Below are 72,089 nucleotides of genomic sequence, written 5' to 3' on the forward strand. Positions count from 1 at the left end.
CCCTGCAGTTTACTTGGCAAGGGTTTTCTAAAGTGGTTTGCCATTGCCTCCTTCCTAGGGCTGAGGGAGAGCGACTGGCCCAAGGTCACCCTGCTGGCTTTGTGCCTAAGGCGGGACTAGAACTCTCAGTCTCCCGGTTTCTACCATGGTGCCTTAACCACTACACCAAAATGGCTTGTGTGTGTGTGTGTGTGTGTGTGTGCATGTGTGTGTGTCATGTTCACTGTTCCAATGTTCCTGGTACATCGTAACGTTTCGCATGGCATTTGCCTGATATGTGTTTGATCTCGGGAGGGAGGATTCCTCTTCGGGGAGTTGTTATCTGTTGGCTGCTGGGTTGGAATGTGTTTGGGTTATCTCATATGTTCAAGGTTGCTTTCCCAGGATGTGTGGAAAACGGTTAACAGCACCTGGGAGGGGGGTGGTTGCTATGGCCGGGCGAGGGGAGGGATTACGTTTGGAGCCGAGGGTTTTTAGTTTGTATTTGGCGCACTTTTAGTCATTCTCAGCTTTCTCTGTATTTGCATACTATTCTATCAATAAATCAGATATCATTAAGTATCTGCTTGTGAGTCTGAGTATATCAGGATAGGCAATCATTTCAGTGTGCATGTGTGTGCATGAATTCCTTATAAAACAGCATTGTTGGTTTTTGTTCAGGTGCTGCATATCTTAAGGATCCTAAAAGTATGGGAACCTCCAAGGCTGTTTAACTAATAACAAGGGGGAGTAGATTAGTAATATTCAGTCACTACATTGGCTGACAGTCGGTTTCTGGGTTCAGTTGAAGGTGCTGGTTATCATCCATAAAGGCTTGGCACCCCAGTATTGGGGTATTTACCATACTTACAGAAACATCTCCCCTACATCTCCCTGCATCCTCAGAAGGTTGCAGAGGGCCCCCACTCTTCAAGAGGTGAAAAACTATGGGACACCTTGACACCTGTTCCCATCACACACACACACACACGCCCGCATTTCCTATGCCTTTGAGATCTGTATTCATCTAACGATGAATGTCAGATGTACACAGAGGATTTACTCTGGATATGTCTCTGGATGTAGGCAGAGGATCTGGTAAATGTTGTGATTCTTGTGATGACGACGACGATGAGAATGATGATGGTGGTGGTTTTATTTTATTCTTTATTTTCCTAGTTTGTGAGCTGCCCCAAGTCCATGGAATGGGGCAAGATACAAGTGATTCTGTCTGAAAATAAATGCATGCATCTCTCTATCTGCAGAACAGTAGGAGAAAGGATTAATTCATAGTTTTAAATAAAGTCTCTACTTTCATGGGCTGTTAACTTGAGACGGCAGCTACTGTTCATATATAATTTGCACCACAGTATTTTGGTCAGTTAGTTTTACCTCTTTTTTGACTGAAGATTTTTTTTTTCTGTAAGATTCTTTTTCTGTGTGTATGCATACATATACCACGCAAAACACTTACATACGTGGACACAAACACTTTGGTCTAGTGGTTAAGGCAGCAGGCTAGAAACCAGGAGGCTGTGAGTTCTAATGCCGCCTTAGGCACGAAAGCTGGCTGGGTGACCTTGGGCCAGTCCCTCCCTCTCAGCCCGAGAGCCAATCAGGCATGGTAGGGGAGTTCTAGTCCCGCCTTAGGCACGAAAGCCGGCTGGGTGACCTTGAGACAGTTCCTCCCTCTCAGCCCGAGAGCCAATCAGGCATGGTAGGGGAGTTCTAGTCCCGCCTTAGGCACGAAAGCCGGCTGGGTGACCTTGGGCCAGTCCCTCTCTCTCAGCCCAAGAGCCAATCAGGCGTGGTAGGGGAGTTCTAGTCCCGCCTTAGGCACGAAAGCCGGCTGGGTGACCTTGAGACAGTCACTCTCTCTCAGCCCAACTCACCACACAGGGTTGTTGCTTTGCGGAAAACAGGAGGAGGAAGGAATATTAGGTGTGTTCCCCACTCTGAGTTATTTATAAAAAAAAAAGGCAGGATAAAAATAAAATAAAAATTTTAAAATAAAATAAATAAGTTACCACCCACATAAACCAGGCAATGTCCAGCACCATTTCTGTCTTAGAAGGTGATAGAAAAGACAATAAATAGTCTTGTGCCATTTTAAAAATCAGCCCCTGTACTGCAGCATAAGCAAAATTTTAAATTGTTTAATTAATTTAGATGCCTCCAAAGACGTAAGAGGCTTAAGGATAATGCTGTGATGTCACCAAAGGGGCCAGAGCAGTAATTTAATCCATTTTTTAAACAAAATGTGTGTTTGTGTGTCTGTGTGTATTTTTAATAATATATTGTAATATGTATTATTGAAAGTTTTAAGAGCAATAATAAAAACTAATACAAACTAAATTAGAACAGAGAAAATGAAAAAGAAAGAGAAAAATAACAGCGAAAGCTAAAGGTTCAATACGAAAAGAAAATAGAAAAAAATAGAAAAAAGAAAGAAATATATAAAGACATAAAGAAGTGGTTTCTGATATTCTTCACAGCAGTTGTAAGTACAATTATAGTACAATTATAATTACAACACAGCAGTAGTAAGTACAGATGATAAGTACATTTATATTTAAACCTCTCTCTCTAAAGTTACACCGTGACTGTCTTCTTTCTATAATCTATCCCGCCTAATCATTAAAGCCATAAATCACAAATTCATTTTTTTTCATTTGTTACACAAAAGGTCCAAAAGGGGTTTCCAGTTGCCAATAAATGTATAGAAAATGTAGTTTGGATTAGGGGAGTTACTAAAATAGGTATGCTAATCTTGTCAGAAGTTTAACACACCCATTTTATTGCTTATTTATTTGTTTAAAAAAAAAGCAAATTTAGTTTGCTGCTAATTTTTTTTTACCACATCACCATATTTATGAATTGGGGAAACTCTGTGGGGCTGATCAAGAAGAGGGGTCCTGGGGTCCTTTTTCCTGAGCTAAAAAGAGAAGCTTCTATTCCTTAAAAATATATGAGATAATCTAAATTTCTACAAGGGTGTAACATTGGGAGGTTTTGGGTTTGTTCATATCAACCCTCTCCATCAATATGCACGAACACAACAAAACTCAACAACCCCCCTGAAAAAAATTATTTAGAGATTTGTAACATTTTTAGCTTCAAATGCCATCAGATTTTGTTTGGAACATTGAATTTAAACCATGTATTCACTTGTTTCAATGATAATTTGAATTCGCTGAAGGAATTCAAGGCTGTAATGCCCATTTCCAACATCGTCTGACCAGTTGCATTATAATGCTGGCCCTGCTCAGGATATAGGCAGGACAGCACCCAGCTGCATACCAATCGCCAGTCTCAGTTTAGTCACCGAAACTGGGCAAGGAGGAGCAGTTGCAACTGATCTCGGGGCTCCTTTCTGGTCTGTTTCTCCCTGCCCCCCCAATTCCTAGAGCCTATTTTCTTAAATCACATGCATGCTGTCTCTGAGATTTTAGTCATCCTTAGCAACCAAACACTGACAGGGTGGGGCTGAATAATCACATACAATACTGAATAGGTTGCAAAAGCAGATGGGTTTCCTCATACCTCCCAAGTTTTCATTGATGGTAATAAAGGTGTTGATTGAATGAGTGCTATTGCACAATTTGCTAATCAGGCATCCCTGTTTTAGCAGCTCCAATAGATACTGCCAAAGTTCCATTCTGCAAGATTGCCCTACGCCAGTTTAAAAACCAGGAGTTTATCTGTTCATTTTTGAAAGAAGTTACAATAAAGATGACTTCAGCCCAGCTGGAATGCTGGAATCCTGACTGTTCCCTGTAGTATGGGAAGATTTTTTTCATTTTTGGTTATATAGATGAATGTACCAATCGAAGCGAATATTTGTAGCTCAGGGTTGAACTGTGGAGCCCTTGGTGCTCTCTGAGCCTTGCTGTTTTCTTGCAGACGTTTCATTGCCAGACCAGGCAACATCTTCAGTGCGAAGAGGGAGTGGGCCTTGCTCTCAGTTTATAAACTGAGAGCAAGGCCCACTCCCTCTTCGCACTGAAGACATCGCCTAGCCTGGCAATGAAACGTCTGCAAGAAAACAACAAGGCTCAGAGAGCACCAAGGGCTCCATAGATGAATGTTTCTATATGTTGTTTGCGTAGTATTCTTTCTTTTTATTGTATTGTTTGTAACCCATTTACAGAGTCTGGGATGTAGACTAGTCAAAGTCATTTGTGATTAGGTCATCCTACAGTATATGATTATTGTGCACCATCAAGTTGGTATCAACTCTTAGCAACCACACAGATGGAGTTTCTTCCATGACCATCTGTCCCCAACCTGCTCCTGCAGGTCTTCCAATGGTGCATCCATTGCCACTCTAAATGAGTCATCCACCATCATCTTCTCTTTCCTTCTACTTTTCTCAGAATTATAGATTTCTCCAAAGAGTTAAGTCTTTGCATAATGTGTCCAAAGTAGGATAATTTAAGCCTGGTCATTTGTGCCTCAATCAGGGTTGATTTGTCCCATGATGTACAGTAGCCAGGTTCTGTCAGCAGTATGTTGATGGTTCTGTCATCAGTGGGTACATTGCAGGTTTACTTTGGTTCTGTTGACAAAGGACTTTGCGTGGTCATACCTTTTATTGTAAAATGTTCCCACTATTGCCATAACCAGGAAGGTCCCCAGTCACATGCAGTTGTAGTTTCTGTAGTGATTTGAGGAATACATCAAGGTTATGTTCTCCATTGGCAAGGGACAGGTTCCATTTTGCCCTCTCCAGCTTTGACAGCACTAGGTATCATGCTGATGATGGTTTTTACACCAAGTCCAACCACCGTTATGCAGTTCCAGAAGTCCTCTATAGCACGTGTTTTCTCCATGGCCATTCCCTGGCTCCTTCCTGGTGCTAATGGTCATGAAGGTAGGTGATCTCCCTGGTCACTTGTCATTGAACTTGAGCTTCTTGTTCTTTCAGAACAGAGCTATATCCAAGTTCAGAAATAGACCAAGTGATGGGTAACAAACACTGTGAAGACACCGTGCCACCAGAAGCTTTGAGAATATTTCTTCCTGCTTTGTACCTTAGAGATAGGTTATGTTTGAACATGAATGTAGTGATATTTCAGACTCATACTGAGAAATAGCCCAGCTGAGAGGTAACAGGCATGGAGGATGGGTTTTATGGAGCATCAAGTGAGCTCTACCCTACTTCACTCTGCAGTCTGCACTCCCCCAGTGGAAGAATAGGGAGATAACCTTGAAGAACGGTAAAGGGTAACTCAGTCCTGGGAAAGAAGGAAGTGTGAGAAAGAAACTCAGAATAACCCCATCTTGATTCTGTTTGGTATAAGAGGGGGCAAAGGGATACTCTGGAAGGCTTTCAAGTTTCTGTTTTCATACCCTATAACACTAAAATAATATACCTGGATTCCTGAAACACAATTCACTCTGTTTCCTGACAAAGGGCTGACATCCCCATACTTGCTACTTGATAGTTGGGCAGCTTGATATGTGGCCAGACCTGCCATTCTAAGCATCTAAACTCCATCAAAACTCACCCCGCCGCATGTTAAGAAGTGTGGTTATTTATTTATTTCTAAATAAACCTCTTATCGTTAAAATAATTCCTCAGGTATAACAAAACAGGATACAACATAATAAGGCTATGTCAGTAAACAATCAAACTCATAATTATGGAGTACATATTAATTAAAAGCACCAGAAAGTAGACTTGGAGAAGCAGAAAGAGCAATTTAGGCCATGGAATAAATCTGTCTGTCTGTCTGTCACATTTATACTCTGCTGCAGTCCAAAAGAGTCCCTTGGGAATTCTACATTTCTGCTCATTACAGAAATCATTTCTGAGAAATGGTTGTCCAGCCTTCACTTGAGGATACAGTGAAGGGCAGCAGTAGCTGGGAGACCAAGAGGGTCTAAAGATGAAGAGACAGCTCCTTCAGAGGGATTGCTGCTCCATCTCACTAACTACTGGGGCCAAGATTCTTGGAGGTTTGTTGTCATAGAGCAATTCAGCAATTCGATCTGAGTTTATTTTGCCCCTTCCTCCAGACACCAATTCAAGCTTTCCCTGGCATCCCTAGTTCTGTAATGATTTGTGGGAAAGACCTTGGCAGTGTCTCTTCACCCAGTCTCCCAAGGTCTTTCCCACATACCATTACAAGTTGCAGGATGTTCCTTTGACAACATCTCACCTCAAACGAGCAGATGACTCTTCCCATAGACGTGTGTGTGTGTGTCTGTGTGTGTAAAATTGTACTCAACAATTTCAGTGAAGGATTATCATATTTCATTGTAATCATATATAATCTAGGAGAGCCAGTTTGGTGTAGTGGTTCAAGGTGCTGGACTAGAAATTAGGAGACCGTGAGTTTTCATCTTCCTTTGGCATGGAAACTGGCTGGATGATTTTGGGTCAGTCATTCTTGCTCAGCCCAATTCACTTTACAGGGTTGTTGTGGGGAAATAGGAGGAAGGAGCATTATGTACACCACTTTGAGCTGCACAAAATAAAGGCAGGATGTAAATCAAATAAGTATATAATTCACAACTCATTATAAGTCAAGTTAATGCATATAATTACTTATTTCTAGAGCACATTAACCTCAGAACACTGCCCATTTTAGCAGAGCGTTGTTCTCTTTGTATCTCCAACAGTGTGGTAATTCTTTCATTCTTGCAGAGGGGTCCAATAATTTTGAAATGTTTTTTGTTGAATAAGCTGTATTCTAAGACCTATTGAAATTTCTGATACTGATGTTAAGGCCATTACTCTTTGTTTAGACAAAATGGAGATCTCCAATTCCCTATTCCATTCAGTCTTTAAAATTTGTATGTCAAACTGGTAAGCAAGTTGTATTGTTTTTTTCTTCCTTTTTTCTTTTGCTATTGTTTTATTTTTTTTCCCCCTTGTTCTTTTTTAATTAAACAAATAAAGGCCTCTCTGTCTGTCTGTCTCTCTCTCTCTCTCTCTAACATTCCCTTTTCACAAATCCAGCCAAATATCCCCCATCCTCTAATCTGCATTTTATTTTGTTTCCCTAGGTCCCAAAGTAATAATAAATTCAGTTCTGTTATTTTTTGCCCACCTCTCGAAACGATCAATACTGTTTTGAGTTGCATTTCTGTCTTCTGTGCTATCAGCCATCCCAGCCAATTTTGAGTCATCTTCAGATGTGATAAGAATTTTTCTACCTCTTCATCCAAGCCATTAATGAGCGTGTTGAAGAATATCTAGTTCAGGACTGAACACGGACATATCTCATTTAGTTCCTCAAACGAGTTGGATGAGGAGTTATTGATGTTTGAGCCAGCTGTAGATCCTGTTCATCCTGTCCATACTTAAGTAGCTTGCAAATCAGGATACAGTGGGATACTTAGAAATGCTTTTCCAAAATCAAGATATATTACGACCATCAGCATTCCCACAAGTGCTAAAAATGAATTATTAGTATGACAAAAGTTGTTCTTGACAAATCCACATACTTCTATTTAACTGGAGAAAAAGATGTTAGGAGGTAACAAGGGCGGGACTATGGAGAGGGGGTGTGGCTTCCCATCTTCCCTCTTCATCTGCCAGCTTGCAACTGTTTGTGAAAGAATTAATTAGGTTCATTGGGTCTGATTCATTTCTCCAACCTTACACAAAATAATGGGTAGAGTTGGACAACCTAGCTGTTTTAACTACATTTACCATATATTCAGCCACTATTGTCAGAGATTGCTGGAAAGCATTTGGCCCAAGAGATCAGAAAAAAATCACACACCAGGCATTTCTATAAAAATAAATTTATTTACAGAAAGCACAAAAACATATTTTCAAGCTGTGCATTCTCATGTGGAGCTGAGAGGACTGGGCTGCAACTGGGCTGGAAGGCTACAAAAGCAAAACTAAAGCAAGTCCAGGCAAGTTCCTCCCCCAGGCAATGCAACTTTAACACCAAAACTGAGGACAATTAAGTTCAACCTCTTCACCCTGCCGATACTTAAGAAAGTACTCAATTACCATGGTAACCTAGTAGCTTGGTCTGTGCAAAAACAAAGAAATGCCAATAACTATTAATAATGGCAAAATATTGAGTCCAGTAACTAGCCTGTTCCTAGATATATACATTAACTTGTAAATTCAGATGCATTTTTAGGCCCACCTATCTTCATATATCCTCCTTCAAATACCATTCTCCCTCATATACACAGTTTGGAAAGCATTTTTCTATTGTCATGGGGGATTTTTCTACATTATTTTTACTGATGTGTGCATTGTTATGTGCACCTCTCCCTGATATCTGCCTTTTGTCTGTGTTGTGGGACTGTAGAAATGCTACACCACAAAACTGGGAGGGGTGAGGATGAGAAAGATAATTGGATTGTGGTTTGCAGATTAGTTGGAAAGGGCAAAAGGAAATAAGTATGTGAAGTACTTATATTGTGTAAAACAAGTACGTAAAATGAAGTCACAGCTGCCAGACTCATTTGGGGCTCCAGAGAGTTCCCACTACATCTGGCACCGTACTGGCATCCTGAGGCTGGCGCGAAAGTGCGTCAGCCAGGAAGTTGGTTTTCCCAGGTATAAATTTCAGTTTAAAGTCAAAACGACTAAAGAATTGAGCCCACCTAATTTGTTTTGGGCTCAGTTTACGAGACGCAGTCAGTGCCTCCAGGTTTTTATGATCAGTCCAAACCTCGAAAGGGTGGGTAGCCCCCTCCAATAAGTGATGCCAGCTTTCCAAAGCAGCTTTAACAGCAAAAGCCTCTTTCTCCCAAACGTGCCATCTCCTTTCTGTCTCTGAAAATTTACGGGAGAGGTAGGCACATGGCTTTAACTGTCCAAGGTTGTCCTTTTGCATTAACAGAGCTCCAATTGAGAAATCAGAAGCGTCCACCTGTACCACAAATGGTTTGTCAGGATCAGGATGCTGCAGAATGGGTTCGGATGTAAACAGTTGTTTAAGGGTCTCAAAAGCCCTCTGGCATGCGGGTGTCCATTTTAGCAGCGCTCCCGGATTTTTCACCCTCCGTGTATCTCCCAAACCTTTAGTTTTGAGCAACTCAGTGAGGGGTAGCGCTATTTCCGCGAACCCCTGGATGAAGGGCCGATAGAAATTCGCGAATCCAAGGAGACTTTGTAGCTGCCTATGCGTGCGTGGTGGCTCCCATGCCAAAATGGCTTCAATTTTAGCGGGATCCATTTCAATTCCCTTATCGGAAATCCTATAGCCCAGATAATCAATTTGCGATTTATGAAATGCACATTTAGACAGTTTAGCATACAATTCTGCCTTTCTCAGTTTGCTCAGTACTTGTCTGACTAGATATACATGTTCTTCCATTGTTTCAGTATATATTAAAACATCATCTAAATACACCAACACCCCTTTAAATAGGTGGTCATGCAAGACCTCATTGATCAGTTGCATAAAAACTCCTGGCGCTCCCGCCAATCCAAATGGTAGCACTTTATATTGAAAAGCACCCAAAGGACAATTAAACACAGTTTTCCATTCATCCCCCTCCCGTATGCAAATACGGAAATATGCCTCCCTCAAGTCCAGCTTAGAGAATATTTTCCCCTTTGCCAGATGTGTTAGCATATCTTTTATCAGGGGCAAAGGACATTTATTTAATATCGATACTGCATTGAGCCCACGGAAATCTGTACACAGTCTCAAAGTGCCATCCTTCTTTGGTCGAAACAGTACAGGTGCGCCTACTGGAGAGCTGGCTGGTTCAATGAAACCCCTAGCTAGATTTTTGTCAATGAACTCTCGTAGTGTCATAGAATAAATTTTAGGACTAGGCAATTTCACATTAGGAACAAATTCTATGGCACAGTCAGTTTTGCGATGAGGCGGCAGCCGGTCCACCTCTTTTTCACCAAACACATCTGCAAAGTCCTGGTATTGCTCCGGCAGCCCTCCCAGCGGCTCGAGGACTTGCAGAGAAGTGGTTGCTGCCCGTCCCACCTCGTTGTCATCTAGTTGGTCTTTAGCAGGGGCTGTATAAAATCCATCTGCGAACGTCACCGTTCGATGCACCCAGTTTATGGAGGGATTTTGCCGTACAAACCAGGGCATCCCTAAGATGACCAAAGGTCCCCCTACCGGTGCCACAATAAATGGTAATTTTTCCCAATGGCTGCCCATTTGCAATGCAACCATCCCAGTACAGTGGGTAACTGGTTTCCCCCCTGCCATGGTCCCGTCCAACTGGGTAAAGATCATCGGCCGCTTTAAAGGGAACGTGGGTAACCCCAACGCAGTAACCATGTCGGGGTACATCAAGGACCGTGAACACCCCGAATCAATCATGGCCCACAGTTCTATAGTTCGGGTGCTGGACCCCAACTTCACCCTAACGGTCAGGGTAGGGAAATCCCCACTCACCAAAACATGGTCGCGCCCATCTTCTTCTTCTTCCACCTGCCCCACGGCGCCCTTCAAAGCAGGTGGCTGGCGTTTCCCGCCGGCTCCTCGGTCTCCTGTCCCCTCTCTTCTCCAAAGAAGGGGATGCCTTCAGGTTCCGCCTCAGCCAGGGCGGCTTTCATCTTCCTTGGTAGGGATGGCGATTTCCCAGCCGGTTTAGCTGGGCGATCCTCGGCTCGTCTTTTTGGGCACGCCGCCGCTCAGTGCCCTTCCTTCCCACAGCGCAGACATTGCCCCTTAGCAAAGCGACGCTCCCTCTCCTCTTCCCACAAACGCTGGCTGGGTCGTCCTGAAGAGATCGGAGCGTGGGCGCTTTTGATTGTTTTGCCTTGCTTTACCGCCTTGTGATGTACGAAGGTTTCCAGAGCGTTTTCAGCACTGCCCGCTAGTTGAATCCACCCATACAAAGTCTTTGGGTCATCACGCCCCAGAGCCCACCGAAGGACCTCAGTTTCTAGCCCATCTTTAAACAGCTCTACTAGGGTAGACTGGGACCAATCCTCAACTTTTCCGGCCAGTGCTTTGAATTCTAACACGTAGTCTGCCACTGAAAGCGACCCTTGGGCAAGATTCTTCAGAGCCCGTTTCGCCCTTTCTTGTGCCAGAGGGTCCTCAAAGTGTTGTTTTAGCGCCCACAGGAACTCCTCGAAGTCTTCTAGCTCTGGGGCCTCTGCTTGACACAGCTGGATGTACCAATCCGCCGTCCTCCCCTTCAGCCTATTTGCAATGGCATTGATTTTCCCCCTCTCGGAGCGGAAGCTCTGCTCCCAGTCCTCCATGTAGCTATTAGCATTGGTAATGAAGAAAGACAGCTTCGTAGGGCCGCCATCAAACTTCACCAGAAAGGGGGGGGGGTCTCGCCGCCTCCAGCCGTTCGGCTTTCCCAGTCACGTCTAGGGTCCTCCTCCCTTTCGCTGACTGTCGGAACCGAGTCCAACCTCTTCCCCGCGGAGATGGGGGTGGTGACTCAGGGTTGGCGCTCTGATCCCTAGCGCCCTTTCGTCTTCCCTCAGCCGACCCCGACTTCCTATGGCTTTCCTTTAGCATCACTGCCAAAGACTCCAACTTCTCCTCTAAAGCCTTCATTCGCACGGGGGTGACCGATTCTTCGGCCGCACCAGTTACCACTACCACTGTAGGTGACAACGGAGGTCCTGGTTTCCGGACCTCTTGGGCGTCCCCTACAGTGGAGTCCTCGTCCTCATCCCCCGTTCTATATTCGGCCCCTGACGTGCCCGTCGCTTCTGACGTTACCAACTGCTCGCCAGGTTGTAGACCCAGCTGTTCTTGGCGTGCCGCCCTCTCCGCGCAGGCGCTCTGGGCCACCCTCACTGCCTCTTCAATCCACTCGGCTTCTCGTAGTACAGACATCGCTAGCACTCCCCGTCACAGGTAACCTGGCTAGGGGCTAGCGGGGTAAAATTTTTGATGATTCTCAGCTTTATGTAATGATTGCCTTATCCCAACGAAGTCAGTCTCACCAGGGATTAGTGAATAAAACTGATTTATTGAAAGGATAGTATGCAAATACGAAGAAAGCTGAGAATAAGCAAAAGCGCGCCAAATACAAACTAAAAACCCTCGCCTCCAAGCCGATCCCGCCCCCCACCCCAACATCGCAACCACCCCCTCCCAGCATTGGCAAGCGTCACACATCTGCCTGGGAAAGTAACCTTGAATACATGTCATAACCCAAACACACATTCCTTCAGGGCAGCACAGAGATAACACTCTGGCAGGGCTGGAATTCCCCACCCCGCAGATGATAGACACGGATCAGAAACATGACATGCGAAACGTTACGATGTATGCAAACCATTGGAACGATGAACATGACAGTGGGTGGGACCAGACAAAAAGACGGAGTGGCATGAGAAAAAAATTATAATTTGATTAAATTGAAAATTAGCTTATATGAATCCAGTTAGTATGATTATTCCCCATGTTTAATATATCTTTCCTGCCAGATTCAGAATTACAATAGGAACAACAGGCCATTCAATGTTGCAGTGTGTGGGAAAAGGCTGTGGAGCTCTGCTGTTGAGGGATTGGCTGATAGGCTGAAGGCCATCAAAGAGCAAGCAGGGATGGAGCCAGGAGGGACTTTTTCTGGAAAGCTGCTCAAGAGTCTAGAATTTATAATGGAAAAGTCCACGTTGTTTTTGAAGCCAATTCAGCAGCCTGCTAGAACCACTGAAATGGAGCAGAGCTTAACACAGCTCAGAAGCTGGGACAGAAAAAGGAAATTATCTTAAATAGCTTCAATGAGCATGCCAGAGAAACACAGGTTATTGCTCTTACACATTCAGCCCTCCCAAGCATAAAGAATCACACGCTTAGACACATTAGGTTAAGAAGGAAAAAGAAGCTTACTGACTTTATTCATTTGCTTCTGCTACATGCATCTTGGAGGAAAAAGATGAAGTTCCTTTGTTCCTCTTTCCTTTCTAAATACTTAGTTTTGCCCTAAACTCTCAGCCCTACAGCTGCCAAGAGGTGTGTGAAAGAAAAGGGCAGAATCCCTCATCAAGGCCCAAGCACATGGCCCTGATGAAGAGAGCAGCATCCATGCTGCCTCCCCCTGGGTGGAAAAGATGGAAAGAGAGAGAGAGGAAGTGGGAGTGGCAAACACACAGCTTCCTCAGAATTGCCTTGTGGGGCAACTTACATGTTAATGAGGCACGCTGGATTTGCCAAAACCTCCAACCGTTTTATGTCTATTCTCCAAACTTCTGGCAACAAGAAGGACCCTGAGAAAATCCTTGGTTCTGGAGACATAAGCAAATATGTAGAGGTGGGAAACAATTCAGGAACTAATCTGGATCCCAGCTGCATGAAGATTACAGCTATGGCTGGTCCAGAATGCAGCCACATGAGCAGTCTTGGGTGCCCCAAGGATGGCACATGTAACACCTCTGCTGCGCGAGCTGCACTGGGTGCCAGTTTGCTTCTGCATCCAATTCAAGGTGTTGGTCATCACCTTTAAAGCCCTGCATGGCATGGGGCCAGGTTACCTGAGGGACCGTCTCACCCCCATTACATTGACACGTCCCACCTGGTCAGGCAGAGAGGGCATGTTACAGACTCCATCCATGAGAGGCTGTCAATTGGCAGCCCAGGAAGAGAGCCTTCTCTGCCATGGTCCCCGCCCTATGGAACATTCTTCCCCCAGAGCTGAGGCAGGCCCCCACTCTCCCGGCCTTCCAGAATAGGGTGAAGACCTGGCTCTGCCATCTCACTTGGGGCATGAGGAGGGGTAATCAATCCTTGGAGTGGTTAGCACCTTGAAGATGCCTCCATGAATTATGTGAATTTAATTAAGAACTTTTTGACATCCCCATCTTGGATTTTATATTTATATTTGTATTTATATTGTTATTTCGGAATACTGTTTTATTGTATTTTAACTTGTATTTATTTTAGTTTTACTGTAAATCGCCCAGAGTCACTCTTTGAGGGAGAGGGGCAGTGACAAAATTTGAAATATAAATAAATAAATAAATTTAAAGGAATGTTGGACTAAACACTGAGAGAAATCGGCAATGAGCATGCATGCCAATCAGCCAATGCAATAGATTTCTTCCTGACCTGAAGCCCTAAAGATAAGGTAGACTTCAATGCCCATCTCCTCTTGCCAGCACAATCTAATGAAAATAATAAGCCCTCATTTATGAAATTTGCTTTGCAGTTGCCCTGAACTTTTCTTTTGAGGAATGCTGCTTCACCATTACCCAAAACTAAGGTGTGTCAGTCCTTGGCCAGCAATTCAATTGGCTGTTTCTCAAAGGCTTTGTGAGAATAAATACTTCATTTCAACCCTGCCCATCTCAAGAGCTGCTTGAGGGAGTTGCAGCTCTGAGTTAGAAAATTTTCTTTGGTTCACTGGAACATTTCTTACCCCCTCCTTCCTGCTTGCTTGTGAAATTTATCAAGATGAGCAAGTATCTTCTCCTCGGTTTTTCTGTTCTGATCTTCTGTGCAGTTGGTAAGTGCCAAGTTTTCCAAAAAAAAGAGAAGAGGAATATTTTGCTAGAAACGTTTGCCTGGTGTTTAGCTGGACATCTCAGAGAAAAGGACTCAACAACCTGTTGTCTACCAGGTGTTCTGGACCACAACTCCCAGATGATCCCATGTTATAGGAATTGTAGACCAAAACAGCTGGAGGCAATCAGATGGCTTATTCTTGGACTAAGCATTTCAGAGTTAGATAAAAATAGATTTTAACACTTTCCTTTATCTGTACTTTATCTGTCCCTGCTGAATCAGTCTGACAATAATCTCAGGCTGTCACAGACTCAGATTTGCAAAACTGACCCATATTCCTTCTGCACTGCAGTCTCCAAACACCGTCTTCTCTGTATGGTTCCTATACACCAGTTTTGTTAGATAAATCCAGTACAAAAGATCCTGATTGGATGGACCAAATTAATATAGTTAACACTGGGGGGACTCTGCAGTATTTTCTATTGAATCAGACCATTTGTGGAAGAGAAGAAAATTTGATGTACTGTTTCAGTGGTAAACATAGAAAGTACCAAGTTAAACTCAATTTCTGTTGACTGTATAGATTGTCTTTCTAGGCAACAGTGTGAAAGTGATCTGCCTCTTGGAAGTTCTTCACTATCCCATCTAGTATATAGCCTGGGGTTTTTCTGATCTCCCATCCAAGAACTAAGTAGGATCAATCCTGCTTGGGTGCCTATATTTTTGTTTCACTTAATTTTTTATCTTAGAAAAGTTCTGGCATTAGACACCTTATTCACAGATCAAGTAGCCACATGACTTTTGTGTTGTATCTAAAAAGAGTGTGCTGTTTAACCCTATCCTATGCATGTTTATTAGGCTATGCACGTTATTTAGGAAAGCAATCAAAATCTGGTTATTTCATCAGACCATTGAGGGAGAGAGGAATTGTGTATGGGTATATGACTATATGGGGTTTTATGGATCCTTAGCATAAGCATATTTTGCTATTGTTGTGTTTGTGGGTTGTATTCATTCTTGTTCTGGTTTTTAGTTGTTTTAATCCTGTTAACTCATGGTAGAAGTATAAGATGCTCAAAGTTGGTAAATGATTGGAGCCGCATATAAGCCTAGTAAAATGAATGAATGAATGAATGAATGAATGAATGAATGAATGAATGAATGAATGAATTGCAGAAGAGTTGAGCTATGCTTTGCAGTGCAGGTTTATTGAGAAGTAAATCTCACCACCTTTACAAGCCTGGCTTTCAGTCCCATGCATATAAGATCACAGCTTTAGTTTATCATTAGACTGAATAAACAAACATGCATGAAATTACTGAAACAAGGAACTAATCCCAGCTTAGACAAGCATGCTAGCCCTGTGGGTAGGTATGTTTCCAAACGTCATGCTGTGAAAGGGCTTGTTCCTTTCAAAATTTATATTTTATTTATTTATTTATATTTCAAATTTCCTCACCACACATCTCACTCGAGCATGAATCTGGGCGGTTAAAATGTCTGTCAGACTGGATATTGCCAGTGTCAGGGTCAGTCTCGCTTCGCAATAAGACACAGACTCACTTAATGGGTATTAAGGATTTCTGGTTTATTGGAATGATAGCTGACAGAACGAAAAACGGGAACGGGGGTGGTGGTGCGGAGGTGCCCCTTTTATACCCTCTTGTATTGTCCCGGGCTCCCCCACCCTGCATTGACCCGATCCCTCTTGATGGGACCCTTGATGGCTGCCTGGGCGTTTTCCCGGTGTCTCCCTTTGTTCCCCGGATTCGGTTGTGTCCTCCGGGGCACCAGGTGCGTCTTATCTTCATTCCTCTGACGTCTTTCTTTTCAGCTGCCTATGGGTCCATGGGTGTGGGTGCTTTTGGGTGCTTGTGTTAATCCCTAGTTTGATTATCTCCTTCCTCTATTTGTTAATGATCATGATCTACGTTGTGAGGCTCTTTGTGCCTTGCAACGAGGTCATGACATGCTGCCCCCCCAAAGATGTTCTTATGGCACTGGTTTCTCCGGGTATGCCTCATGGAACTGTCTTGCTAGTTGTCTAGCCATGACGTGTCATGCCTGGACCCACTCTGGGTGTGGGAAATGTTTCCATTTAACAAGGTATTGCAGCTTACCTCTTTGCTTTCTTGAATCCAGTATCTCTTTTACTTCAAAATGTTGTTGGTTATCTATCATTATGGGTGGGGGCGGGGGTTCTTCCATATGCCATTTGGATGTGCTTGTTGGCTTCAGTAGTGCACAGTGAAACACTGGGTGGACCCGTCTCAAGTTGTGGGGCAGTTCCAGTTTGAAAGTAACTGGGTTGATTACCTGTGTGATTTTGAAAGGTCCTATGAATTTCGGTGCCAATTTCTTCGAGGGTTGTGAGGCCTTTATGAACTTAGTGGAGAGGTAGACCCTATCTCCCACTTCGTAGTTCGGTGCCTCCGCCCTGTGGTTGTCCGCATATTTTTTGTACGTGGTTTGTGCGTCTGCTAGGGCCGTTTGGATGATTGGCCAGGTTGTTGCCAGCTGTGCCGCCCAGTCGTCTGGTGAGCAGGGCGAGGTTTCAGGTTGCGGTAATTCTGGTATCGGTACAAAGTCCCTTCCGTAGACCACCTTAAATGGGGTGTGGCCAGTGCTCTGGTGTACCGCGTTATTATAGGCCACCTCTGCAAAAGGTAGTAGGTCTACCCAGTTGTCCTGTTGGTAATTTATGAATGCCCTCAGGAACTGTTCAAGTGTTGAGTTTAGGATCTCTGTAGATCCGTCCGTGTGTGGATGCCACGCAGTGGACAGTGCTTGCTTGGTTCCGATTAGTTTTAAAAATTCCCGCCAAAACTTTGACGTGAACTGTGTGCCTCTGTCGGTCACCAACCTGTAGGGGGCACCGTGGATCCTGTATATGTGTGTTAGGAACAAACGTGTCAGTTGTTGTGCGGAGGGGATAGTTGCGCACGGGATGAAGTGTGCCTGTTTTAAGAAATAATCTTTTACCACCCATATCACTGTTTTTCTTTGGCTGGGTGGGAGGTCCACAATGAAATCCATGGAAATTTCTTCCCATGGGCGGGAGGGACTGGCTACTGGCTGCAGTAGCCCTTGGGGTTTCCCCCCTTTCCGTTTGGTGGTGGCACATGTGGGGCAGTTGGCCACGTAGTCTTTTACATCTTTTCTGAGGTTTGGCCACCAAAATTGCCTCCTCGTTAGGTGAAGGGTTTTTACGAACCCAAAATGCCCCGCAGATTTGTCATCGTGCGATCTATGTAAGATTTCCCCCCGCAGTGATTCGGGCACGTACAAGGCTTTCTCTTTCCAGGCGATGCTGTCCTTAAAAGATACATGGTGTCAGTTGTTTTGCAACCATGTATCTGTTTGTAGTGCTTGTGTGAGTCTCTGTTGCCAGTTCGGTGAAATTGAACGCCAGCTCCGATCGCTCCCTGTCGTTCGTGCTGGCGTGCGCTGATTCCTTGTCTGGCTGCGCGTGACAGCTGGGCAGCCCAGCTGTTTCTCGGTCCATACTGTCCCCACGATGTCGGAGGCTTGCGTGTCGTCCTGTGGCTGTCAGGAGAGGGCATCTGCCAAGAAGTTCTTCTTGCCTGGTATGAATTTCAGCGTGAAATTGAACCAGCTGAAGAACTGAGCCCAGCGCATCTGCTTCGGGCTGAGCCGTTTTGGCGTGCTGAGTGCCTTCAGGTTCTTGTGGTCTGTCCAGACCTCGAAGGGGCAAGTGGCCCCTTCCAGCAGGTGCCTCCATGTTTCCAGAGCTGTCTTTACTGCAAACGGCTCCTTTTCCCATACATGCCATCTCCGCTCTGTTTTGGAGAATTTGCGGGAAAGGTAGGCGCAGGGTTTTAGGTGGTTGTCGGAGTCCTTTTGGAGCAGGATGGCTCCAATGGAAAAGTCGGAGGCATCTGCCTGCACCACAAAAGGCTTGGTGGGGTCGGGGTGTTGTAGCACTGGCTCAGCTGTGAAGAGGTTTTTTAGTCTCTCGAATGCCGTTTGACAATCAGCTGTCCAGTTTAGTAGCGCCCCCGGGTTTCTTGATTTGCGCGTGTCCCCCAAGCCCTTAGTCTTAAGCAGGTTAGTTAGGGGCAAAATAGTCTCTGCCAGCCTGGGCGTGAACCCCCTGTAAAAGTTAGTGAATCCGAGGAGGCTTTGCAGTTGTCTCCTCGTGCGTGGGCGCTCCCACACCAATATGGCTTGGACCTTGCCTGGGTCCATTTCTATTCCCTTAGCTGAAATCCTATACCCTAGATAGTCAATTTGGTTCTTATGAAACTCGCACTTGGAGAGCTTAACAAACAGCTCTGCTTTGCGGAGTTTCCTGAGCACTTCTTTTACCAAGCGTTCGTGCTCACGTTCCGTTTCCGTGTAGATCAATACATCGTTGAGGTAAACCAAAACCCCCTTAAAAAGGTGGTCACGCAGGACCTCATTAATTAACTGCATAAATACCCCCGGTGCTCCTGCCAGTCCGAATGGGAGCACCTTATATTGAAACGCCCCCAATGGGCAGTTGAAAGCAGTTTTCCACTCATCCCCCTCCCATATCCGTATGCGGTAATAGGCTTCCCTTATGTCCAGTTTAGAGAATACCCTACCCTTCGCCAGGTGGGACAAGATGTCCTTTATTAAGGGTAGGGGGTATTTATTTGAAATGCTTGCTGCATTTAATCCGCGGTAGTCTGTACAGAGCCACAGTGACCCGTCCTTTTTCTCCCGAAAGAGGACTGGCGCTCCTACTGGAGAGTTTGCAGGCTCGATAAAACCTCTCGCCAAGTTTTTGTCCACAAAGTCCCGTAATGCTGCCAGCTCCCGCTGGGTCATGGCATATATTTTGGGTTTGGGTAAGGGTACCCCCGGGACCAGTTCAATGGTACAGTCCGTTTTCCTGTGGGGGAGGAGTTTGTCCGCCTCTTTCTCGCCGAAAACGTTGGCGCAATCTGCGTATTTGATTGGCAGTCCCTCTGGCATTGCCGTTTCTCTGTGCTCCGCCGTCGTTGTTGCCCCCCCCCCATGGCTGCTCGACGGACCCTGTTCCCAGAAGGTGCTTGGTAACGCCCGTCAGCAAACTTAATCTCTCTGGTTATCCAGTTGATGACTGGGTTTTGCTGCACGAGCCATGGGATCCCCAGTATGAGTAGGGGTTGCCCCACCGGTGCCACGATGAAAGCCAATTTTTCCTCGTGGCTGCTGAGCCTCAGCGCGGTTTCTCCGGTGTATTGGGTGACCGGGCCCCCTCCCGCTGCAGATCTATCGAGCTGCGAGAACACCAATTGGTGCTGAAGTGGATAGCAGCGGAGGTTAAGCGCGGCTACCAGGTCTGGGTGCATTAGGCTTTTGGAGCAGCCCGAGTCAATTAGTGCCCAGACCTTTTCAGTTTTATCCCCATGGGTGAGGGTGACATGGACGTAGAGGGTGGGGCATTCCTCACTCACCCCTTTGTCGTTGCGCCTGTCGCTGTCCTCCACCTGTCCTTCGGCGCCCCTTAGGCCAGGTGGTTGTCGTTTCCCGTCGGCTCGTCGGGGTTGCTTCCCTCCTCCTCTGAGCTATAGGGGAAGTGTCTGCGTCGATACTCCCCCTTCGCTGCTGGTCGCTTTCTTGGCGCTGGGGTTGGTGCGGTTTGTGCCCTCCTCGGGCTCTCTCTGGGTGTCGATTTGGGGCATGCTGCTGCTCTGTGATCTTCCTTGCCACACGTGAAGCACTGCCCTTTAGCGAAGCATCTGTCCCGTTCCTCCTTCCATGGTTGGGGTCTCACCTTCCCCTGCCTTGCGCTGTTGCATGGGGGTCTCACTGCCTCCGTCTGCTGCGTTTCCCTCTTTGCGTGGAGGAACGTGTCGTGAGCGTTCTCCGCTTCCCCCGCTAGCCGGATCCATCCCGTCAGGGAGTTGGGGTTGTCGCGGCCGAGTGCCCACCGGAGAACGTTTAAGTTGAGTCCGTGTTTGAATTTCTCAATCAGAGTCGATTGAGACCAGGTGTCCACTTTTCCGGCCAGGGCTTGGAACTCCATGGCATACTCTGCCATGGAGCGCGGGCTTTGTCTAAGTGTTTCCAGCGCCCTTTTCGCCTTTTCTTGCTCCAGGAGGTCCCTGAAGTGTAGCTCCAGCGCCTGCAGGAATTCTGTGCTATCCTGCAGCGCCCGGGCACCTGATTGGCACAACTGGACGTACCAATCGGCGGCCCGACCTTTTAGCTTAATGGCTAGGGCATTGACTTTGCCCCTTTCCGTTCTGAAACAGGGACCCCATTCGTCGAGGTAGTACCTCGCGTTTGTCAAGAAAAAGGAGAGTTTGGAGGGGTCCCCGTCAAACTTTATGCCAAAGTCCTTGGCAGCTGTCCTGGTTTGGCTCCCGATGCCCTCTGTGCCATGTCTCGGGCTCTGCAGGGGCTGATGCAGGTCGGATTGTCTCCCGTCTTCTTGCGGTGTTTGTGCCTCTCTCTGGGTCTCCTCGCAAGTTCGTCGACCCGTCGCCCGGGGGGGAGGGCAGGGCGTTCTTCCTCGGTCGGGCTCCTGGATCCAGGCTCCGCTGTCGCCACCGCCATACGCCGGGTCGTCCCTCCACCTCTCATCCTGGTGCATCTCCAGTCGTCGGGTGGGTTCCTGGGACCGAGCTCCGCCGCCGCCGCCGAGGTTGTCCCGCCGTCTCATGTCTGGGCGCGCCTCCAATCGGTGGGTGGGCTCGTGGAGTCGGGCTCCGCCATGGTCGCCCCCGTCCGCTGGGTATCCGCTCCGTCTCTCGTCCCGGTGCGCCTCCGGTCGTCAGGTGGGCTCCTTGGGCCGGGTTCCGCCGTCGCCGCCGCCCCGCTCGCCCCACCGCCGCTCGTCCGGGGGTGCCTCTGCGCTGCTTCTGCTGCGGGGTCCCTGCGCTGCCGTCAGTTGTTGCAGCATCATCCGCATCGCCTGCATCCCTTCCTCCAGCGCGTCGAGCCTCGCCGCCATCCACGGTCTCCTGCTGGGGTGCTCGCCGCTCCGCTCGCCCTCGCTGTTGGCCGTTGTGGAGGATGGATCTTCCCTTGGTCCCTCCGCGGTGCCAGGCGCGCCCTCACCTCCGTGCGCCCAGGGTGGCGGTTCGTCTCGCGCTTCCTCCGGGGTTGCCTGCGAGCCTGGAGAGGGTCCCCTCGTCTCGCCCCCGGTGCCCCGCAGGCTCCGGGGCGCCGGGGTGGGTCCCTCCCCCACCGCTTCCCCCCAGCTGGGTCCCATACTTACCGGGGTGTTACATCGCCCGGACCTCAGCTGCATCCTGCCCTGCGGGAGCGGGGCTTCGTCGCCGGGCGCCAAAGGGTTGCGCTGCCTCGTTTCCTGGGTTTCCATACCTAGCTGGGTCCCTCACAAGCTTGTTGGATGGGTGCTAGGTGAAAATTTTTTTGCGGTTCCCGTTTTTATGTCAGGGTCAGTCTCGCTTCGCAATAAGACACAGACTCACTTAATGGGTATTAAGGATTTCTGGTTTATTGGAATGATAGCTGACAGAACGAAAAACGGGAATGGGGGTGGTGGTGCAGAGGTGCCCCTTTTATACCCTCTTGTATTGCCCCGGGCTCCCCCACCCTGCATTGACCCGATCCCTCTTGATGGGACCCTTGATGGCTGCCTGGGCGTTTTCCCAGTGTCTTCCTTTGTCTCCCGGCGTCGGTTGTGTCCTCCGGGGCACCAGGTGCGGCTTATCTCCGTCCCTCTGACGTCCTTCTTTTCAGCTGCCTATGGGTCCATGGGTGTGGGTGCTTTTGGGTGCTTGTGTTAATCCCTAGTTTGATTATCTCCTTCATCTATTTGTTAATGATCATGATCTACGTTGTGAGGCTCTTTGTGCCTTGCAACGAGGTCATGACAGCCAGTTGCAAAAGACATGCAGTTGTTCATTTGATACTATCTAGCAACTAAAGGTTGCTTTCTAGCATTACAGCAGATCTTTATCCTTTTCATTAGTATTATTGGAGAGGCAGGTATATTTCTGAAGAAAGCACTGCAGATCATTTTTTTTATTACCTACAGTTCACTACAGTGTTTATGCTGAGCTCTGAGGAACTCATGTAACTAAGCATGATACTGCAGACTAATGCTCTGTGGCATACCAGGTTACATGGTTGTTAATCATCATCATCATCATCATCATCAAACACTTAGGCAAAGTGGCAAAACAATGGACATTGGAGTTGGGCAGCAAATAAATTTGGACAATGGACATTGGAGTTGGGTGGCAAATTAGCCTAAATGTAATTTATTAAATAGAGCTTATATGTTTACCCCATGTATTTCATCATTCTCCTTACCTCCTTTTAAAAAAATACAATTTTGACAGCACTTTTTGGGTAAGTTTTAGGAACCACTCCCAAGTCACTGGGGATCCATATTCAATTGTCCATTCCTTCATTCAGATTGAAAAAGAGGACAGAGTGTATCTAGTACAGTGTTTTTCAACCTTGGCAACTTGAAGATGTGTGGACTTCAACTCCAGAATTCCCTTAGGCTTTGTGCCTCAGGCAGGACTAGAACTCACAGTCTCCCAGTTTCTAGCCTGGTGCCTTCACCACTACACTAACTTGGATGGATGGATGGATGGATGGATGGATGGATGGAGAGAAAACTAAATCCAGAAAAGGACGTAGAGTCATTAGGAGTTCAGATGGTGTACTACTACTACTACTACTACTACTAATAATAATAATAATAATAGGCTTGATTAATTGATTAATTATATCAATAATAATTATTATTATTAATAATCATAGGCTTGAGGCAATTGTATATATAGGTATAGGTACAGGATTCTTTTTCTGTTTTCTCACCATAGTTAATGGGTTGACGGATACACTTAGTCTGGCTCTTCTGCTGAGACCTGTCTGGCTTGGGTGAGCCTTCTGGTAGACTACACGACCGCCAGCACAGCCCTCCAGCTCATCAGAGCATCACAAGCCCCTCCCCCATGACAAGGGGGTATCCATGGAGGGGGATAAAGAACTGGCGGCTGTGATTTCACGTTGTTGTGTATAATAATGATAATAATAATAATAATAGATCTGAGGCAATTGTGTACTGCGATGCATATAATAGGGGAACATCTGCCTGAAAATTCAAATATTTGCAAAACTAAAATACTCATTTTATGAGGGAAAACTGCAAGGCCTAGTTGTGTCAGTGAACCGGAGAAGGAAAAGTGAGGGTGGAAAGAGTTACAGCTCCTCTCCTTTGGAGGAAGTAGCAAAGCTGCCATTCCAGGAGGTTTGCTTGGCCAGGGCACTTGGGCTCCCAAGAATCCCTCCCTTCTTTCTTTGGCATCAGTCCAGATCCAGGCTCTGAAACATGCCTGGGAGGAGGCAAAGGTGTTCTGGTTTCCACTCCAGGTGAGATTTTGCAACATCCCACAGCACTATGATGCATTTGAGGAAATAAATGGCTGTTCTCCAGCCAGCAAAGATTACTTTTATGCAATCCAGTTTTGTAAACTTGGCCTTAAGCTTAAGAAAAGAGGAAGGGAAGAACTGAATGCCGGAGAAGTTTGCGTGGGCCATAGGACCGTGCATGATTGGCATTCCATGTTTGTTATACTGCGTTTGAAATCGTCATCTTAAAATTAAGACACAAGTGGGGATCCAATAGCCACCACAGAAATTCCTGGACTACAATTCCTGTAACTTCAGAGGGCTAGTCATGCTGGTTCGGGCAGATGGGAATAAGACTCCGTCAGCATCTGGAAGGCTTCTGGTTTCCCAGTTCAGATTTCAGGTTCAGAAAACCATTTTTCTGGCCAAAACAGGAGAGATGAAAGTGCAATGAAAGGAAAGGGGCGGGGGGTAAAAGTTCTGGCAAAATTATTTTGGTTCCAATCTTTGATAGGTAACAAATAATTTTTAAAAATGTATATTAAATAATTCCTGCTATGCTGCCCATTGGGAACCGAAGGCTGGTAAAACAAAGTTACAAAGATCAGTTAAACCCACTATTAAAACTAACCCGGACTGGAAAGGTCTGATTCTTTTCCTAAAAGCAGAAAGAACAGTCTGAGAGCCATCACTGGGAAGTACAGACCATAGGAAGGGATGGTTACCTTCTGAGTGTCTGATAAAGAGATTTTGGAAAAACTGTAAAAGGTCCTCTGCTGCTGACCTTAAGGTCTGGTCTGATTCGTAGCAAGACAGACAGACCCTTAGATACTTGGGACCTAAATTAATTAGGACTTCAAAGGTATGAATCAACAGCTTACACTTTACTTGAGGGGTTGGAGATTTGGGGCAAAGCTAACAAAACTAATTCCAAACTGGGGCCCTGTATTTAGACAAGGGGGGAAATAGGAATTGCAAAACTAAGTTCAATAATACCTAGTAAAGTAGGAAAGAGGGTGATAGGCCTCTGTGCTACTGCTCCTTGATCCAGTTCTTCCTACTCCTAACAGCTGTTGTTCAGACTGTTTAGTGCTGTTCTGGAATAATGCTGATTCCACATCAAAATAAACTCATCAGATGATATCAACTGATAGTTGCCCCCCCTTTTTCCTCCTCCTCCTCCTCCTCCTCCTCCTCTTCATACATTTTATTAAAAGTTTTACAAAGCACATGGAAACTAACACAAACTAATTAACAGTAAAAGAAGCAAGCAAGAAGAAAAAGTGTGGAAAAGAACAAAAAGAAATACAAAATTAAGTCTTACTCTGTGTTGCCCCCTTCTGAGCACACCCACACAAAACTGGTGTGCCAAAATGGAGCAAGTGCTTTAACCTCCCATCAAAATTTGACTCCTTCCCGTTCCCATCTCCATTCCATGTTAAAGGAAGTGGTTGAGGGATCTTTTCCCACCAGTTGGTGACATTTGGAGAGAGGGTAGGAAACAACACTGGGGAAATCCACCAATCCCTGTCCTTAATGTGCCCTGTATCCTGTATCCATTTGCCTGTGGCAGGATAGGGATCAGGCCTGGGGGGTTGGGGGGCAGCCACTTTTATACTTTTCTGCTGGCTCAAGGACTGGTGAATTGCATTTTAACTTGGCAGTGATCCTCTGGGGAGGAGCTCTTTATCTGGTGTACCATATTTAGTGCTGGGAACACGATTTAAAATAAATGTTAATGGAAAGGAACGTGTTCAGAGGAGGGAGTAAAAATGGTGAGAAAGACGGTGCCCATGATGATATTAAATAAATAAATAAACGAATCCTTCCAATGCTTATTTTGAACATATATTTGCTTGTGATTTTTACAATTTTATCTAGTAAGAGAGAGAACAACATACTGTGGAAGAAAGATAGGAGATAAATGCATTAAAACATATACATACAATAGATCCCTTAAAATGCAGTTACTTCTCAATGTCAGTTCATTGAACTAACCATCCAATCATTTCCCTTCCCTTCCCTTCCCTCCCCTCCCTTCCTACTTTTCTCCCTCCTTTTCTCCCTCCTTTTTTCCTTCCTTCCTTCCTTCCTTCCTTCCTTCCTTCCTTCCTTCCTTCCTTCCTTCCTCTCTCCCCCCTCCCCCCTCCCCTCCCCTCCCCTCCCCTCCCCTCCTTCTCCTTCTCCTTCTCCTTTGACCATAAATTGGTTATGGTCAGGTCTAAACAATTTCATCTCTGGCCATTCCATTCCAGACAGAGACTTGGCTTCACTGGAGGCCAGTGATTACTCAGTCAGTGTACCTGATTTTCAGCCTTACAATTTCAAATGGTATTTGGCAAGCTTCCGATTCCTCATGCCACACCACACTGTGATGGAAAACAACCACTCCCTAAAAGATTTGGATGGAGAAAGACAGTCACTTGTTTTCCTTGCTTCATTTTATTAAATTAATCTTCCCTCCTTGGGAAGTGAAGTTTGATGCTTCTGCAGGAACCACACCTCTGGCATTAGCAGAAATTGTTTTCAGGTTTTCACAATTTGTCATGGTAAATCTGATAACGATAATCTTTCTCGTCTTTCCATCTTGCGCTGCTCCCAGCATGATTCACGTGCTGCCGTTCTCAAGGCTCATGCAAGAATTTCACCCATGTGAGAGCAATACTTTGGGGTGATGCTGGTCTATATTACAGGCTGTTAGTGTTTACCATTCCATGTCAAATGATGTGCAAAAGGGGAACAAAACAAACCAGTCAAAACTTCATGCATATTTTGATATGGCCTGAACTACTATGAATATCCATGACAGGGACTCTGGAAGTATAGATTGCTGAAAATTCAGATTGGAATGAACCCTTGATTTATTGATTTATTAAATTTATATAGCCACCCATATCACATACTCTGGGCATACAATAAAACAATCAAATAAACATTATAATTTAAAACAATAAACAATTTTAACAATCTCAAAAAAGATATAAGTAAGACCATGGGAGAATGGACCAGAAGCCTACACACCATGTAGCCACCTTGTGGGCTTCCTATTTCCCTGGGACCCACAAGCTTGTTGAAAGGACCAGGTTTTAAGAGATTTCCTAAATGTCAATAGGGTTGGAGCTAATCTCACCTCAGGGAGAATGATGTTCCAGAGGGCAGGTGCCGTGGCAAAAAAGGCCCACCTCCTGGGTCCCATCAGATGGAACTCTTAGAAGAGAGGACCTGTAACATGCCCATCCTGCTGGACTTGATATATGAGGTTGTAATGGAGTAACAACAGGAATAATAACAAGAATAAAAATATCACTGATTTGCCTTAGAACTATAGACCGTAGAAAGGAAAAATTTACCTTTTATTTTCTTTAGCTGAAGTCATGATCAAAAGTTTCCCATGGCATGACTGCATGATATTGACAGCTGTTTTTCCTTCCCTTGAACCTCATAATCTTTTCACATGCAGTTGGTGAGAATTGAGATCACAGCTGGGGTTAAACCTCCCATACCTTGCAATTCTGATGAAAATCAAATTATTACATCTTAAAATATCCCCAGGGTACTTGTGAGTCAGGGTGGACAACTCACAAGCTGCATGAAGCTTCCCAGCTCCTCTGGATGAAATATTCAGATTCCGTTTTCCATTTTCAGGGCCATTTAAATGTTGAAATGGGTGCGGTCAGCCTTTTCTCAGGCATGGCTGTTAAGTCTTTGAACTCCAGATACTTCTGCTTATTGGGAGATGAGCTTATTCAATAGGATGCTCACTGACATGATTCTGCAAGATGAAGGTTTGAAGAGGACCACCCATCATTTTGGTAGCGGGACCACTGTGGAATAAAGACAGTACATCTTTATTCAGTGAGCTGCCCAGAGTTGTGTTCTAAGAGCACACAAATATTTTAAATAAATAAATAAATAAATAAATAAATAAATAAATAAATAAATAAATAAATAAATCTCCATTCTTAGAAAGCTTTTGGGATTTTATAGGTTTATTCCACTCTCCGCAGCATTCAAGGGAATGCATAGAGCTTTCTCCCCCTCCCCCTTTTATGGTCACTCATTTGAAACATACACCAACCCAAGGGGCTCACAGCGAATGCAGGAAGTGCTTCCAGGAGGCTGTTGTATCCTCACTATTGCAAGTAGAAGCTCAGAGGACAGAGACAAGTGAGTTGCCCAGAGTGGTGAAACAAAAAAGAGGTGGAGTGAAGCACCCCCTTGATCCTGGTTTGTAGATCAGCCCATTTGCAGCGGTAACATAACAGCTATTTCTGTGAGGGCAGACCAATCTATATCTCAAACTCATCCTTGACCCAGGTTGAACCAGTTCTGATCATTGACTCCTACCGTACAACATCCATGCATACCCATCATGCTAATCTCTTTTGGCGTAAGCAGCTTTATGGAAAGGGCAGAAAAATAGTGAGCAGTAGGCTGAGCAAAGGAAATTAAACGCAGGATTTAAGAGAAAGGAAGAGGAAATCTAACAAAACCTATTTTACATTATATCAATATTATTCCTCTCCATACCTTCCTAATTGTTACAAACTGCTCTTCCTTCCACCTCATCCATGCACCAATACATACACTGCCCACCTTCCCCGCGTAATGACTCATATGTCTTTCCCTTCCCTAATTAACTACTTGCATTTGTTCCCAAACTTTCTATTAATTCATCCTCTAATTCAGGATCATCCCCTTCAGTACGCTGAGAGCATGTTATGGACACTGTCGCAAAATGGCAAGACCATTTATCAGAAGATAAACGAGTGGGGTGGATGTGGATTCTTGCTGTCCCCATCCCTTTCCAAGATGCCTTCTAACCCCTGAGTTTATTTATTTTTTCCCCCCTTTTGGAGCACACTTCCAAAAACAAGAAATCAACCTTGCAGCCACTTGTCTTGTCTAAAAATGGCTCCAGCCTCTGTGCTGGCTCACAGAAGCCACTGAAAATATAGATTATGCTTAAGGACTGTACTTTCCTTTGCATCATGCTTGCTTCCAAATTATTTTTAAATTAAACGACTCTCCCCCAAATAAAACCATTAAGGCAAGAAGACGGGGGGAAATGAAAAGAAGAAAGGCAATGGCAACCACATGATTAAAGGCCTGCCCCCCCCTTTTAATGTGCATCAACACATGTAAAAAAGGGACAGGGTTTTGATTGTATAGTCTTGGTTCCCACCTTGTCTTTTTTAACCCTCCCCAGCACAGACACTCCCAGTTAGGAAACTTAGTGTGTTTCAAGGAAAGTGTTGCCAGGTACATTAGTACAATGGCTTCCCCATTCTGAACAAGCCCTAATTGATTTATTATCCATTTTCCAAATTCAGTACTGCATCCTTTGATTTAGCCTGGCTGCTTAATTATCCAAATCCTGCCAGTTCCTTTTTATTTATTTATTAGTTCTTCCATTCACTGGCTATCAAGACCCACCCTAATTTATTTTTCTTGCTTTTCCCTCCTCCTAGAAAAACTTTTCCCTCTTTCCCCATGCTAGACACATTCCTTCCCTCTCTCATTCTCTCAGCTCTGTTGACACAGCTTTTGGAGATCAATGGGAGATGCAAGCAGGAGACTCTCAGAGACTGAGACTATCAACTTCCTTGACTTACTAGATTGGATAAAGGGGTCCCATTCAGGCTTCCAAAGACATCAGGAAGTAGGGTTACCAGATAGCTGAACAGGCAAAGGAGGACACAGACAATTGGAAAGGAGGACCAAGGGAGGAAGGGAGAGGACATACTGATAGTTTAACTTTCTTGACATCCATGGCAAAAATTGCAGTGAAAAATTGCAAAAAAAAAAGTACAGTACTTAGCTCTCTCTATATATATGTATATGGAACTACTTTTTCCAGCATCAGGAAGACTGGTTTTTCAATCGCAGGCATGTGCTAGAGCAGGTTAGGAGCAAAAGCCTTCAACTGATTAAGGTCTTGTCAATTTCAGGCAGCAGCACAAGCCAGCCAAAGGGTACAAATCAACTAATTAAGGTCACAGAGCTGAGCTTGTTAGCTTGCAATTAGCACTTAGGAGGGACACACTGCACAAGGAAGAAAAGCTGCTCATGAAGAGATACTCAAAAAGTCAGACGATATTTGATTTTAAGGCTATGCCTGCTGGACGGAGGACATGAGGACAAAAAGGAGGACATGTCCTCCTTGTTCAGGATGTCTGGTAACCTTATCAAGAAGCATCACTATGGACCAGTAGGTGGCAGCACAAAGCTCTCTTAGACACAAGGCAACTATGATACCCAACACAGCTGAAGGGGCCATTCCCATTTCTCTGTTCAAGGTGGGCTAATATCTCCCTTTTGGCTTCTCTTTGCAGCTCAAGGTCTAGTGTGCAAAGTCTGCAAGTTCAAAGTTGGCAGTCTGCTTCACTTCCGATGATCCCTGCCAAACAAAAGAAGGCCAGCAGTGTGAGACAACCAAAGTTTATACAGGTACTGCTTGAGAAAGAGATGTTTTGAACATTGGGACCTAAATATAATCACCCATCTTCCATCATGGGCTTCTTGGGTACAATCCTTTCATCCCTTCGGCCACTTTGAACTTCCTTGGAGGAGTCAAAGGCCTTAGTGGATGGGATGATGTTGCCAATTAAGTGGCTACATCACACACACAGGGACAAGGGTAAGAAGGTTAAGTGTTTATGATGAATCATATTGTTGGGCCCACACTACTATTATCAAGCATTTCCAGCCTAAAGTGGCAGGAAGCTTCACTGACGACAATGCCCTCAGTGGTCACCTCACTGGAGAAGGATCTGGAGATGATTGGAGGCTGCTGGAGGATTCCCATCTCTTCATCAGAAATATGACAAATGGTCAAAAGCTATTCTAGTGCAGGATTCCATGGCTTATGCTTTGGGCAATGTTGGAGGAAGGGTGTCAATAATAAATTGGAAAGACAATCTGGGTTTGAAGGACATGAACTGGGACAGTTGGAAGTAAGGCTGGAAGTTAACTTAAATGCAGCTATTTTAGCCACTTACAGAATTTAGCTTGGAGACAGAATCACTCACATCTCTAGTTGTATATGTAAAACAAGACTATATTCCATTCCATTCCATTTCAAGAAACAGCATCCAAAACTCTTTGGGTTCAATAGAGATTCTCCTTAAAGACCTTCTTGTGTGCTAGCATTGTGGTTTGGGGTCACAGTAAGCCCTAAGCTATTTGTTGCCCATCCCTGATTTAGAGGAACATTGGGACATGGTTTAAATTTCTCAGTAGTCCAGCTCCTCATTCTACTACATGGATAGACCAGACTAAACTATGGCGTGGAAATAAAGTACATGTAAGTACTACATGTAAGTAAAGCGAAGGAGGCTCGGTTCTTGATGACTGCATGGGCACAGCCATGCAATTAACTTGTCAACAATATGAAAGTGCTTTGTCATTACCTTCTCTGGGGATGCTTTTCACCTTCCTGGTCTTGCCTACAACCCTGGGATTCCTGGATGGTGTAGCATCTAAATTCTAGCCAGACCCAATGCTGCTTAGCTTCCAAATCCAGACGAAGATCAAGCGGGAGGTGCCATCTGGTAAAACTCCATCCAAGCAAAGCAGATCTCAAAACCTTCACTTTTCAAAATGCTACTTCTCACATAAGTTCCCCAAGATGGAGCAGAAGTTCTAGCCGTTAACATGTATTTTTCTTGCTTCCTCTCCCACCAGGCAATCTAATGCTCTTCACAAAACATGGTTGCGGCAAAATGACCGAACTCTGCAACAAGACCGAACAGAGGGATAATGCTTTTGACATGAGTTACAACCGCACTTGTTGTAATTTTGACTTATGCAATGGGTGAATGGTCAGCCAGCCCAGCCTCATTCTTTTTGCTGGTCTCAGCTTGGCACTGGGTTGGTGGGTTACACATTAACTTATAAATTTAAACAACAACAACAACAGTGGAAGACTGATGGCTAGGCTCTTCTCATCCTGAAGCAACCCTAGAACTATGACTCTATTTTCCCTTGGTCTCTTATCCTCCTAAGGACTCAAGATCCCAGTCTCTCATACATTCAGTTTACACATCATGCCCAAGGAGATGAATTTAAAAACCCAGCAACTGCATTCTCCCACCATCTTAATGTTGATTCTACCATCATCAAGAATTTTGTATGGTTCAAGCCCAGAAATGTTCTCCGGATCAAGGAGAATACCTGGAATCATCCCCTCTGTCCTCCAGACTGCTGCTTGCAGCCAGAAGATCGCAAACAGCATTTTGCTTTCAACTGGTAAGAGCCAGCTGGGAGGGAGGGATTTTATCACTTTCCAAGCTGCTCTGTAGTCTTAAAGGACACTAAGACTGGACACCCCATTTCTACATCACCAATTTGTATTTTTTTTTAAGTATATGTACCCCAAGAGGTACAGCTGCGTGTGGCGCAGAGCGGTAGGCAGCAGTATTGCAACCGAAACCCCATGACCCGAGTTCAATCCCAGCGGAAGCTGGATTCTTGAGTAGCCAGCTCAGGTCAACTCAGCCTTCTATCCTTCCAAGGTTGGTAAAATGAGTACCCAGCTTGCTGGGGAAGGTGACAACTGGGGAAGGCAATGGCAAACTGTCCCACTATAGCCTGCCAAGAAAATGTCACGAAAGTGGCATCCCCCCAAAGGGTCAGACATGACTCGATGCTTGCACAGGGGACCTTTCACCTTTCACACCCTAAGCAAGGCTTTCTACAATGAGGAGAAGCTGGTTCTCTTGGTGCTTAATGTTATTTTGGGGATTACTTTTTAAAAAAAATTCTTTTAAGTTTCGGATTTTGTTTTCCTTCCAAAGGAAATTCCAAAGTTTGAGAGTAAACAATTATCTCCCTGTTACTGTTTTTGTACTAAATTTGAAGATATTAGCATTTTCCTACACATCAAATCAGCTGTTTTGAACGTTCAGTTTTCTGCTTCTACTTTCCCTGGGGAACTGTCTCCATATCTCACTTTTGCTTATGTAAACACATTCCAGAATCCTTTCATATCTTTGACTTTCACTGGCTAAGCTCCTAGGGGGCGCCATAATTTACTGCATGAGACATGGAGGATTTCAAACAGATTCTGTCCGACTTTCACCAGGATTTTAAACAGATTTCTTCTGACTTCTATCAAACTTTTATGCAAGATATCCAGGACATTGTGGAAAATATGAGATCTAAAATGTGCCATCAGGTTGGGAATGTGGTAGATGAAACTGAGGAATTTAAGAGTGATAGAAAGGGTTTTTTTAAGACTGAGATTGGGTTTTTATTGAGATGCTGGATGAAAATTGGATAATGGAGTTGGAGAAATCTAAGGGAGAGAGTGATCTGCAAGCCATAAGTAAAACTGATCTGGTGGAATGCCATGAAAAGAACCTGGAATCTTTGAGGAGGGCAGTCGGGCTGTTTGATTCTTTCAAGAGGAAAGCTCTGCACATTGTGGGGGTATGTAACTGCTTGGTTTATTTTGAAGTGGGATAAGGGATGAAGAATGTTCATCTGGTTTGCTTTAAGCATTTGATTGATGCTATTAGCCTTTAAAGATTTGGATTTACTGTTTTGAATTGGCTTTGTTTTTTGGGTTTATTAAGATGAAAATTCTTCAGCAAAGGATCGTTACCTTGTCGTGGTGCTGGAGCTTGAGCACCTCAATGATGCCATGAGCTAAACTGTGAAGGGCCACCCAAGACGGGAAGGTCATGACAGAGAGGTCAGACTAAATGCGATCCCTGGGGAAGGTAATGGCAACCCACCCCAGTATTCTTGCCGTGAAAACTAAACGGATCAGTACAACCAGAGATATGTCGGTATACCATCGGAAGATGAGACCCCCAGGTCGGAAGGTGGTCAAAATGCTACTGGGGAGGAACAGAGGATGAGCTCAACTAGCCCCAGACGTGATGACGCAGCTAGCTCAAAGCCGAAAGGACGGCTAGCGGCCGACGGTGCTGGTGGTGAACGGCGAATCCGATGTTCTAAGGATCAACACACCATTGGAACCTGGAATGTAAGATCTATGAGCCAGGGCAAATTGGATGTGGTTATTGGTGAGATGTCAAGATTAAAGATAGACATTCTGGGCGTCAGTGAACTGAAATGGACTGGAATGGGCCACTTCACATCAAATGACCACCAGATCGACTACTGTGGACAAGAGGACCACAGAAGAAATGGAGTAGCCTTCATAATTAATAGTAAAGTGGCTAAAGCAGTGCTTGGGTACAACCCAAAAAACAACAGAATGATCTCAATTCGAATTCAGGGCAAGCCATCTAACATCACAGTGATCCAAATATATGCCCCAACCACAAATGCTGAAGAAGCTGAAGTAGAGCAGTTCTATGAGGATCTGCAGCACCTACTGGACAACACGCCTAAAAGAGATGTTATTTTCATCACAGGAGACTGGAATGCTAAGGTGGGCAGCCAAATGACACCTCGAATTACAGGTAAGCATGGCCTGGGAGAACAAAACGAAGCAGGACATAGGCTGATAGAATTTTGCCAAGACAATTCACTCTGCATAACAAACACTCTCTTCCAACAACCTAAGAGATGGCTTTATACATGGACTTCCCCAGATGGACAACACCGAAATCAGATTGATTACATCCTTTGCAGCCAAAGGTGGTGGACATCTGTACAGTCGGTAAAAACAAGACCTGGAGCTGACTGTAGTTCAGATCACAAACTTCTTCTTGCACAATTTAGAATCAGACTAAAGAGATTAGGGAAGACCCACAGATCAGCTAGATATGAGCTCACTAATATTCCTAAGGAATATGCAGTGGAGGTGAAGAATCAATTTAAGGGACTGGACTTAGTAGATAGGGTCCCGGAAGAACTCTGGACAGAAGTTGGCAGCATTGTTCAGGAGACGGCAACAAAATACATCCCAAAGAAAGAGAAAACCAAGAAGGCAAAATGGCTGTCTGCTGAGACACTAGAAGTAGCCCAAGAAAGAAGGAAAGCAAAAGGCAACAGTGATAGGGGGAGATATGCCCAATTAAATGCAAAATTCCAGAGGTTAGCCAGAAGAGGTAAGGAATTATTTTTAAACAAGCAATGCGCGGAAGTGGAAGAAGACAATAGAATAGGAAGGACAAGAGACCTCTTCCAGAAAATTAGAAACATTGGAGGTAAATTCCAGGCAAAAATGGGTATGATCAAAAACAAAGATGGCAAGGACCTAACAGAAGAAGAAGAGATCAAGAAAAGGTGGCAAGAATATACGGAAGACCTGTATAGGAAGGATAACAATATCGGGGATAGCTTTGACAGTGTGGTCGGTGAGCTAGAGCCAGACATCCTGAAGAGTGAGGTTGAATGGGCCTTAAGAAGCATTGCTAATAACAAGGCAACAGGAGACGACGGCATCCCAGCTGAACTGTTCAAAATCTTGCAAGATGATGCTGTCAAGGTAATGCATGCTATATGCCAGCAAATTTGGAAAACACAAGAATGGCCATCAGACTGGAAAAAAATCAACTTATATCCCCATACCAAAAAAGGGAAACACTAAAGAATGTTCAAACTATCGAACAGTGGCACTCATTTCACATGCCAGTAAGGTAATGCTCAAGATCCTGCAAGGTAGACTTCAGCAGTTCATGGAGCGAGAATTGCCAGATGTACAAGCTGGGTTTAGAAAAGGCAGAGGAACTAGAGACCAAATTGCCAATATCCGCTGGATAATGGAAAAAGCCAGGGAGTTTCAGAAAAACATCTATTTCTGTTTTATTGACTATTCTAAAGCCTTTGACTGTGTGGACCAGAACAAATTGTGGCAAGTTCTTAGTGGTATGGGGATACCAAGTCATCTTGTATGCCTCCTGAAGAATCTGTATAACGACCAAGTAGCAACAGTAAGAACAGACCACGGAACAACAGACTGGTTTAAGATTGGGAAAGGAGTAGGCAGGGCTGTATACTCTCACCCTACCTATTCAACTTGTATGCAGAACACATCATGCGACAAGCTGGGCTTGAGGAATCCAAGGCTGGAGTTAAAATCTCTGGAAGAAACATTAACAATCTCAGATATGCGGGTGATACCACTTTGATGGCTGAAAGCGAAGAGGAACTGAGGAGCCTTATGATGAAAGTGAAAGAAGAAAGTGCAAAAGCTGGTTTGCAGCTAAACCTCAAAAAAACCAAGATTATGGCAACCAGCTTGATTGATAACTGGCAAATAGAGGGAGAAAATGTAGAAGCAGTGAAAGACTTTGTATTCCTAGGTGCAAAGATTACTGCAGATGCTGACTGCAGTCAGGAAATCAGAAGACGCTTAATCCTTGGAAGAAGAGCAATGACAAATCTCGATAAAATAGTTAAGAGCAGAGACATCACACTGACAACAAAGGCCCGCATAGTTAAAGCAATGGTGTTCCCTGTAGTAACATGGCTGCGAGAGCTGGACCATAAGGAAGGCTGAGAGAAGGAAGATCGATGCTTTTGAACTGTGGTGTTGGAGGAAAATTCTGAGAGTGCCTTGGACTGCAAGAAGATCCAACCAGTCCATCCTCCAGGAAATAAAGCCAGACTGCTCACTTGAGGGAATGATATTAAAGGCCAAACTGAAATACTTTGGCCACACAATGAGAAGACAGGACACCCTGGAGAAGATGCTAATGCTAGGGAGAGTGGAGGGCAAAAGGAAGAGGGGCCGACCAAGGGCAAGGTGGATGGATGATATTCTAGAGGTGACGGACTCGTCCCTGGGGGAGCTGGGGGTGTTGACGACCAACAGGAATCTCTGGCGTGGGCTGGTCCATGAAGTCACGAAGAGTCGGAAGCGACTAAACGAATAAACAACAACAACAAGATGAAAATTATTAAAACTGTTGTATTAGGGTTAAAGAATGTTTATCTGGTTTGCTTTAAGGATTTGATTGATGTTATTCCCTTGTAAAGATAAGGAATTACTGTTTTGAATTGGCTTTGTTTTTTTGGTTCATTAAGATTGGGATTATTAAAAGTGTTGTGCTATTAAGTATAATAGCAGACAACTTATGTGCTTTTTAATTTGATTTCATCACAGATTGTTATTACAGTAAACAGAATGTATAGAATAGAGGTAGGAAGGGAATAAGTACATACTTTATACACATTTAACATATGTGTTTTGGTTTAATATAGAGTAAGAGATAGATTATGGAAAATTTTTGTATATCCTTGCTGTTAAAAATCAGAAGCCACATCTTTTTGTAAATTTGAAAAAAAAAATCTCTTGTGTTTCCACACTTTTTTAGTTTTTTTCTTTCTTTGTAGGTTTTTTTATAGTTCTTATTCTTCTCTTGAAACCTAATAAAATTTACTATAAAAAAGAATTTTGTGTGGTTTATTCTCTTGTGCAAACCAAACAATTTAATTCATTAATGATTCAAGGTATAGTGTAAAATTCAGTACCCAAGTTAAATGTGCTAAGCAAACCCAGGTATTTATTTACTTTATTTATTTTTATTTATCAAATTTTATCACTGCCCATCTCCCCCACCCCCAAGGAGGAACTCTGGGCAGTTTACAAAAAACAAAATTTAAAATACTATACCACCATAAATACAATAAATATAAATATAAATAAATATAATAGGTATAGAACTGAATTTCCCTTTCTCCAGTAATGTTCTTTCAATCATGGACCTGGACCTATTCTGTGAAATTTAGCTCATGAGATCTGAATGGTGGCCCATTAAGCACTCAATATCCTTGTTCGTTTGCTTTGTTTTTTCACGTCTGTTTGAGAAGACCTGGCCACAATACCATGGCTGTGTTTGTTCTGTGTTTGTTTATTTAATAAATATGTTTGGCTTGGTAAGCTGGAAGTACTGCCAACCTTGACTAGTATCAATAGAATGGATTGTTTTTCATTTGTACATGTTGTTTTAATCCAGCCAAGTTTTGAAAATCCAGCCATTGCCTGAAGGTCATCCCTCTACTCAACTAGATGGTGAAAGCTAACCCAAGAGGTTAAGGTGAATAATCATGGAATTCTATGTACCCAGCAAGGAGTGCTCTATGTTCACTCAACACATGCAACAGAAATAATTATGACTCCGTTTTCACTTAATCCTCAACTCATTTTCCATCTCCAATGTCTCTCATTCCCTCTGTGGTAAATTGTGGACTGTAAGTCCCTCACAGCAGGGACCTCCATCTTTATAAAATACAGTGGATTCACAAGAAGATAACAACAACATAAAGGGATAGCTGACATACTGAATATACCTGAATTTTTTTCAGGTATATTCTGAGCATGCAAGTTCTAAGAAGGATATAAAGAACATAGAGAGATCTGGTCCACTTGTGGAATTATCTCACTGCCCAAAATCGTCAGAGTGAGTTATGAGGGAAGGGATTATTAAATTCCATGAGCCGTTGTGATACCTCTGCGAAATATGTTTATATAACATGTAGGTTGTAAACCCATGTGGGTTTATTGGGGGGGGGGTGCACATGTCTGTGCCTTCAAGTCAGTCTTGACTCCAACAACTGCCTGGACAAGTTTTTAAAGCAGTTTAGAATTGCCTTCTTCTTCCTCGAGCTGAGAGAGAGTTCTTTCAATCCTTAAATCTATCATTCAATCAAAATAGAAACAAATTGCTCCATGTTCTCATTTTAAAATGTAAAATTTTCAACAATTGAGAACAAACACACACCTTGAATCCATCCCTTAACTTCAGGAAAAGTCTGAAACTCCACCCATGCCCACTACTCAACATGTGTTCATTTTAGTGTATAAATTGGAATCGCACACCTGCTCCAGACACATCTCTTATTTTATGACTAGGAAGCCACACATTTGAAATCCAAGATGAATAAGATTCTTTTCCTGGGGATCTCTGCTCTGCTCTTCAGCACTACAGGTAAGTAACAGAGTTAAAAGGCAATATTTGGGAAAGATTTGTCATGGCTGGATTTGGAAAACCTTTTGTTTTGAATTTGTTCCTTCCCATAAATCCAGAAGCTCATTTGCATGAAGAAAGAAGAGAGACCTTATCCGACCAGCTCAAGCTGTCAGTCCTTCCACCAACAGCACACAAGACTTTACAAATCTTCCAGCTCCCTCCCCTCCCCTTCCTTCTTGTTTGGTAGTTAGAGCGTGTCAAAATCCGGAAGTGTCTGGAGACATATTCCTAGAATCAAAACGGCGCATTGAGTCTTCCTCATTTTTATAGCAATAGCATGGATTTTTAACAGCTTCCTGTGCCTGCATCAACCCTTTCAGTTAGATCAAAGAAGAGTTGAAAGCTCCTGCCCTCCCGAAGCCAAGCAGGGAATTAGCTCAAGCAGAAGAGCGCTCGCTTAGCAGGCGAGAGGCAGCAGGGTCGATGCCTGCATCCTCCAGTCCATCTTGCTCAGTCAGTTTTGCTGAACTCCTGCTGTGCTTGCAGGAGTCCGTGGGATCAACGTCCTCCTTCTCCAGACGGCCTTTTGCTTGATTTTACCAGCCATACAGAAGAGTCCCCACCTCCACCCCTCTCAGTTTCAGCCTGTCAGCTTCGATCTGGCTCTTTCTTGAGAAACGATGGATGCTGCACAATCAGCTCATACTGAAGAGGGCTTGCTTGATGAACAAGAGGTGGTGGGTTTGATGCCCACATTCTCCTAGTCAAACCTCCACCTTCCTTTGCCACGTTATTGGACCATTTTTATCTCTGTAGTTCATGAACCTTAGCCTGAGTTCTTGCAGTCTGGTGGATCAATTGTGCCTGCCCGTGGGGAATTAGCTCATATGGTAGAGCGCTTGCTTTGCATGCAAGAGGTGGTGGGATCGATGCCCACATTCTCCAGTCAACGCTTTGCTCACTTTTGCCATCCATATACAGAATCATCCTCATCTAATCCATTCCTATGTATTACCTGGTACCTGCCTGTCGCTTTGTATGCTGTGGAATAGCACTGAGGGGCGGCTGGGGAATCATTCAGCCTGAGAGAGGGCTATTAATTATTCTTTTCCACACTCCCAGACAGATGAGCTACTCCTCGCTTAACCATGGTTTTAAAAAGTGTTCAGAAGTGGGTGGATCCCCACATCCCACTTAGCCGGATCCAAGAAACCAAGGTCTGGGTGGTGCATTCTGTGAATTTGAATTTGAGCTCTGCTCTGACTGGGAGCAAACGCTGAACCCTAAAGAGTAGGGGGAATTCTGGACGGAGGCTTTACTCCCTTGAGGCAGCAGGATCGCTCCTAGTGCTAATTCAAACGTCCCTTTGAATCTCGAGATTTGTTGATTTAGGGGCTTCCACTGATTTAGGTGGGTTTGATTTCACTCTCACTAGGGAACACCAGCCTTCTGCCATCTTGGTCTCTTTCTTTCTTGGGAAATTGTGCAAGGGTGCTGTCAGACAGCTGGGGAATTAGCTCAAATGGTAGAGCGCTTGCTTAGCATGCAAGAGGTAGCAGGATCGATGCCTGCATTCTCCAGCCTCTCTCCTTCAGTTTGCCCCGTCCATAGAAAATCCTTCCCCACTCTTTCCCAGTGTTTTTAAAAATATTCTTCAGCCGCTTCAAAAAGAGTCCCACCAGTAGTTTGCTGGTTATCTGTATTTCAAGGCAAAAAGCTGTCACAACTTTAACAGCTTTCTTTTTCATAAGTTTATCTTTTGGCTTGTCGTTTGTCATAAGGTCCTTCAAAACATTCACACAGCGATTTTGTACATCCAGTAAGAAAATTTTTTCCAAGTCAGTTTCCTGGCTTAATTTCTGAACGTGTCCTTTGCAGAATGAGTCGTCCATCAGCTCCATTTCTGCTACATTTAAGTCCCCCTGCCAAGTAGTTTCACAGACACCCATTACAATTTCTTCTTGTTCTATATCTTCCTTGCAACCCACTCAGTCCATCTTGTCAAGCAGCTGATCCATTCGATTAAGAAGCTTAAGAGAGAGAGATTCAACCGTTTGCCATACAGACTCCCGCTCCTTAGTCCTCATTCTTATCCGTAGTCTTTACCCTTTAGCTTCCTCTAGTGCCCAAACCTTTTGCTGTACAGTTAAAATACAGATTTTCAAAACGTTTAAAATCAAATTTACCCCATTGTCCACTAAGGAAGAAGAAACTCGCCCGATGTATACAGTAAAGCCTTGTCAGTCTGAAGGATCTGAAGCTCTCCAGTAAACAGGAAATAAATTATTAATCCCAAAAAATGATTAAGGAATGAGGCTCAGTCGAGCTTGGTGTCTGTAAAAGGCCGCTTTGCCAGTGTGAGCTTGATGTAATCCTGACTCCCAGCCACTCCACTCATAAGCCAACTGCAGAACGACAATTTCCGTGGTCTACTTGCGAGCAGTGACTGTCCAGCCACGTGGATGATCTCAACGATTTCTCCTTCTTCCGGAGAAGTTTTGCTGGTCCGGATCCAGCATTCAGCCACGATTCACCTTGGAAATGCTGTCCTTCCAACAATTATGTCAGCTCACCATGGTGCTCACAGGAAGCAGGAAAAAGAAGAGCCACCATTGCCTCTTTCAAGGCTGGCAGAATCACCCTCTCCCTGAAAGAGGCATAAACCACCGCTTGGACCGAACCACATGCCACTTCCCACCCCAGAAGGGCATGGGTCCAGGACTCAGGTGGCCGAGCTCACAGCTCTGAGGACCTTGTCCACGTCCTCAGGATCAGCCAGCTCAACAAACACCTCCAGGATAACTGAGCTCAGATGTGTCTTGGTCACTTCCAGCAGACCTGGCCAGCTGGCATCTAATTTCAGCTCCTCAGTTCCCGAATCTTCTCCTCAATTCTTGCAGTTTGGTGGATCAAGGCTGCCTGGCAGTGGGGAATTAGCTCATGTGGAAGAGCGCTTGCTTTGCATGCAAGAGGTGGTGGGATCGATGCCCACATTCTCCAGGCACTTTTACTTTATTCTGCCATCTCATTAGACCATTTTCATCTCCTCAGTTCCTGCATCTTGTCCTGAATTCTTGCAGTATGGTGGATCAAGGGTGCCTGGCAGCTGGGGAATTAGCTCAAGCGGAAGAGCGCTCGCTTAGCAGGCGAGAGGCAGCAGGATCGACGCCTGCATTCTCCAGTCCATCTTGTTCGGTTTTGGCTCCCAGACAGACCATCCTGTTCCAGGCACATGGTGCACATTCTCCTGGGTTTCTGCGCTGTGGCAGAGCAGTCGAGGCAGGCGGCCGGGAATCAGTGGCAGTGCTGAACTCTTGCTGTGCTTGCAGGAGTCCGTGGGATCAACGTCCTCCTTCTCCAGACGGCCTTTTGCTTGATTTTACCAGCCATACAGAAGAGTCCCCACCTCCACCCCTCTCAGTTTCAGCCTGTCAGCTTCTATCTGGCTGTTTCTTGAAAAACGATGGAGCAGCACTGCTAGGAAGCTGGGCAATCAGCTCAAATGGTACAGCGCTTGTTTAGCATGCAAGAGGTAGCAGGATCAATGCCTGTATTCCTAAGCTATTCTTCTATATTTTGCTCCATCCATAGAAAATCCTTCCCCACCCAGTTTCTGCATCTCCTCCCAGGTTCCTTCCACATGGTGCTCCTAAGCTACTGGGGAACTCCCCCTAATGCTGGGTGATCGCTTAGCCTGAAGAGATGGTGGGATCCTTTTTCTGGAAGAGCTTTACCTATTAATCAGTGTAGTTGCATTGGGAGAGGAGAGACAGAGATCAAGGGAGGGAAGGGAATAAATTGGTGTTATTAATGCTTGCTGTGTGGGCAGGATCCCTAAGGTGCTTAACATCTCCTTGTTGCCAGTTACCCCCAGAGTGGAGTGCTTAGCAGACCCAGCAAAACCTGAGCTCCATTCATTTCAGACTAATAGGATGAGGGTCCTGCACATAGTGGAAAGCAGACCCGTTTGCCTCAGGGAGCATTTCAGTGTTTGCAATTCACAATGCAGGGATGAAAAAGTAAGCAGAGAGTAAATGATCAAACTGGTGATTGCAACATTCTTTTTTAGCCCCTGCGAAAACAGCTACGGCTTTGCTTTCTGTTTTAAAAATCACCTGTAGAGGTTTTCTCTGCCAATTCGGACCCTGAGATCATTCTGGATCCCCTGCATGTGCCCATGCTTAATGAAGACGGTAGTCAAGAATGGGAGGACCTATTTGGCAGTGGCACCAGCCATAGAGTGTGCTCCCTAGAGAGGCTCACCTTCTGCCCTTTTGTGCCAGATGAAAAGCATTTTATCCTCCTAGGAACGTTAAAGGCTGGGATTTTTAAAAAGTGCTTTTCTGTGTTCGCATTGTGTAGTATTGCTGCTAATTTGATGTTGCATTTTGCTACTGTGCTGTTCTTAATGTCATGTTCTTAATTTTCATTTTAAGTTTTAAAAAATCTTGCGTAACTGTAGCGAAAATGATGCAGCAAAAAACAGCAAGAAACGAACAAAAAGGTTTATCACTGGGTGTTGAAATAAGAAAGCAAGACCGAGGTTTGGACATGTCTCTTTGTCATGCACTTGTAAAGTAAGCCAATCCTCATGTGACCACAGGACACTATGTGTGTGCGAAGACTGGTTGTAAGTCGTTTTTTTTTTTCAGCACCGTCGTAAGTCCAAACTCACTATACAAATGGTTGTTAAGTGAGGACTCCCTGAGCTACAAGAACAACCAATCTTCTCTAGAATGGTTGCCAAGGTTGCTTTGTTTTGTACTCAGAAGTGTTGTTCTAATTGCATTCAGGACGAGATAAAGGGGTAACTGAAATGCATACCAAATTTATTTTGCAAATGTATTCCGAGTATGCAAGTTACAAGAAGAATATAAACAGCATAGAGAGGTCTGTTCCATTCACAAAATCTTCTTGTTGCCCAAAATCATCAAAGTGAGCTAAGCAGAGAGATTATTATGTACAATGAGCCACCATGAAACTTCTCCTAAATATGTATTATGCAACATGTAGGCTACAATCCCATGCAGGTTTCTTCAGGAGTAAGTTACATTAAACCAAGGAGGAGCAGTGTGTGGCCCTCCAGATGCTGTTGGACTGCCAGGTCCCAACGTCACCCACCATTGGCTATGCTTGCTCAGACAGCATGGAATTGGAGTTCAAGGAAGTCTGGGAAGAGACCCCACTGCTAACCCTTAGACTGAAAGAGAAACAAGATATGGACCGGAGAATAATGCTGTGGATATTAAAAGGTCTTGGCAGGTTTTCCAGGTGAAAAGAGAGGTTTATGGGGAGTTAATGGAAAGTCAGCCACAATACTTAACAGCCTTCTCTGTGTTTAATTCCAGTTCCGAGGAAAAGATGGGATTTCTCCATTACATTTGTCAGTGGTGCAACAGCTTGTAATGCGTACATATGGTTCTGACTTGGTTGTTCTGTTGCAAAACCAACTTCCATAGTTGCTATAGATACACTTATACCTCATGAAGTAAAGGTTACCATCTGCAAGGGGAAAGATAAAAATATGTGAAATTTGTACATCTTTAAAACACAGCATATGCCAGGGAAGTAGGGAACTTGCTGTCTACCTGATGTAACTGATCAACAGCTCTCTGCACTGGCCGTGCTGCTTGGGGCCAATGAGAATGACTGGTCCATTGTCCCTAGTCACTGGTGCGTAAGCTCGATATAAGCAATGGAGTAGAGTGAGCTAGCTGACAGTAGACGTAACGATGGGGATATGAGCTGTATCTTCACAAAGTCCTCCAGCAGGATTCCTATGACAGGAATCAAGTGTCTTTTTCTTGATGCTGGCACTGTACAAAAATTTCTTGTTACGTCCTATATGTCCCGCATCAGTTTTCCGGAAGATCAGTACAAAAGAAAACAAAACTCACCGTTGACAGGTTAACAGGGCATGGGATGGGCTTGGGCTAATGTAAGTGAGAGCTCTGTCAATGTGCATTCACGCTCCCTCCCACACCAGCTCACACCCTCCTCCACTCTATTATCTTCCCAGCCAAGGATGGATGGATGGATGGATGGATAGATGATAGGTTGATAGATATGACAGAGAGAGAGAAGATAGATGTGTGTGTGTGAGAGAGAGAAAGAGATGATAGATGATAGGTAGGTAGATAGATATGGATGGATGGATGGATGGATGGATGGATAATCTTTTTGACTTGAACTTTAATGTCAACCCAAAGGATTGGCTGTGCTGGCAGTGAGTGGCCATACCTGGTAGCACTCAGATGTATGGAAAATGATGCTGGAATAGTCCAAAGACTATTGTTTTATTGTATTTTAATGACTATTCTTGTTTTACTGTAAACCGCCCAGAGTCACTCTTCAAGTGAAATGGACAGTGACCAAATTTGAAATATATATATATATAAAATCCTCACTATTGAAAATAATAACGCTAGTAGGAAGTACAGCCACACAAACCTATTCATGTTGTGTCCCACTATACTGGGACATAATCAGCATTACATCCCTTCCCGTTTAAATCAGTCACTTGTTTCTTTTCTTTTTTTCTTTACAAATAGTTCTGGCCGTTTCTTGAAAGACCACCGTTCCTGTGTTCAGCATCAGACAGACCTGGGTACACAAGTTCATCCTTCCATCGTAACAGCGGTCGTAAGTGGAACCCAAGCGTGATGTTGGGCAAGACCTTAGGATTTTCATTGATCTCCTGGATAGCAAATGCCAAGGCAAGGAAGTGGTGGTTTGTTACAGCACTGAAAATAACATTATTTAAGAAGAAAACTTTACAAAGTGCTGATTAAGCATTACCTAGGCAGATGGATCTGTGGAAGGCAGGCGTCCAGCTTCTCTTACAGCCAAGCTGCAATGGCTGCAGAGGGTAATGTCCAGTGACTAAATGGGAAACGGGGCACTGCTTTAAGCAGACGTAAACAGCTAATTGGAGTTTGGCAGATCACTGCCAGCATCATCACTAAGTCTTCGTAGATTGTACAGCGAGGGTTGTTTTGGAAGAAGAGGGGAAAACATTAATTGAAACAATTAAAGATGACTACAGGCTGCCTTTGCGACTGGCTGTAGATGAGATGGAGGCGTTGTTGTGAGGACACCTCTCTTTAAAACATCTTGATGTCATTGTCAGTGACACCTGGGGATGATCCCAGAGTCTTACACTGAGAACATTTACGTTACGTTACGTTATGTTATTTTATGTTATGTTATTTATTACATTTATATAGTCACCCATCTCACGAGTGTGACTCTGGGAGGTATGCAGTAAACCAAAGCAATACAAACACATCTTAAATAACCATTAAAAACAATTAAACATAAATATAAATATGACACGGGAGAGTGTCTCAAAGACTCACATGTAATAAAGCCATCTTGCGGCTCCCTGTTTATTATTGTTATCCCTGCTATCTCTTTGGCCGAATAACTGTTGCCAAATGAGGACACTGCCTTGAAAGGTTTCCAAGTCCTCCACTGAAACTGCTTTAGAACAAACACAAAAGTTGGTTGGCTGCTTTTCTTTGTGGGAGGGGCTGCCCTATTTGATGTGGCAGGAGGGGATCAGGGAAGAAGGGTAAATAAAGCTGGTTTGGAGGAGTGGTGAAGGTGGTGGACCAGAAACCAGGAGATGGTGAACTCCAATCCTTCCTTGGACATGAAGGCTGGCTAGATGACTTTGGGTCAGTCTGTCTCTCAGGTCATCCTACCCCATTGGGTTGTTGTTGTGGGGAAGATAGAAGGTGGGAACATTATATAAACCACCTTGAGTTGAACAAAACAAAGGTGGGATATAAATGTAATAATAATAAAATAAATGTTTACATTACCATGGGAGATGCCATGACCACTATTCCTTTTATAACTTGTAGCTTCAATATAACTGCCACAAGCTGTACGTCTTGGGTTTTTAACTGAAAGCTTACTAGCAAACAGACATTAGAGTTTTAATAGTATATAGGTAGGTGGGGTGGGGAGAAGTTTTTAATTTCAATTTAGGTAAAGGTAAAGGTTTCCCTTGACGTAAAGTCCAGTCGTGTCCGACTCTAGGGGGTGGTGCTCATCTCCGTTTCTAAGCCTTAGAGCCGGCATTGTCCGTAGACACTTCCAGGTCATGTGGCCAGCATGACGACTCGGAACGCCGTTACCTTCCCGCCGAAGCGGTACCAATTCATCTACTCACATTTGCATGTTTTCGAACTGCTTGGTGAGCAGGAGCTGGGACGAGCAACGGGAGCTCACCCCGCCGCGCGGTTTTGAACCGCCGACCTTCCGATCGGCAGCTCAGCAGTTTAACCCGCAGCGCCACCGCGTCCCAGTCTTAATTGGTTCTTTACTGCACCTCCAGCAACAGACCAAAAAAGTGCACATTTGTGTGCAGATGGTGATGGAACCTTCTCGGCAGTGGCGCCCGCCCTTTGGAATATCCTGCCCCCGGAGTTGAGACGGGTTTCCTCACTCCCGGCCTTCCGGAAGAATTTGAAGACCTGGTTCTGCCGCCTTGCTTGGGATGGGGAAGTAACAGCTCCACCTGGGGGTGGTTGGTGCCATAGCACCCCTATTGATTGAGATTCCATTCTCCTCTTGGATTTTACATTTATTATCTTATTTATATTTTTAGATTGTAATTTAGGTCTATATGTTTTTATTATTACTTTTATTGTAAATCGCCCAGAGTCCCCCATTGGGAGGAGATGGGGGGGTGATATAAATTTAAATAATAAATAAATAAATAAAATAATTGCATGGCTGGTGTGCCACATGGAACAGGTGACCGCAGGGCTCTAAGTTGGACGAGATGAATTTAGGCAACGCTGAACAGGGTGAAGCAAAGAATAACATATTAAACTACCCCACGATGCGTGGAATCACATGGTGTTCAAATCCTCCATTTGTAAAGCCACGCATTGGCCTATGAAAAGCTAAGAAGGATCATTCTCAAAATATCAAAACCACTACTCAAGATTCTTGCCTGCATTAAACTCTATTCAAATCCCTACATCTGGCTGGCTTCCTTTTCCATATTCCATGTTTTTTATCCCTGGATCTTACCAATATAACTTGCATAAGTGTAACATTGTCCAGAGTAAGTCTTACAAGTCTCTTCTTTCTGATAACAGCCTTTGTCATTTCCGGATTCACAGACTTTACAGATGATACCTTGGGCTGACAGAGAAGAGGAGATTTTTAAAGGGACAAGAAATCAGAAACAAAGGTGAGGACCATTTGGAATAGTTCTTCTCAAGTTTGGATGAGGAGCAGGAATTGTCTACAAGTAGAGGAATTTTCCATAAGCAGATTTATTTTGGGAGTAAACTATTTCTCTGCCTGATTTGAGACCATTTCTGCTTCCCGTCAACGCTCCATGCCCCCAACCCCAAAATAGAGATTTTTTCAAGGGAACAGAGATCTGCCACAGAAAGGACAAGAGGAAAGGTTTGCTTGCACAAACAGCATTTTTCTGTTGCAAAATTGGACACAATTTTGTGTCCCTAAATTAAATTAAAGCCCTAAATTAGAAATCATACATAAAATGCAACACCTAACCGAAACGGATGACAATTTTCATATTTTCAAGAAGGAACAAGTGCAAAGTATTATTGGAAAACCCAAATTGCTCAGGCAATGAATACAATATATCAGGTGCAGCTGTTTTACTGGTTTTTTTACAGTACGGTAAGCCGATTGGAAACCAACCACAATTAAGGCCGCCACGCATGGAGGGAGGATTAAATCTCTGCTTTCTGCAGATTGGTTTGTGAAATTCAGCCTCCCCCTTTGCAAAGACTATTTGTAATTATAGTGAAGTTATTTAATGAAGTTTTTAAAAGGGATCTAGTGCAGAAATCAATTTTAGGAAGCAAGTAGCTGGGAAATGGGGGAGACCTTAAGCCTTCTGTTGTACTCTGCCTTACATTGCAGTGAACAAAAATCAGAAAGGGAGTTGCAATATTTGTATTTAATCCTCAGGCTCTACCATCAAGAATTAAAGTAGTCTTATAACTCAAATCACCATTAACTCCAATCAAATGACTTGGCTGGGTAGCAGATCAACAAAAGTTGGAGGCTCCCAACTGCTTAACAGGAACAGGTCTCTTCAGAGCAACTCAGGTGTTGCACAGAGCAAGCACAGATGGACCAGGCCCTGCTCCTTCATCTATGGGAAATGAAGGTACGGAATGGGGTGTCCTAGGGGAGGGAATGTCCTGAACAGGACTGCAGAACAGTTAGTCTTCAGATGTTTTGAATCTACCGAGAAAAATCAGGTGGATGAAGAGGAGCATTGCATAAGTCATCCCCTCCCCATCACGTGCAGATGGACTTTAGAGAAACGCTTGAATATGGATGAGTCTTCCCGGAAGATCTCTCTCTGTGGTCTGTGAAACTAGACACATCAGCTAATCTCACCCACTTCTGCATGGTGACTTTTTCAGCTTCCTACATATCGGCACCATTTTCAGTCCCACCAGTCTGCTGCTTTATTGACTGAAGCCCTTCTCTTTCTATCCTCCTACCCATTCCCTGATTCTGTTGTGATATGAAAATATCAAATAAATTATAACAGAGGAGGCCTTCTCAAACCTGGGTCCTCAGTGAACATGCTCCCACAACACTTTTCACTGCAACATCTTCCAGCTTGAGACTCGACTCTTCTCTTTGTCCCTAAACCAGGGTTTCTCAACCAGGGTTCTTTGGAACCCTAGGATTCTATGAGAAGTCACTAGGGGTTCCCTGGGAGATCACAATTTACAGAAAAAATTATTTCCAATTTGGGCAACTTCACATTAGAGGTAAGTTTCATTCTTTATAGTTTAATAACACTCTTATTTTAACAATAGTTTAAAAACACTGTTAATGCATCTATACAGGCCTACCCATGAACCGAATATAATAATTTTGTAACTTCTGGCCTATATTTGAGCCTGAATGTGCAGGGGTTCCCTGAGGCTTGAAAAATATTTCAAGGGTTCCTCCAGAGTCAAAAAATTGAGAAAGACTGCTCTAAAGTTTTGCAAATACTTACCAACGCTGCAGAGGAGCAGAGCAGGGAACCCAAGGAGAAAAATCGTATTCATCTTGCTTTAAGTTCTGAAATGACAATGTCCTGAGTCAATATTAACAGATAAAAAGGGGAGTTCAGATATCCAGCTTGTGGAGTTTCTAGTGTATATTCACCAAATCTCTGAGGTCAGCCAATAAGGCGGTGGGGCAAGATATGTGCCTATGTTTTCTTTTGGGAATAAACAGACGCAGATACGGCAGCCAAACCAAGTCGCAGGGGTTGGCAAATAAATCAGTAACTCTGCATAAGGTCTCCTTTATGTTACTTCCTCAGGTGCCCACCCCTAAAAACCTTGTGTCTGTGGTACAGTCGCCTGTGATTCTGCAAAGAAAGAAAACATGAGAGGTCACCCTGCCAATTTTACAGCAGGACAGGAAGCCATGACCAGAAGAGGGAACGAAATGATAGCATGTCCGGTGTTTGGAGGTCCATCCTCAGCTTGAACAAATAGAAGGGGAGCTCAGCCCCACTCTGGGTCAGTGGGTTCCACTCTCAAACCGCCTTAGGAAGTTATTCTGACATTCACTCCAAACAGGTCTTGACCTTCTCAGATGTTTGAAGGTCGGTATTATATTATTCCTCCTGTTTTACTTTCCAAGGTTATAGATTCCCAAGTCCTTCCATCTTTCTTCATAGGACCTGGTTTCTGCTCCCTGGTCATCCTCACTGTTGTTGGAACCCTCTGGAGACATGGCCTAAAATGCCCTGTGCCTTTCTAGCAACCACATCACCCTGCTGAGTCGTATTCCACTTGCAATCCACTACTGTTCAAGACAGTTTGACACAAGTACTGTTACTAAGCCAGGATTGAGAATGTATTTCAGTCTGCATTTTTGTAGCAGTGATCCTGAGGAAAAGGAGAAGATCTGCTTCTGGAGATCCCTTCCAAACACACTGATGATCTTCCACCACCTCTGCTCTGAGATTAAGACTGACACAACTTTCACTCTCAAGGAGATGTTAAGCACCTTAGGGATCCTGCCCACACAGCAAGCATTAATAACACCAATTTATTCCCTTCCCTCCCTTGATCTCTGTCTCTCCTATCCCAATGCAACTACACTGATCAATAGGTAAAGCTCTTCCAGAAAAAGGATCCCACCATCTCTTCAGGCTAAGCGATCACCCAGCATTAGGGGAAGCTCCCCAGTAGCTTAGGAGCACCATGTGGAAGGAACCTGGGAGGAGATGCAGAAACTGGGTGGGGAAGGATTTTCTATGGATGGAGCAAAATATAGAAGAATAGCTTAGGAATACAGGCATTGATCCTGCTACCTCTTGCATGCTAAACAAGCGCTCTACCATTTGAGCTGATTGCCCAGCTTCCTAGCAGTGCTGCTCCATCGTTTTTCAAGAAACAGCCAGATAGAAGCTGACAGGCTGAAACTGAGAGGGGTGGAGGTGGGGACTCTTCTGTATGGCTGGTAAAATCAAGCAAAAGGCCGTCTGGAGAAGGAGGATGTTGATCCCACGGACTCCTGCAAGCACAGCAAGAGTTCAGCACTGCCACTGATTCCCGGCCGCCTGCCTCGACTGCTCTGCCACAGCGCAGAAACCCAGGAGAATGTGCACCATGTGCCTGGAACAGGATGGTCTGTCTGGGAGCCAAAACTGAACAAGATGGACTGGAGAATGCAGGCGTCGATCCTGCTGCCTCTCGCCTGCTAAGCGAGCGCTCTTCCGCTTGAGCTAATTCCCCAGCTGCCAGGCACCCTTGATCCACCATACTGCAAGAATTCAGGACAAGATGCAGGAACTGAGGAAATGACAATGGTCTAATGAGATGGCAGAATAAAGTAAAAGTGCCTGGAGAATGTGGGCATCGATCCCACCACCTCTTGCATGCAAAGCAAGCGCTCTTCCACATGAGCTAATTCCCCACTGCCAGGCAGCCTTGATCCACCAAACTGCAAGAACTGAGGAGAAGATTCGGGAACTGAGGAGCTGAAATTAGATGCCAGCTGGCCAGGTCTGCTGGAAGTGACCAAGACACATCTGAGCTCAGTTATCCTGGAGGTGTTTGTTGAGCTGGCTGATCCTGAGGAAGTGGACAAGGTCCTCAGAGCTGTGAGCTCGGCCACCTGAGTCCTGGACTCATGCCCTTCTGGGGTGGGAAGTGGCATGTGGTTCGGTCCAAGCGGTGGTTAATGCCTCTTTCAGGGAGAGGGTGATTCTGCCAGCCTTGAAAGAGGCAATGGTGGCTCTTCTTTTTCCTGCTTCCTGTGAGCACCATGGTGAGCTGACATAATTGTTGGAAGGACAGCATTTCCAAGGTGAATCGTGCTGAATGCTGGATCCGGACCAGCAAAACTTCTCCGGAAGAAGGAGAAATCGTTGAGATCATCCACGTGGCTGGACAGTCACTGCTCGCAAGTAGACCACGGAAATTGTCGTTCTGCAGTTGGCTTATGAGTGGAGTGGCTGGGAGTCAGGATTACATCAAGCTCACACTGGCAAAGCGGCCTTTTACAGACACCAAGCTCGACTGAGCCTCATTCCTTAATCATTTTTTGGGATTAATAATTTCTTTCCTGTTTACTGGAGAGCTTAAGATCCTTCAGACTGACAAGGCTTTACTGTATACATCGGGCGAGTTTCTTCTTCCTTAGGGGAGAATGGGGTAAATTTGATTTTAAACGTTTTGAAAATCTGTATTTCAACTGTACAGCAAAAGGTTTGGGCACTAGAGGGAGCTCAAGGGCAAAGACTACGGATAAGAATGAGGACTAAGGAGCGGGAGTCTGTATGGCAAACGGTTGAATCTCTCTCTCTTAAGCTTCTTAATCGAATGGATCAGCTGCTTGACAAGATGGACTGAGTGGGTTGCAAGGAAGATATAGAACAAGAAGAAATTGTAATGGGTGTCTGTGAAACTACTTGGCAGGGGGACTTAAATGTAGCAGAAATGGAACTGATGGACGACTCATTCTGCAAAGGACACTACAGAAATTAAGCCAGGAAACTGATTTGGAAAAATTTTTCTTACTGGATGTACAAAATCGCTGTGTGAAGGTTTTGAAGGACCTTATGACAAACGACAAGCCAAAAGATAAACTTATGAAAAAGAAAGCTGTTAAAGTTGTGACAGATTTTTGCCTTGAAATACAGATAACCAGCAAACTACTGGTGGGACTCTTTTTGAAGCGGCTGAAGAATATTTCTAAAAACACTGGGAAAGAGTGGGGAAGGATTTTCTATGGACGGGGCAAACTGAAGGAGAGAGGCTGGAGAATGCAGGCATCGATCCTGCTACCTCTTGCATGCTAAGCAAGCGCTCTACCATTTGAGCTAATTCCCCAGCTGTCTGACAGCACCCTTGCACAATTTCCCAAGAAAGAAAGAGACCAAGATGGCATGCAGAAACCAACTGGAGAAGGCTGGTGTTCCCTAGTGAGAGTGAAATCAAAACCACCTAAATCAGTGGAAGCCCCTAAATCAACAAATCCCGAGATTCAAAGGGACGTTTGAATTAGCACTAGGAGCGATCCTGCTGCCTCGAGGGAGTAAAGCCTCCGTCCAGAATTCCCCCTACTCTTTAGGGTTCAGCGTTTGCTCCCAGTCCGAGCAGAGCTCAAATCCAAATGCACAGAATGCACCAACCCAGACCTTGGTTTCTTGGATCCGGCTAAGTGGGATGTGGGGATTCACCCACTTCTGAACACTTTTTAAAACCATGGTTAAGCGAGGAGTAGCTCATCTGTCTGGGAGTGTGGAAAAGAATAATTAATAGCCCTCTCTCAGGCTGAATGATTCCCCAGCCGCCCCTCAGTGCTATTCCACAGCATACAAAGCGACAGGCAGGTACCAGGTAATACATAGGAATGGATTAGATGAGGATGATTCTGTATATGGATGGCAAAAGTGAGCAAAGCGTTGACTGGAGAATGTGGGCATCGATCCCACCACCTCTTGCATGCAAAGCAAGCGCTCTACCATATGAGCTAATTCCCCACGGGCAGGCACAATTGATCCACCAGACTGCAGGAACTCAGGCTAAGGTTCATGGACTACAGAGATAAAAATGGTCCAATAACGTGGCAAAGGAAGGTGGAGGTTTGACTAGGAGAATGTGGGCATCAAACCCACCACCTCTTGTTCATCAAGCAAGCCCTTTTCAGATGAGCTGATTGTGCAGCATCCATCGTTTCTCAAGAAAGAGCCAGATCGAAGCTGACAGGCTGAAACTGAGAGGGGTGGAGGTGGGGACTCTTCTGTATGGCTGGTAAAATCAAGCAAAAGGCCGTCTGGAGAAGGAGGACGTTGATCCCACGGACTCCTGCAAGCACAGCAGGAGTTCGGCAAAACTGACTGAGCAAGATGGACTGGAGGATGCAGGCATCGACCCTGCTGCCTCTCGCCTGCTAAGCGAGCGCTCTTCTGCTTGAGCTAATTCCCTGCTTGGCTTCGGGAGGGCAGGAGCTTTCAACTCTTCTTTGATCTAACTGAAAGGGTTGATGCAGGCACAGGAAGCTGTTAAAAATCCATGCTATTGCAATAAAAATCAGGAAGACTCAATGCGCCGTTTTGATTCTAGGAATATGGCTCCAGACACTTCCGGATTTTGACACGCTCTAACTACCAAACAAGAAGGAAGGGGAGGCGAGGGAGCTGGAAGATTTGTAAAGTCTTGTGTGCTGTTGGTGGACGGACTGACAGCTTGAGCTGGTCGGATAAGGTCTCTCTTCTTTCTTCATGCAAATGAGCTTCTGGATTTATGGGAAGGAACAAATTCAAAACAAAAGGTTTTCCAAATCCAGCCATGACAAATCTTTCCCAAATATTGCCTTTTAACTCTGTTACTTACCTGTAGTGCTGAAGAGCAGAGCAGAGATCCCCAGGAAAAGAATCTTATTCATCTTGGATTTCAAATGTGTGGCTTCCTAGTCATAAAATAAGAGATGTGTCTGGAGCAGGTGTGCGATTCCAATTTATACACTAAAATGAACACATGTTGAGTAGTGGGCATGGGTGGAGTTTCAGGCTTTTCTGAAATGACATGTCAATGTGTCCAGAGCACTGTAAAACCTGTGATGTTGACATTTGCCAGAATTTGGAGAAATAGAAGGTGGTTTGTGCCAAACAAAATGATTTAGATATTGTGTTCCTCCCAGGCTGAGTGCACCATCCAGACTTGAAGTTAATCTCAAAATAATAAGGTGCTGGTGAGCATAGAAATGGCAGGAACAGCGAGATCATGCCAATCTACTTCCCACTGGGCACCCATCTGTGTTTTCCTCATTGGGTAGCTCGTAAACCACATATTTCAAAATACAACAATATGATAGTTTCTGAAATGATATACATGGCAGTTGCAGTCCTTGAAAGAATGTTAATATCTATGCAACTTCGTGAATGAGCATGTTAGCATCCTTGACCCAAGATCAATCTACGGCCAATTACATTCCATTTGTGGTCTTGGGTTTGGCCTCCACAATGCTATGCTAAGGATTTCTCTTCTCTGCCTTTGCTTCCTTTTACCTACTGGCCCTCCTGTAGCACCAATTCGTTCACAACCTTAAATACTGTAGCTATTACACAGACTAATATGTTCTGGATGTCCAAATATCTAACAATAACTCATCAGTGATCCATGCAGTTAATTAAAGAAGGTTTGAAGCTAATGGCATATACGGGAGATTCCATACCTAGAATTAGCTGATTTCAGTTTAACTTTGTGATCATCAGCAGTTAACAAGGTATGGAGGATTTAATGCATACAGGTCAATGAGAAAAACATAAGGAACATCTGGCATGAGGACTGTTACCAAGTGAATATGATCAGTAGATTGTGTTCAAAAAGACAATGCATCGGCCATTTTGGCGCTGCATCAGCCAGCCAGCCGTACGTACTAGAATTCCAGAAAGTGGAAGCTAGAGGTGGGCTGTCTGACTAATTGCTCATAACTCCTATGCAGGTTGTAGATAACAAATTGTTAACAGGAAAAGGCCTAACTTAGGTAGGAAACTCAGGCAGAAACCCTGAAGGGACCAACTGGGTTTGGTCAAGAGTTCAAAAGAGGAAAATCACTTTGGGAAGATCCCCTATTTTAATGACCCAAAGATATCTTGGATGCAGACAACATGACACTAGAGTTCGGTAAGCATGTATATGCCATGAGTTCACAGATGCAAAACACCAACCTAAAAACAGGAAGAGGCAATCACACTGGGAAGGTAGCATCTTCCTCAATCTTCCCCCCTGGTACTGTGGCTGTGCTGTGAAATGGGTAAGACTCTGTGTATTTTGGTGTGGGATTATATTGGAATTTAAGGCTTAGAATTTATAAATATATGTGGTATCAACACTTCCTATCGTGCATTACTTCTTTATTTTACTTTTTGGAGTACTTATGATTCTCTTTACGTTCTCAAAAGAGGAGGAGGAGGAGGAGGAGGAGGAGTCTTCCTGCTCTCTATTAAACTTTTTCTCTTGAGGTTTTCTCTTTTATGGGCATTAACTTTCCCATACACTGATGCATGGAGAAACCAAAGCACACCAGGTCCCACAGGGAACTTCTGCCTCGAAGCACTTTGGCTGCTGTGTGACAGAATTACCTGGCCCAGTTTCTGGGGTGTTTCCTTGGCCAAGTCCCTCCCAGAAGCAGGCTGACTGAGTGGGGCTGACTGTTATGGCCTGCTGGTCATGTCTGCAGATCAGGAGGAGAGAGAGGAAGTGGAGCCAGGAGATCGAGGATAATTGTCCTGGAGGGAGTGATTCCAGTAGTGTTGAAGCTAATAACTCCACTCTGGCTGAGCCCCACATCTCCCTGCCTGCACCCACTGACAGCTTCTCAACTCTGAAGTTCAGCCACCCAGTCCCAAGCGAGAGCAGGTGATAAAGATCCAACAGCAGAGGGCTCTGAGGGTCTGAGAGGCTAGCCAAGAAGCAGACCAGCAGAAGAGCAGACTTAATGGGTAAGGTGCCTGAGCTGTGCATTTGGGTGGAGATTCAGCATAGCTCATTTATTGGCCTCACTCCCAGGGAGAAAACACTGAGAATTTTTCAGGCCCTACCTCTGTTGGGTTTACCTTTCTGGGCCATGCTTAGAACTCTGGATTCCACCCCACTGTGTCTTGCAGTGAATATCCCGCAGAAGGTTGATAATTCAGACCAATCAACTTCCCATTTATTTTAAGTCTCCAGAAACAGCCAATGGCAGTTACAGCTGAGCAGATCAAAGGGTGCTGGAAATTAGTTTGGCAGAATCAGCTTCCGCAAATCGGTGGATAACTGACCATTTTGTAATAATTCTCTCTCTGTTGTATTCTAGCTGCTCCATTCGTATCTCCTTTGCATCACAGGCCAGAGATTTCCTGCCCTAAATCATGAAATCACAGCATGTGCATCTTCCTGTATGAGAGAAGGCCCTGATTCATTGGGTGATATATTGAGGTTCCAGAGAACGATTCACATGCTCTACCCTTTCTGATGCTCATAGATCTCTTTGTTTTAATAGCATTAAACTGAGAGCTATCGTTTTAACTGAGCCCATGGTGGAAATGCGCAGCATCCGGCATGATGGCTTGCCGGTTGTGAAGGGAGCTCCATAATGATATTCCACCCAGGTAAGACTAATGGAAGAGGGTTGACTTGGGTGACACATAGAGAATGCTGGTCAGCTGGTTATGAAAGAGGGAGAGATCGAAGGCAGGGCCAGCTCCAGCAGCGCTCTGGAGAAAAACTGACTCCACAAAAGCAAAAGAGTTCTTTGGTTAAAGCTAAGCATTGGGTCAACAGAATGGGATATACAATATTGATGGAAATTGTCAGGTAGTCCTCACTTACCGACTGCCTCATTTAGCAACTGTTCGAAGTTACAACAGTTTAAAAAAACCCAGCTTTGTAATCAATCCTTGCATTTACGACCATTGCAGCATCCCACAGTCATGTGACTGCCATTTGCATGCTTCCCAACTGGCTTGCGACATGCAGAGTTAATTGAGAATGCAGAAGTAAAATCGTAAGTTGCAGTCATGTGATGTTTTGCTTTGTGACTGAATGAGAAGTGAGGCCATAAGCCCGTCGTCACATGATGTTCCACTTTTCTTTTCCTAATCTATTTAAAAGAGTATATTTCATTTAAAAAAAGAAAAAGTTATAAAAAAGAAGAAAACAAAAGATGAAGTACAGATAGTTATTCTTCTTGAGCTTTAACAGTAAACAGCACATTAAATCAATACTTTATACATATAAATCAATATAATTCTATAGAGAAGAAAACCCGTATCTTGGATGCAGCACAGAACCACCGCAACATAATTATAAACATTATAAGCCAAGAATAGTTTCCAATTAGAATTAAATTCTGCATCAGATTCCCCTTTTATGTAGGAAGTTATTCTGGACTTCAAAGCATACTCCCGTCATTTATTAGCCATCCTTCCAAAGAAGGAATCAAAGGTGTCTTCCAATAAAAGGCATATAAAATCCTTGTAGCTATTTGCATATATAATACTAGTTCAGGGAAATGCTAACACGCTTTTTGAGATTAGCCAAGGTCAGTTAGGTACTACCACCTTGCTGGACAATAATTCCGAAGTAAGTCAAAATTCTCTGAATCATAAAAGCGTCAAATTCTACATTCTGCCACTAGGGGGCAGAAAAAGCTCACTGTTAATATGTTATTGAAAAACGGGTAGGGAATGTTATTCAAGAAAGGTAGGTGCATGGCAATACAAGGTTTCATACTTGGCTTGTGATCTTGCCCGCAACTATGTATGCACTTTGATGACAATCCACATTTTGTCTTTTCAACATCATTGTGGCTTGTACCAGACACTTCTGGAACAGCGGTACATTTCAGAGAATACTAAACTTCTGAAGATATTCTAAGCAGCAGGAATCTGCTTCTCAATTCAGGCAGAAGATTAAAGGGGAAAAACAGACCAGCTTTCTTCAAGCTCATGCCCTCCTGTGTTGAATGGCCAAGCCCATCATTTCCAACCAGCACAACTGACTGCAGAAGATTGAGTCTAATTCTATTCTAGGCTTGACTAAGTTTCACCTGAAATTGGACCAATAGACTTATTTTATGATGTTATTTACCACATTTATTTATCCCTCACCTTCGGGGGGGGGGAATCCTCCAAGAACACTTGGCAAGCAATAGAAATAATCATGAGTAAGTATACAGTTACTATTTTAAAAAAAAAGAACAAACAAGCACCTTTTAGGCTCTATGGGGCAGATGGAGGAAGGAGTCCAACTGAGCAGCTGAGCAGACCACGGCCTTCATCCATCTTTCCTCTCCCTTCAGGGATACCTTCCCACAGAGCACTTGGTGGTCATCAACTGGAAGAGGAGGGGGGAAGAAGCCACCAGCATCCCTGTCAATCAAACAGCTACCTATGGGGGAAAGAACAAAGGAAGGAAGATGAGCCAACTGGATGGGGGGGGTAGGGGGTGGAGGAGAAATAAAGGGTGCCCAGGAAGGAGAACCACTTGAAGTACCAGCCCAGTTCAGCCCTCTGATCTTGGAGCTCCTGGATCTTACCACCCTAGATGGGTGTCTTGAAACAAGGATCTATGTTGCAAGCTGTGGAGGGCATGGGGAATGGCCCTAAAGGACAGAAGGAAGAGCTGTTGCCAAGGCAACAGTCAGATAAGAGGGGCTTGAGCCCAGGCCAAGAAAGCAATTTGAGAAAACATCTCAGACAGAACCCTTCCTAGTTCACACAAAGATAAAATGAGGGAGAGGGAAGCACATTCAGGTTTGTCAGTTTCTCTTCCAGTAGCTGTTCCTGACCTATATGGCATTGGTTTCCTGGTGTGGTCTACCTCGTAGGGCTGACACAAGATTCAAGGGGATCGACGGTAGTCGAAATCCTTCTGTAAGCCCCCAAGACTAATGAACAGAAGGTTAACATAGCGGAGAGCTAGAAAGTGCAAGAGAGAATTGGCCTGTTTTAATTAACCTAGTAATTTATTAATTAGATTGATACCTGCCTTTCATTCAGGAATTATCCTGGCTGCAATTTATTATTTGGGAAGCACTAAGAGTGGTGCTTGTAGAATGGAAATGCCATTAGGGCATAAAACCGGCTGCAAGATGTGTGCCTCCTGGATGATTGTGGGTAGTGGTTATCATCATTTCATTCCTTCCTTTATAAAAATTGCCCTATTTGTTCCCCCTTTTCATGGAAATAGCTGTTTCCTGACATGGTGGGAAGTGGCTTTGCTTCTCCTGGGTCACCAAACTCCTCCTGAAATCCTTTTAGTAACATGATCTCAAATAGACAGCTGTCCTTCCACAATTTGCCAGGAGTTTCCACAAATTTTGTATTTTTGCCTCCTTCTCTTCCTTCTGCCAGAGTCACCATGTGAGATGGGCGGCTGAACAAATGCGGTCAATCAATCATCAATCAATCAATAAAATCAACAACTTGGCCTTTAAATGGAAGGGGGGTGATATTCCTGGACTTCACCTAGAAGATGAGTGTGATGATTGCCTTAATCCAAATAAAACTCTCAGACTCAAAATGGCAATTCAGGTTCTGGGTTTATTTAGAAAAGAGTGCAAACAGGTAAAAAGCTGAGAATGAGAAAAGCGCACCTAAACTCAACCTAAATAGCGTCTTTGCAAACAGCAGCCCAACCCCTCCCTCACATACAGTTCGCCCCACATTCCCAGGTGCTCCTAACGAGCTCTGCTGATCAACGGGCAAAAAGACCTTGACATTTCAGAGGTAGCCGAAACACATTCCTCCCTGGCCCAGTTCAGCACGTCTCCTGTACAAGGCTCTCAGCAGCACCCTCCCAGCCAGCACACGGATCAGCACTTTGGCAAGTAAACCATTACGATGTAGACCAACACCGCAACGGTGAACATGACATACCGCCCCCCCCCAAAAAAACTAAGCATCAAGCAGAGGGCTTGGAAGGATAGGCAACATGAAAAGCCCGTAGTAAATCAGGGGCCAGAACATCATGTGCAGCAACCCATTCAGGATGGGGAAAGTGTTTCCAGTGGACCAGGTACTGAAGAGAGCCCCGAAGCCTGCGAGAGTCGAGCACCTCCTTAACCTTGAAGTGTTGCTGCCCGTCAATCATGGCCGGTGGAGGGGGAGGTGGGCAGGGATGCCAGCGAGATGACTCCTGAGCGGGCTTGAGCAAGCTGCAGTGAAACACAGGATGCAAGCGCTTCAAATTATGAGGCAAATGCAAACGAACAGTGACAGGATTGAGCACCGCAGTAACAGGGAAGGGTCCAGTAAACTTAGGAGCCAGCTTCTTAGAGGGCTGAGGAGACTTTATAAACTTCATAGAAAGATAGACCAAATCCCCCACCTGAAAAGCGGGCTGCTGGCGGCGGTGCTTATCAGCGTGGAGTTTATAGGCTGCTTGAGCCTCTCGAAGAGCGGTCTGAATAACGGGCCAGGAATCAGCCAGCTTAGAGCCCCAATCACAGGCGGTAACAGCCGGAGCGGGAGGTTGGGGAAATTCCGGAATGGGAACAAAATCCCTACCAGAAACAATGCAAAAAGGGGTTTGCCCAGTGCTTTGGTGAACGGTATTATTGTAAGCGACCTCAGCGAAAGGGAGCAAGTCAACCCAATCATCCTGATGGTAGTTTATGTAAGAGCAAAGGAATTGCTCCAATGTGGCATTAAGGACCTCAGTAGATCCGTCTGTCTGGGGATGCCAAGAGGTCGACAACACCTGTTCAGTGCCAATCAGTTTCAAAAGAGCCCGCCAAAATTTTGAGGTAAATTGTGTGCCCCTATCGGTCACCAAACGAGAGGGGCAGCCATGCGGATGGTACACGTGTACCAAGAAAAGCTTAGCCAGCTGTTGCGCCTAGGGTATGGAAGCGCAGGGAATAAAATGAGCTTGCTTAGAAAAATAGTCCTTGACCACCCAAATGACAGTCTTCTTTTGACTGGGGGGTAGGTCCACAATAAAATCCATGGAGATCACATCCCAAGGGTGAGAAGGGTCAGCCACAGGCTGTAGGAGCCCCTGCGGTTTACCAGCAGAATGCTTGGACATAGCGCAGACAGGGCAGGAAGCCACATAGGCTTTGACATCCTTCCGGAGGATGGGCCACCAGAATTGTCTCTGGACCAAATGGAGGGACTTGAGAAAACCAAAGTGACCAGCCTGCTTACTGTCATGAGAACGGGCCAGTATAGCAGAACATTGAGAGTCAGGCACATACAAATGTCCCCCAACCCAGGGGAGGTCGTGCTCAATGGACACCTTGTCAGGATTAGCAAGAAGCCAGGAGTCAGACCACAATGCAGAAGCAAAAGCAGAGCGCAATCCACCTGACAATGGAGGTGGCTTGCGAACCGGAGGGTGGAGCGGTGGAATCGGAGAAGAAGGAGACGACGGCTGGCCCCGAGTGCTGCTATGCGTGACAGCCACTAGACCCAATTGTGGCCCCGAGAGGGCAGTGCCAATTACATTGGAAACCAGGCCCTCGTCTTGCGGCAATCTGGAAAGGGCATCAGCCAAAAAGTTCTTTTTCCCTGGGATAAATTTAAGTTGGAAATTAAAACGGCTGAAAAATTGAGCCCAACAAATTTGCTTTGGGCTGAGGCGTCTGGGTGTACGGAGCGCTTCGAGATTGCGGTGATCCGTCCAAACCTCAAAAGGGGAAGAAGCTCCTTCCAACAGGTGCCTCCAAGCCTCCAAGGCAGCTTTAACAGCAAAAGCCTCCTTCTCCCAAACATGCCAGCGCCTCTCCATTTCAGAAAACTTTTGAGAAAGATAGGCACAAGGCTTTAAAAGCCCAGCAGAATCCTTTTGTAACAAAATAGCTCCAATAGAAAAATCAGAGGCATCGACCTGAACGACGAACGGAAGGTCTGGGTCAGGGTGGGAGAGGATGGGCTCCTCCGTAAAAAGAGCTTTCAACCGATCAAAAGCAGCCTGACATGCAGGAGTCCAGTTGAGCACAGCCCCTGGGTTCTTAACCTTGCGGGTTTCCCCCACCCCCTTAGTGCGCAACAAATCCGTTAGGGGCAGGGCAATTTCAGCAAACCCCCTGACAAAGGATCTGTAAAAATTGGCGAACCCCAGGAAACTTTGAAGTTGGCGCTGGGTTCAGGGTCGCTCCCAAGTAAGCACTGCTTGAACCTTAACAGGATCCATTTCAATGCCCTTATCCGAAATCCCGTAACCAAGGTAATCCAAGCGAGACTTGTGGAACTCACACTTAGAAAGCTTAGCATAAAGCTTGGCATTCCTAAGCTTGGTGAGAACTTGTTTAAGAAGTCGTTCATGTTCTGCCAAAGACTTAGTATAAATGAGGACATCATCCAAATACACCAAAACCCCTTTAAACAAGTGGTCATACAAAACTTCATTGATCAGCTGCATGAAACCCCCTGGAGCCCCTGCCAGACCAAAAGGGAGAACCTTATACTGGAAAGAACCCAATGGGCAATTAAAAGCCGTCTTCCATTCATCCCCCTCCCGAATGTGAATGCGATAGTAGGCTTCGCGGAGGTCCAACTTTGAGAAAACTCTGCCAGTGGACAAATGTGCGAGCATGTCCTTGACGAGAGGCAGAGGGTACTTGTTGGAGAGTGAGGCGGAATTTAACCCGCGGTAGTCCGTGCAAAGTCTGAGGCTGCCATCCTTCTTCTCCCGGAACAAGACAGGAGCCCCAACCGGCAAGTTTGCTGGCTCAATGAAGCCGCGAGCTAGGTTTTTATCAATGAACTCCCGCAAGGGGGTAAGTTCTTTCTTAGTCATGGGGTAAATCTTCGGCTTCGGCAAGGGGACGTCCGGAAGAAGTTCAATGGAACAGTGCGTCTTGCGATGGGGGGGGTAATTGGTCAGCCTCCTCTTCCCCAAAAACATCAGCAAAGTCTGAGTACATAGCTGGTAGACCCTCTAAGGGGGGTGGGGAAGCTAGAGAATCAACAATCTCTGCTCGCCCTGCCATCATAGGCATGGAGCGTCCCAGAAGAGGAGCTTGATAGAAGCTGTCCTCAAAGGTAATGGAGCGGGACCTCCAATTGATGTAGGGATTATGACAGGTGAACCATGGAATCCCTAACACAACTAAAGGATTTCCCACTGGGGTGACGATGAAGTGAATGAGTTCGAAGTGGGACCCCATACGCAAAGCGACTTCCCCAGTAAACTGGGTGGTAGCCCCCCCCCCCCCCACCGTGGAGCCATCAAGCTGCTGAAAAAGCAGCGGCTTTGGAAGAGGGAAGCAGGGCAAATCCAATGCCTTGACTAAGTCAGGATGGATTAAACATCTGGAACAGCCTGAGTCCAGTAAAGCCCAGACCTCGACGGACTTGGATTGAAATCCCAATTCAATTTTGACAGCGAGGATAGGGCAATCAGCACTCATCATGTTGGAATTGCACCCGGATTCCACCACCTGCCCCGCGGCGCTGGTTAAGGCAGGTGGAAAGTGTTTTCCGCCGGCTGTTCCAGAGCAGCTAAAGCATCTCCCGGTGTGTAGACATCATCGGCGTCCGCAGCCGCCAGTGCCCCCGTCAACCTGCGAGGAGGGTTGAATGGTTTCTTGGTTGTCTTTTGTGGCACTTTGGACGGACGATCCAGTGCTTTAGCCTTGGGGCAGTCGACGGCGCGGTGACCCGGTTTTCCACATGTGATGCACTGTCCCCGGACAAAGTGGCGTTGTTTCTCCACATCCCATCTAGAGGTTGACGGTAGGAACGGTGCCCGGGTAGTGGTGGCAGGCTTGTCTTCTTTGGTGGCCATCATAAAAGTGCACTGGGCATGTTCAGCTTTACCAGGGAGGCAAATCCAGTCATGTAAAGAGCTTGGATCGTCTCGCCCAAGTGCCCAGTGCAAGACTTTGTGATTGAGGCCATCCTTAAAGTGATCAATCAAGGTGGCTTTGGACCATTCAAGAACTCTGCCTGCCAAAACCTTGAATTCAAGAGCATAATCCGCAACAGGCTTCTGCCCTTGTACTAGTTCTTTAAGAGCGTCCTTAGCCCTCTCTTTAGCCAAGGGATCCTCAAAATAGCGCTTCAGCGCAGTTAAAAAGGCATCGAAAGTTGCCAGGGCTGGCGCTTCAATCTCCGACAGCTGGACATACCAGTCAGCAGCCCTGCCCTTCAATTTCGTGGCCACTGCTGAGATCTTCTCTTCTTCCGAAGAAAAGAGGTGGCCATGCCGTCTCATGTAACTGGCGGCATTGGTGAGAAAGAAAGATAGGTTAGCAGGGTCACCATCAAACTTTACCGGGAAGTCCCGGGGAGTTCCTCCAACCTGTGGGACTCCACCTGATGGACGACCAGGGCCCCCCCCTATGGGAGTGGATCCCCGCGGACCTGATGGAAAGTCTCGTGGTTGGCTTCTTCTTTCAGTAGTCTGTGACGAGGAAGGCGGGAGGCTAGGCGGCCCCAGTGCTCTGGGACCTCGGATGATTTTCACGAGGTCCCCAAAGGCAGCCGACATAGAGCGCAAGACATGTTCCATAGATTCGATCTTGGATTCCAGGACCCTGATTCTGTCCGGTGTGGCGGAGTCCTCCAGCCCCAGCCCCTCAGGTAGCGGGCTCCCCGACATGTCTGGGCGCACCCCCTTCAGAGTGTCGGGCCAGCGGAGCTTCCACGTGGAGCGGGACATGCCGGGCCGGGGGTCCATCAGGGCATCCCACAGAAATTGTTCCTGTCCCGTCACGTCGTCCGGCAGGGGTTTCTTCGATCCCGTGGTAGAGTTGGAGTCCCCCGACTGAGGTGTGGGGTGGGTTGGGACGGGGCTCGGGTCCCTGCTCGGGAACGTCAACTCTGGAAGTTGTCCCGTCTCCTCCTCGAACTCCGTAGGATCCTTTCCCCCTTCTGCCATCGCTAGTTCCCCTTTCGCAAGAAAATTTTCCGGTAAAGAGTAGCGAGGTTGGTTTAAACAATGATTCTCAGCTTTATGTGATGATTGCCTTAATCCAAATAAAACTCTCAGACTCAAGATCACAATTCAGGTTCTGGGTTTATTTAGAAAACAGTGCAAACAGGTAAAAAGCTGAGAATGAGAAAAGCGCACCTAAACTCAAACTGAATAGCGTCTTTGCAAACAGCAGCCCAACCCCTCCCTCACATACAGTTCGCCCCACATTCCCAGGTGCTCCTAACGAGCTCTGCTGATCAACGGGCAAAAAGACCTTGACATTTCAGAGGTAGCCGAAACACATTCCTCCCTGGCCCAGTTCAGCACGTCTCCTGTACAAGGTTCCCAGCAGCACCCTCACAGCCAGGACACGTATCAGCACCTTGGCAAGCGAACCGTTACGATGTAGAAACACCGGAACGGTGAACATGACAATGAGATTAACCAATATTCTTCTGTATCTCTTTAGAGACATTGCACAACAGCCGTGGTGGTCTATGGTAGCGAAAATTCAGAAGGACTTTGGTAACACCTTTTCTAACTATAGGTAGTCCTCACTTACTGGCTGCCTTGTTTGGTGACCATTTGAAGTTACGACGGTGCTGAAAAAGTAGGTGTACAACCAGTCCTCAAACTTGTGGCCGTCACAGCATCCCTGCGATCACATGATTGCGATTCAGGCACTTCACAACTGGCACACATTTACGGCGGTTGCAGCATCCTGCGGGTGTGTGATCACCATTTGTGACCTTCACAGATGGCTTCCAAGAATTGCTGAGGTTTCTTTGTTTGATGCTCACTGATCTTCGCCAGATTTTGTGTGCACCTTGCCATGAGATCTTCTGTTGCATTTTCTTAACCAGTGTTTCAGCCCAAACCATTATCTGTCTTTTCTTTTGTAACGTTGATAGATCGTTTCCTGAAATCCGTGATATCTTCTCCTACTCCTGCCTGGCAACTTGGCCTTTTCTTTGTTCTCATTTTGTTGTGATTTGTTCAATGAGTGCAGTATTTTTGACATCACAAGATGGGAAGGGGAAATACTTATTGTGCCATGAGCTTGGCACACTTTGAGGAACAATTGTGCACGTCATCTTAGGGTACTTGTGTCTTTTTTTGAGCCTGGGTGGGGTTTTTGAGCCTGGGTGGGGTTCAATCCTTTTGTCCAAAGGACTCTGGGTAAAGAATCAGTCATAACAACTGTGGCTGCCTTTGTGAACTTCCCATTGTAAGAAAGGAGATATATATGCCTATTGGAAACTTTTTAAAAATTCTGCTAGTCCTTTCCATAAAGCCGTACTCAATAAAACTGATTGGCATCACAAGTGTGCGTCTGTGAGTGCCTTGTTAGAAATGCCTTACGATGAAGCGAACATATATAACTTGGAACAACCTACTTCCCTGGAGCCAAGTATTGACTTGCTGGGTTTCTAAGAGCAGCTACATCAGAGGTGACTCATTTTTTTTCCTTCTACATGACTGCACCTACACTTAAGATACACCGCTCATTTTGATTTTTTGGTGGAAGAACTTGCTACTAGGACTTAAGGCTAGCCCTGTCATGGGAGCATTAAAGCATTATTTAAAGCATTACAAGTCATCCTTCTTTAGTGACTGCCTCATTTAGCAACCGTTCACAGTTACGATGGTGATGAAAAAGTAACTTTATCACCAATCCTCGAATTTATGACCTTCGCAGGCCCGTAAAGCAAAGGAAAGTTGAAGTAAGATCATAAGCACAGTCACGGTTTCACAGTGACCGCTTCGCTTAACGACCAAGTTGCTGGTCCCAATTGTGGTCGTTAAACAAGGATTACCTGTACTTAAAGCATTACTTTTTACCCAGACCTAGAGTATTTAAATTAATTTTTAAATTATGTTTATTATATATGAATATTTGTAAACTGCCTAGAGTTTTCAAACAAACACACAGGAGTGGCAGCATATAAGTCTTTTTGATAAAGAAATACATACTACTAAAAATGCTGTGTTGTACTCATAAATTATGGGAGAAGGCTATCTGGTTACCTGTCAGGTTGTTGTCATATTTCCCTGAAATTCTGCTTCAAGTTTTTTCCTGCTGTCTTTTGCTTTTATAATGTAGGAAAACTACATGCTAATGCCCAAACAATAGCACAGTGTTTCTCAGCCTTGTTAACTTTAAGGTGTGTGGATGTCCTGACTACCAGGAAACACACTGAGACAATGACGTGGTCTCTAATATTTATTACTAGTACTTAACAAGAATCCTAACAAACTGAGAAGGCGTGGGAAAACCCAGCCATATAAACCCCAAAGGGTTAAGGCGGTCCCGATCTGTGTCTCTTGGAATGGCTGAACAGTTCCTCAGTGCTACGCATGCGCTTGACAGTCTGGGTGGGAGCCCCCTGCTGGCCATCCTTACTCATGACAGTGGACTTCAACTCCCAGGATTCCCCAGCCAGCACCCAATCCCCAGCAATTCTGGGAGTTGATGTTCACATACGTATACCTGCTCTAAGAGACACTCTCCACATATATCCTTAAAGTATTTATCAGGCTATCCGACAAACACCTTTTCAAGATATTCTCGTTCTCCCAGGGGTCTAGGGGATCTTATATTCATGTCTTCTATTTTTGCTCTCTTAATACAGTGGTGTATTAAGTTTTGCATTCTGCTAAGTAAAATACATACAACTGTCATGCATGACATCCAGTTACGCCCTTCATGTCATCTCTTCTTGCCTTCCCCACCCTGGGGCATTGGACTGCAGCAGCCATCAGGCCCAGTCACATAGGCATAGGATGGGAGTTGTTATCTCCTTTGGTTGGAAGCCACTCTTCAGGATCGTCCAGAGTCGCTCTTTGAGTGAGATGGGCGGTAACTAAATTTGAAATATAAACAAACAAACAAATAAATCCATTCATTCATTCTTGTAGAAGGATCTTCCTCTAGCCACAAATACAAATCATTCTCCTGGAATATCAAGGATTGATCCAGCATAAGGAAAACCACCACCTCTTTGTTCTTTATTCTCTTGGAGCCCACTAGGTATCTATGACTTATTTTCTAGTGCGTCCCTCCCAAGACATTCCAAACTGTTGAGAAGACAAGGGAAAAAATAAACTTGGGTGTGTGTGATGGGCTTTCTCGGGTGTGTTTGTAGGCAGCCAGAAAAAGACTTAGGAGCTTCACAGATACATAGGCATCCATTCTTAGCCGTAGGAATGGATGACGAGATACCAAAACATGTGTTGTGATGTCATGGACTTGTGCCATGATGTCACGTGCAAGTTCCTAAGGATCAGAGCTTGGGTTATGACATCATGACGCACAATTTCTCAGTTGCCTCCTTTGTCCACCGTGGATCTTCATCTGTACAGATACTATCAAGGTATCAACAGTTGGCATGGTAGGCCTGATGCATTTCTTTTTCACTGGATCTTTTGCACTCTGTACATTATCTTGTAGTATGTTAGTGAGCAATGGTCGTAGCACAGGAGGGAAGCATGTTTTAGGCCCAAATGTCATGTGCTGCCTACCACTGAGTGAAACACAGACACTGATTCAGAGAAGAGCAGGTTCAGGTTTATTTCAGCGTAGTGCTAGACGAGAAAAAAGCTGAGAGTGAAGGGAGGGGTTTAAATAGCCCGCGCCGGTCAGCGCCCCCCCCCCCACTTTGGGTTGCGTCATCCCCCCTTAGTCCTGCATGCTTCCGTGCCGGTAGGTGAAGGGTTGCAGGGCCCCTGCTGGTGCTCCGGGCTTCGCCCATAATCGGTGCTCCGGGCTTCGCCCATAATCACCTTCGGCCGGTGATTGCTGTCAGCTGGGCGATCTCCGTTGCGCTTTGCTGACAGCTTCAGGTGAGCCTCGTGATCTGCCCTGTCTTTGTCTTTCCTTCTTCCTCTTTTGTGTCCTGATGGCTGGGTCATCTGGCCGGGGTCATTCCCTTCTCCTCGGGGTCTGTGTCTGTTGTTGTGCATGCTTTGCTTATCTTAAATCCCTTCCTCTGCTTCCTAGGTATTGTCATGTGTGCCGTTGTGCTGATGCCTTCAGCTCAACGGTACTCATGACACCAAATGGTTCCCCAGATAGGTTTCAAAGAGTCTCCTGTCCTCGCACCAGAAAAAACGTCCTTTAAGTCCTCCAGGATGCCTCAGTGCTTCGAGATGCCGATGATCTTGACTTGATATCCCGTGACATGTCAGTGTTCTTGCTGTAGATGAGGTATGTGATTTCAGCATTTTTTTATTATGTTGTTATAAATCTTAATACATTATATTGTTGTGATACAATGTGATTTATACAGTATTAATTGAAGATTATTGACACTTCATTGTTTAGATAACTTAGACTATTGGAAATAAAAAAGAGAAGTATTCTATCAATATGAATTACAATTTAGGAAGATGGTATTACAAGCGTAAGATTATCTGACTTTTTCATCTAAAATTGAATATATCATAAACAAACAAACAAAATAGTACAGATTACACTGAAGTATTTGTTGTACAATAAAGGTAGCCCCCACATGATTCACTTAATGACCATGGTGATTCACTTAATGACCATGGTGATTTGCTTAACAACCGCAGCAAAAAAAGGTCATAGAATTGGGTGTAACTCACTTAACAACCACCTCACTTAGCAACAGAAATTCTGGTCCCAAGTGTGGTCATAAGTCAAGGACTACCTGTACATGCAAATTTCTAGTTAGTAAAGCATGGCCTTTTCTGTGGTGGTCCCAGTCCTGTGGAATAATATCCCTGCCTAACAATCAGGCTGTAATACTTACATGCTTTAGGCCCCTTTTTAAAACAGCTTCCCTCCCTCCCCACCAACCATTAATTCCTTTTCTAATAGATTGTCATTTAACTGATCATTTCCTTGCACCTGGCGTTGTTGTTGTTGTTCACTTGGTTTGTTCTGTTTTAATTCTGGGGTGGGTTTTTTTTTAACTCATCTTTCTTTTAGAATGATTTTAGAATTTTTTGTAAACCACATTGGGATTCTCTTTAAAAGAAGTGCTGTAAAAATACTGTCGATGAAAAAAATAAACCTAGATATAATTCACATATATTCTATTACAGTAGCTACAAACACATTTAAGGAGGGATGACAGATTATTCTGTGCGTAGCAAGGGAATAAAGCATTTGGATGGCAGGAAGGGCATTGGCGCCATGTTGGCCTTGAAGATGTCACTGAAGCCTTGATGGATTAGCGCTAATCTGGCCCTGCCTGTGAAACTCTTCTAGGGAAGAAAGGTGTGTAGATTTGAACACTGTTAAGGTTATTTCAAAAACATGTTCCTTTCATCCTTAGATTGCATATGGTGATCCTTGTTTTCTCAGCAACCCTCTTCTTGGCTTCAGTTAGCCAACTTGTATTTGCTCAAGGAACGATTTCAAGAGCTTTCATCCTGAGTGGGTCAATCAACAAGGGTGGGAATGAATATTCCGGCAAGTTATCAGGTAATGCCTGATAAAAACTCCCCATTCTTTGCCAGGGTATTGACAAGCAATCACGCTGAATGGCTAGGCATTGATTTTAAGGGATATTCCTGCCACTGCATCAGGGAGGGAAGCTGTGACAGCGTAGTTTGGCTTGTGTAATCGTGACCAAATAAACAAATAAATAAAACCAGTAGAGATATTTATATGATGATCATCGTCATCATCGTCATCATCATCACTACCATAGCTAAAGCCTTGAGCTGAAACTGGTGGACTGACCCACACATTTGTAAAACTCCAGCAGAAAGAGAAAATGGCTTTGCTGCCATGATCTTTCCAAGGGGAAGGCCATGACCCCTAGTAAGGCCTTTGATCACAGGAAATAGAGGAAGCAGATATCTGTTGAGTCACACCACTTAACCATGTACAAATCACTGTTATTTACTGGAAGAACTCTCAGATGGAGGCTTTTTTTTTCATCCAGTGAGAGTGTCAGGGCAGAACTTCAACACTCACAAGCCAGGTTGAGCAGGAGATGCCCTAGTTTTGGACCAGGATCCAAGAAGCCCAACTTCTGGATTCTCCCTGGGGCCAGTCACTCTGTTTCAGCTGAACCAGCCCACTGAAGGGAGATCCTTCTATAAGCCACCCTGAGGTCCCAGAGAAAAGGCAGAATATAAATCTAATAAATAAAAAACATATAGGAGGTTCTGAACAATATGTGAATGTGGAATGGGACAAGGAGCTTTTTAAAAGAAGCAGAGTCCTGTCTGCAGTGGACAGCATGAGAATTGTGAAACTGCACCGTTGCATTGTCCTACCACCCCGCTGAACTGTTGCTTGTTGTTGTTCCTTTGTTTCTTCTGCCAACAGTGGGAGAGACATGTCAAAAGTCCTCAGTAGGAAATAATAGAGTATTTTCCTTTCATTGTGTCACTGAGGAAGTTCAGGCATGATGGGAGACACATTACTAATTATCTCTTGTCTAATTGTGTCTCTTTGCTGTGTTTAAAAGCTGGGGAGGTGCAACGTTATATTGCACAAAGTCTATTCCAGAAGCATTACTGTTTGTTCATTAGTTCATTCATTCATTTGTTCATTCATTTAATTTATATTCTATTCCACCACCACCACCACCACCACCCAGGACCTCAATGTACAATAGATGCTATTGCTGACTATTCAGATAATTAAGAAAGATCATCCTAAACTTGCTTTAATCACTCCTTTTGGCAGGGAAGTTTTCCAATCATGGAATCATTGGTCTCTCTCTTGC

At 44.9% G+C, this 72,089-nt stretch overlaps 6 non-coding genes across 6 annotated transcripts; 3 read left to right on the top strand and 3 right to left on the bottom strand.

Moving 5' to 3' along the window:
- Positions 1-39,369: 39,369 nt before the first annotated feature.
- Positions 39,370-39,442, top strand: TRNAA-UGC (transfer RNA alanine (anticodon UGC)). Its single transcript has one exon. It is a non-coding gene; the product is annotated as a tRNA-Ala (tRNA).
- Positions 39,443-40,004: 562 nt separating this feature from the next.
- Positions 40,005-40,077, top strand: TRNAA-AGC (transfer RNA alanine (anticodon AGC)). Its single transcript has one exon. It is a non-coding gene; the product is annotated as a tRNA-Ala (tRNA).
- Positions 40,078-41,424: 1,347 nt separating this feature from the next.
- TRNAA-UGC (transfer RNA alanine (anticodon UGC)) lies at positions 41,425-41,497 on the top strand. Its single transcript has one exon. It is a non-coding gene; the product is annotated as a tRNA-Ala (tRNA).
- A 9,866-nt stretch (positions 41,498-51,363) lies between these two features.
- Positions 51,364-51,436, bottom strand: TRNAA-UGC (transfer RNA alanine (anticodon UGC)). Its single transcript has one exon. It is a non-coding gene; the product is annotated as a tRNA-Ala (tRNA).
- Positions 51,437-52,781: 1,345 nt separating this feature from the next.
- TRNAA-AGC (transfer RNA alanine (anticodon AGC)) lies at positions 52,782-52,854 on the bottom strand. The gene has a single exon. It is a non-coding gene; the product is annotated as a tRNA-Ala (tRNA).
- Positions 52,855-53,434: 580 nt separating this feature from the next.
- Positions 53,435-53,507, bottom strand: TRNAA-UGC (transfer RNA alanine (anticodon UGC)). Its single transcript has one exon. It is a non-coding gene; the product is annotated as a tRNA-Ala (tRNA).
- Between the last annotated feature and the right edge of the window lie 18,582 nt (positions 53,508-72,089).

The sequence above is a fragment of the Candoia aspera genome, chromosome 2 (assembly GCF_035149785.1).
Source record: "Candoia aspera isolate rCanAsp1 chromosome 2, rCanAsp1.hap2, whole genome shotgun sequence".
NCBI lineage: Eukaryota > Metazoa > Chordata > Lepidosauria > Squamata > Boidae > Candoia > Candoia aspera.